The 70,921-nt window shown below is 43.3% G+C and overlaps 7 protein-coding genes across 7 annotated transcripts; 4 read left to right on the top strand and 3 right to left on the bottom strand.

Annotated features, from left to right (window-relative positions):
• Window positions 1-14,901: 14,901 nt before the first annotated feature.
• Window positions 14,902-17,660, top strand: LOC127344766 (CBL-interacting protein kinase 11). Its single transcript, XM_051371103.1, has 2 exons — window positions 14,902-15,256; window positions 15,603-17,660. The coding sequence occupies exon 2, from the start codon at window positions 15,907-15,909 to the stop codon at window positions 17,434-17,436; it is 1,530 nt and encodes a 509-aa protein (XP_051227063.1). The 5' UTR covers window positions 14,902-15,256; window positions 15,603-15,906; the 3' UTR covers window positions 17,437-17,660.
• Window positions 17,661-18,951: 1,291 nt separating this feature from the next.
• Window positions 18,952-20,783, bottom strand: LOC127344765 (uncharacterized). Its single transcript, XM_051371102.2, has 3 exons — window positions 20,759-20,783; window positions 19,753-19,966; window positions 18,952-19,574 (listed from the first exon to the last, which is right to left on the bottom strand). The coding sequence occupies exons 2-3, from the start codon at window positions 19,962-19,964 to the stop codon at window positions 19,427-19,429; spliced, it is 360 nt and encodes a 119-aa protein (XP_051227062.1). The 5' UTR covers window positions 19,965-19,966; window positions 20,759-20,783; the 3' UTR covers window positions 18,952-19,426.
• A 5,406-nt stretch (window positions 20,784-26,189) lies between these two features.
• On the top strand, window positions 26,190-30,813 carry LOC127344762 (uncharacterized). The gene is made up of 8 exons (XM_071828449.1): window positions 26,190-26,674; window positions 26,791-26,861; window positions 27,035-27,223; window positions 27,294-28,072; window positions 28,760-28,994; window positions 29,075-29,137; window positions 29,227-29,281; window positions 30,155-30,813. Exons 1-4 carry the CDS (start codon window positions 26,582-26,584, stop codon window positions 27,367-27,369), a joined length of 429 nt encoding a protein of 142 aa, XP_071684550.1. The 5' UTR covers window positions 26,190-26,581; the 3' UTR covers window positions 27,370-28,072; window positions 28,760-28,994; window positions 29,075-29,137; window positions 29,227-29,281; window positions 30,155-30,813.
• A 1,586-nt stretch (window positions 30,814-32,399) lies between these two features.
• Window positions 32,400-33,417, top strand: LOC127344761 (uncharacterized). Its single transcript, XM_051371096.2, has one exon. The coding sequence runs from the start codon at window positions 32,528-32,530 to the stop codon at window positions 33,176-33,178; it is 651 nt and encodes a 216-aa protein (XP_051227056.1). The 5' UTR covers window positions 32,400-32,527; the 3' UTR covers window positions 33,179-33,417.
• A 13,493-nt stretch (window positions 33,418-46,910) lies between these two features.
• On the bottom strand, window positions 46,911-47,755 carry LOC127340114 (uncharacterized). The gene is made up of 2 exons (XM_051365893.2): window positions 47,425-47,755; window positions 46,911-47,345 (listed from the first exon to the last, which is right to left on the bottom strand). The coding sequence occupies exons 1-2, from the start codon at window positions 47,701-47,703 to the stop codon at window positions 46,911-46,913; spliced, it is 714 nt and encodes a 237-aa protein (XP_051221853.2). The 5' UTR covers window positions 47,704-47,755.
• A 2,016-nt stretch (window positions 47,756-49,771) lies between these two features.
• On the bottom strand, window positions 49,772-51,912 carry LOC127344764 (uncharacterized). Its single transcript, XM_051371101.2, has 3 exons — window positions 51,578-51,912; window positions 50,571-50,784; window positions 49,772-50,392 (listed from the first exon to the last, which is right to left on the bottom strand). The coding sequence occupies exons 1-3, from the start codon at window positions 51,678-51,680 to the stop codon at window positions 50,245-50,247; spliced, it is 465 nt and encodes a 154-aa protein (XP_051227061.1). The 5' UTR covers window positions 51,681-51,912; the 3' UTR covers window positions 49,772-50,244.
• A 6,327-nt stretch (window positions 51,913-58,239) lies between these two features.
• On the top strand, window positions 58,240-59,836 carry LOC127344760 (LOB domain-containing protein 15). The gene is made up of 3 exons (XM_051371095.2): window positions 58,240-58,548; window positions 58,860-59,154; window positions 59,235-59,836. The coding sequence occupies exons 1-3, from the start codon at window positions 58,535-58,537 to the stop codon at window positions 59,655-59,657; spliced, it is 732 nt and encodes a 243-aa protein (XP_051227055.1). The 5' UTR covers window positions 58,240-58,534; the 3' UTR covers window positions 59,658-59,836.
• Window positions 59,837-70,921: the final 11,085 nt, after the last annotated feature.

Below are 70,921 nucleotides of genomic sequence, written 5' to 3'. Positions count from 1 at the left end.
TCTACATCTTTATATTTTTGCATTTCACATAATTCAACAAAATTATTAAGATGGGCAGCAGCATCATCGAACTAACACCGAGAAAATTGCTCTCGCATAACAAGATTCGATAAAGCAGGTTTAATTTCAAAGAATTCTCAGTAGTAGCAGGTGGAGCAATAGGTGTGCATAAGAAATCATTATTATTTGTGGTTGTGAAGTCACACAACTTAGTGTTTTCAGCGTTGGCCATTTTAGCAACAGTAAATAAAACAAACTAGATAAAGTAAATGCAAGTAAACTAATTTTTTTGTGTTTTAGATATAGCAAACAAGATAGCAAATAAAGTAAAACTAGCAACTAATTTTTTTGTATTTTGATTTAGTGCAGCAAACAAAGTAGTAAATAAAACTAAGCAAGACAAAAACAAAGTAAAGAGATTGAGAAGTGGAGACTCCCCTTGCAGCGTGTCTTGATCTCCCCGGCAACGGCGCCAGAAAAAGAGCTTGATGGCGTGTATTTCACACGTTCGTTGGGCAACCCCAAGAGGAAGGTATGATGCGCAAAGCAGCAAGTTTTCCCTCAGAAAGAAACCAAGGTTTATCGAACCAGGAGGAGCCAAGAAGCACGTTGAAGGTTGATGGCGGCGGGATGTAGTGCGGCGCAACACCAGGGATTCCGGCGCCAACGTGGAACCTGCACAACACAACCAAAGTACTTTGCCCCAACGAAACAGTGAGGTTGTCAATCTCACCGGCTTGCTGTAACAAAGGATTAACCGTATTGTGTGGAAGATGATTGTTTGCAGAAAACAGTAGAACAAGTATTGCAAGAGATTGTATTTCAAGAAAGAGAATTGGACCGGGGTCCACAGTTCACTAGAGGTGTCTCTCCCATAAGACGAACAGCATGTTGGGTGAACAAATTACAGTTGGGCAATTGACAAATAAAGAGAGCATGACCATGCACATACATATCATGATGAGTATAGTGAGATTTAATTGGGCATTACGACAAAGTACATAGACCGTCATCCAACTGCATCTATGCCTAAAAAGTCCACCTTCAGGTTATCATCCGAACCCCCTCCAATATTAAGTTGCAAACAACAGACAATTGCATTAAGTATGGTGCGTAATATAACTAGTGACTACATCCTTGAACATAGCACTAATGTTTTATCCCTAGTGGCAACAGCACAACACAACCTTAGAACTTTTTGTCACTGTCCCAGGTGTCAATGCAGGCATGAACCCACTATCGAGCATAAGTACTCCCTCTTGGAGTTACAAGCATCTACTTGGCCAGAGCATCTACTAGTAACGGAGAGCATGCAAGATCATAAACAACACATAAGCATAACTTTGATAATCAACATAACAAGTATTCTCTATTCATCGGATCCCAACAAACGCAACATATAGAATTATAGATAGATGATCTTGATCATGTTAGGCAGCTCACAAGATCCGACAATGATAGCACAATGGGGAGAAGACAACCATCTAGCTACTGCTATGGACCCATAGTCCAGGGGTAGACTACTCACACATCACACCGGAGGCGACCATGGCGGCGTAGAGTCCTCCGGGAGATGATTCCCCTCTCCGGCAGGGTGTCGGAGGCGATCTCCTGGATCCCCCGAGATGGGATCGGCGGCGGCGGCGTCTCTGGAAGGTTTTCCGTATCGTGGTTCTCGGTACTGGGGGTTTCGTCACGGAGACTTTTTATAGGCGGAAGGGCAGGTCAAGAGGCGGCACGGGGGCCCCACACTACAGGCCGGCGCGGCCAAGGGGGGGCCGCGCCGCCCTATGGTGTGGCCCCTCCGTGGCCCCTCTTCGTCTCTCCTTTGGACTTCTGGAAGCTTCGTGAGAAAATAGGCCCCCTGGGCTTTGATTTCGTCCAATTCCGAGAATATTTCCTTACTAGGATTTCTGAAACCAAAAACAGCAGAAAACAGAATCGGCACTTCGGCATCTTGTTAATAGGTTAGTTCCAGAAAATGCACGAATATGACATAAAGTGTGCATAAAACATGTAGATAACATCAATAATGTGGCATGGAACATAAGAAATTATCGATACGTCGGAGACGTATCAGCTAGCAAGCTTAATTAGCAAGCATAAAAGTTGAGGGAAACAAACAAATATACATGTGATAGAAACAATCATGCATCTTCCTTGTAAGCACAAACAATTTTAACTTCAGAATAATAAGTTATGAGCTAACAAGAAAGGAAGACAATGAAACAACTACATGTATTTCTCTTTTCTACTTAAACCTCAAAGTGTTGTTGCTATTTGACCAATGCTAAGTTTGCCAAAACCAAATAGATTACCTCAATGCTCCCAAAGTGATACCAATACTAATAACAAGGTCAATCATATAATAGAGATTGCAAACTAAAATAAGATGCGTAATATGTAAATGATAAGACTTCTCATTAATATTCCATAACGATAACTCACACCAAGGGATACATGGACAACCAACTAAAGGAGAGATACTTCCACACTGCAACCCATCTTATATGATAACTTCCCTACTCATGATATGACACTACTTGATAGTAAAAAGTAAAAGATAGTGATGATGTGATACCGCGGTACTCCCCCAAGCTTGGAACAAACCAAGGGGATGCCAATACCGATGATGAATTACTCCTTCGGTGGTGGTGGTGATGAATTCCCATCATCAGACTTCCAAGGAAGAGGCTCTCCATCAACAAACGACATCTTGGTCTCGGGAATCCTGAAACTAGCAGCATAGCTTATGTGTTTAAACCTATTTTCATACTCACAGTTCTGATTCTGAACGTCATAGAGTTGATCTTGGAGTTTGTTGGTGGTGTCGTGAAGCGAGAGGATGTCGTCCCATAGCTTTGCAGTCTCCTTCTTGTGTGCATCAATAAGTTCAGACACAATCTTGTGGAAGATGTCCACCTCACGCTCAGCCATCTTCTTGTAGTTGAAAACCTCTTGTTCTAGCTTCTCCATCCTGTCTTCCAAGCTTCCTTCTCCTTTAGGACCCTGGACATCTTTGATCTGCAGCTCTCCATCAACGAGCAGCAACTCCTTGGGGTGCATCTTCAGCTCGTTCATGTACAAGTTGACAACGTCCTCGCAGAAGCTGTCCTTCGGAGTTTCCGATGAAGACATGATGGCTCTAGATCCGAAGCAAATCCTGGCAGAAACAACTCAAAACAAAACACGTCGAGAAAACGATATACGGACCTCCAGGGGTCCGGGGGATTATATAGCAGGAATTTTCATGACAAAAGGAAAGTACTAGATCGAACCAGAGTCGGAGAGAGGCAACGAGGTGGCCACCTCATAGGGCGGCGCGGCCAGGCTGGGGCCCGTGCCGGCCTGTGGGGGCACGCCCTCGTGCGTCTCCTCCACTCCGTTTCGATCTCGTAATTTTTCATATTTTCCAAAAACAGTAAAAACATTGTTTGGAAAGTAGATCGCGAACTTTTTATTACCAGTACTGTTACCTATTCAAAGTCGAACTCTGGCGGACTGTCAATTTGACCTTTGATGAAAGCCTCCGGTGTTTCCACTCGCATAACATCAACATCTTCATTATAAGAATCATCTGAGATATAATGCTTGAGTCTTTGTCCATTCACCACTTGTGTGGCATTGCCTTGGAGAGAGCTAATTTTAATTGCTCCTGAACGATACACCTCCTCAATGACATATGGTCCTTCCCATTTCGAGAGTAATTTCCCTGCAAAGAATCTGAGACGAGACCGATACAATAGGACTTTATCCCCAATATTAAATTCTCTTTTGATAATCCTTCTATCATGCCATTTCTTAACTTTCTCTTTAAAGAGTTTAGCATTTTCATAAGCTTCACTTCTCCATTCATCTAGAGAACTCAATTGTAGCAATCTCTTCTTACCGGCTAATTTAGGATCTTTATTTAGTTCTCTTACAGCCCAATAAGCTTTGTGTTCTAGTTCTAAAGGTAAATGACAAGCTTTTCCATAGACCATTTTATACGGTGACATACCCATGGGATTTTTTAAGAAGTTCTATAAGCCCATAGTGCTTCCTTCAATTTACTAGCCCAATTCTTTCTAGTTTTATTAACAGTCTTTTCCAAGATAGATTTAATCTCTCTATTTGATAGTTCTACCTGCCCACTAGTTTGAGGATGATAAGCGGAAGCAATTCTATGATTAATACCATATTTAGCAAGAGTTTTTCTAAAACCACCATGAATAAAATGAGAACCTCCATCAGTCATAATATATCTAGGAACTCCAAATCGAGGAAAAATAATATCTAAAAGCATTCTTAAAGAGGTCTCACCATCAACACTTTTTGTAGGTATGGCTTCCACCCATTTAGTAACATAATCAACAACAAGTATATGAGTGCTACCTTCTGAAGAGGGAAAAGGTCCCATGAAGTCAAATCCCCAACAATCGAACGGTTCAATAACAAGAGTATAATTCATAGGCATTTCATTGCGTCTGGAGATATTACCAACCCTTTGGCATTCATCACAAGATAAAATAAACTTCCTTGCATCTTTGAAGAGAGTCGGCCAATAAAAACCTGATTGTAGAACCTTTTGCGCAGTTCTATCTCCGGCATGATGTCCTCCATAAGCACTACCATGACATTTACTCAATATCTCTTGTTGTTCATATTCGGGAACACATCTTCGCAGAATACCATCCACTCCTTCTTTATATAAGTGTGGGTCATCCCAAAAATAATGCCTCAAGTCATAAAAGAATTTCCTCCTTTGCTGAGCTGAAATGGTTGGAGGCAAGTACTTGGAAACAATAAAGTTAGCATAATCAGCATACAAGGGCTATCTCGCGAGCTCACCTTTATTACAGCCAATTGTTCATTTGGAAAACTATCATTAACAGGAACAGGATCATAAGCAATATTTTCCAATCTAGACAAGTTATCAGCAACAGGATTATCAGCACCTTTCCTATCTACAATATGCAAATCAAATTCTTGCAACAGAAGCACCCATCTAATAAGCCTTGGCTTAGCATCTTTCTTTTGCATAAGGTATCTAATTGCAGCATGATCAGTATGAATTGTAACTTTTGAATCAACAATATAGGATCTAAACTTATCACAAGCAAAGACTACAGCTAACAATTCCTTTTCAGTAGTAGCATAATTTCTTTGAGCAGCATCAAGAGTTTTACTAGCATAATGAATAACATTCAATTTTTTATCTACCCGCTGTCCAAGAACAGCGCCTACAGCAAAATCACTAGCATCGCACATAATTTCAAAAGGTAAGTTCCAATCAGGAGGTTCAACTATAGGAGCAGTTGTTAAGGCTTTCTTTAGAGTTTCAAAAGCTTCCTTACAATCATCATCAAAAACAAAAGGTACATCTTTTTGAAGAAGATTAGTAAGAGGCTTTGAAATCTTGGAAAAGTCTTTAATAAACCTCATATAAAACCCAGCATGACCAAGAACACTACGAATACCTTTAACATCCCTATGATAGGGCATCTTCTCAATTGCTTCAACTTTAGCTCTATCAACTTCAATACCTCTCTCGGAAATTTTATGTCCCAATACAATTCCTTCATTAACCATAAAGTGGCATTTCTCCCAATTAAGAACAAGGTTAGTTTCTTCACATCTCTGCAAAACTTTATTAAGGTTCCGCAAGCAATTATCAAAAGAATTCCCATAGACGGAAAAATCGTCCATGAATACCTCTACAATACTCTCGCAAAAACCATGGAAAATAGCAGACAGGCATCTTTGAAAAGTAGCAGGAGCATTACATAAACCAAAAGGCATGCGTCTATAAGCATAAGTTCCATAGGGACAAGTGAAAGTGGTTTTCTCTTGATCCTTAGTTTTAACAGCAATTTGTGAAAACCCAGAATAACCATCAAGAAAGCAAAAAATGAGTATTTTTGGATAACCTTTCTAACATTTGATCAATAAAAGGCAAAGGGTAATGATCTTTCTTAGTAACCTTATTAACTTTTCGATAATCAATGCACATTCTATACCCTACAACTACTCTTTGAGGTATGAGCTCATCATTATCATTAGGCACAACAGTCATTCCTCCTTTCTTAGGAACACAATGCATAGGACTAACCCATCTACTATCAGCAATAGGATATATAATACCAGCTTCAAGAAGTCTTAATACCTCATTTCTTACCACATCCTTCATCTTAGGAATTAGACAACGCTGATGTTCAACAACAGGCTTCGCATCATCTTCCATATTGATGGCATGTTGGCAAATAGAGGGAGAAATCCCCTTCAAGTCATCAAGAGTATAGCCAATAGCTCCTCGGTGCTTCTTCAGTATTTCCAATAACCTTTCTTCTTCAAACTCTGAAAGCTTAGAGCTAATAATAACAGGATATATTTTCTTATCATCAATATGAGCATATTTAAGATTATGAGGCAAAGGTTTTAAATCAAAGATAAGATCTTCCTTTGGTGGTGGTGTTGTACCCAGATCTTCTACCGGTAAATCATGCTTAAGAATAGGTTGACGAAGGAAAATTTGATCAAGCTCATTTCTTTCTTCCCTAAAAACTTCACTCTCACTATTCTCCAAATGTTGTTGCAAAGGATTATTAGGGGCAAGAGCAATAGATGCACACTGTTCAACTCTAAAATCATTATTAGGCGAATCAACTTTATAAGGAGTTTTGGCAAATTTAGAGAAATTAAACTCATAAGATTCACCAGCAAATTTAGTCAAAATTTTCTCTTTCTTGCAATCTATAACAGCTCCACAAGTATTTAGAAAAGGTCTACCAAAAATGATAGGACAATACTTACTAGCAGCAGAACCAAGTACCAAAAAGTCAGCAGGATATTTAATCTTACCACATAGAACTTCCACGTCTCGAACAATACCAATTGGAGAGATAGTTTCTCTATTAGCCAGCCGAATAACCACATCAATATCTTCAAGTTCACAAGAACCAATTTCGTGCATAATCTCCGTGTAAAGCTCATAAGGAATAGCACTAATACTTGCACCAATATCACATAAACCATAATAACAATGATCTCCAATTCTAACAGATAGCATAGGAACACTAGCTTTCCTAGACTTATTAGGATGTGAAACAATATTAGAAGCATCTTCACAGAAAATAATATGACCATCTTCCACATTTTCAGTCACAAGATCTTTAACTATTGCAACAGCAGGTTCAACCTTTATTTGTTCTTCAGGTTCTATAGGTTTCTTTTCACTTTTATGAACCACACTATTTATAACAGAGTACTCCTTCATTTTAGCAGGGAAAGGAGTTTTTTCAATATAGGCTTCAGGAATAACATGATCAACAGTTTCAATTACAACACATTTATTTATAGATGAATCAATTTTATCTTTATACGGTTCATGATACTTATCAAAGTTCTTCTTAGGAAATTCATAATGAGAGGCAAAAGCTTTATAAATATTTGCAGCAACTTGAGAATCAAGACCATAAGTAGCACTCATATTACGAAATTTATCAGTATCCATAAAAGCTTCAATGCATTTATAATCATAATTTATACCTGATTCTCTATCCTTGTCGTTCTCCCATCCTTCAGTATTCTCCTGGATCCGATTAAGAAGGTCCCTTTTAAACTCTTCTTTGTTGCGTGTGAATGATCCAAAACAAGAAGTATCCAGCAAGGTCTTGTCTTGAAAAGAAAGTCTTGCATAGAAATTATCAATAATAATATTACCAGGAAGCTCATGAATGGGGCATTTGAGCATTAAAGACTTCAATCTCCCCCACGCTTGGGCAATACTCTCTCCATCATGAGGCCAAAAGTTATATATGCAGTTCCGGTCTTTGTGAATTTCACTTGGAGGATAGAACTTAGAATAAAATCGGGGCACAATATCATTCCATTCAAGAGAATCCTCATTATCCAGTAATTTATACCAATGCGCCGCTTTACCAGATAGCGATATAGAGAATAGTTTCTTCCTCACTTCATCCATAGCAATACCTGCACACTTGAATAAACCGCATAATTCATGTAAGAACAGTAAATGATCTCCTGGATGGACAGTTCCATCCCCTGTATAACGGTTATCCACAACACGTTCAATAATTTTCATAGGTATTTTGTATGGAACTTCTTCCTCACCTGGCGCCTCATCCACTACCTTTGCAGTAGTAGTAGATTTTCCAAATAAAAATTCAAGAGAAGATCTCTCCATAATGAATTATAGCAGCAGGCAGGAATAAAATCAGCACAAACAGTAAAAGTTTCCCTTACCAATTCCACTTACCAATAGCGCTTCACTCCCCGGCAACGGCGCCAGAAAATAGTCTTGATGACCCACGAGTATAGGGGATGTATCGTAGTATTTTCGATAAGTAAGAATGTCGATCCCAACGAGGAGCAGAAGGTGTTGACAAGCAGTTTCGATGAAGGATTCACTGTAAATGCTCACATACAAGTATTCAGGGGGTTTTGATGTAGCAGATGAATAAAGTACGAGTAAGTAAAGTGCGAGAGTAACAATTGCAGCGAGTGGCCCAATCCTTTTTAGCACAAAGGACAAGCCGGTTTGTTTACTTATAATGACCAAACGTTCTTGAGGACACACGGGATTTTAGTCTAGTGCTTTCGCTTCATATAGCTAATTAATCTTCATTGTTTTGATAAGTGTTGTGTGGGTGAACCTATGCTAATGCACCGCCCTTCCTAGGACTAATACATACTTGTGATTATACCCCTTGCAAGCATCCGCAACTACAAGAAAGTAATTAAGATAAATCTAACCACAACCTTAAACTCGAGATCCTCGCTATCCCTCCGCATCGATATACCAACGGGGGTTCAGGTTTCTGTCACTCCGGCAACCCCGCAATTGGCAAACGAGTACAAGATGTATTCCCCTAGGCCCATAAAGGTGAAGTATCATGTAGTCGACGTTCACATGACACCACTAGAAGAATAACACCACAACTTAAATATCATAACATTGAATATTACTCAACCATAATTCACTACTAACATTTAGACTTCACCCATGTCCTCAAGAACTAAACGAACTACTCACGAGACATCATATGGAACATGATCAGAGGTGATATGATGGTGAATAACAATCTGAACATAAACCTTGGTTCAATGGTTTCACTCAATAGCATCAATAACAAGTAGAAATCAATACCCGGAGAGTTTCCCCTATCAAACAATCAAGATCCAACCCAAATTGTTACAGCGGTGACGATGTGCAGTGGTGGAGACGGCGGTGATGATGATGTAGATGATGACGATGGTGATGGAGATGATGTCCAGCTCGATGACGGTGACGATGGCGTCGATTTCCCCCTCCGGGAGGGAATTTCCCCGGCGGATCTCAGCCTGCCGGAGAGCTCTTTTCTCTCTGGTGTTCTCCGCCCCGCAGAGGCGGCTGTGACTCTTCGCGACTATCCCCCTGGAGCTTAGGTTTTCGGGACGAAGATGTACGTGAAGGAGAGGAGGCCAGAGGGGGCTGTGGGTCCCCTCCCCACAAGGCGGCGCGGCCAGGCCTTGGCCCGCGCCGGCCTGTGAGGTGGGCCCACAGCGGCCCTCCTCGGCTCCCCCTTCTGACTTCCTTCGTCTTCTGGAAAAATAGGAATTTTCATATAATTTCCGTCAATTGTTGATCTTCCGAAATATTGCATTCTGACGGCGCTTTTTTCAGCAGAATCTGACTCCGGTGCGCGATCCTCCAATAATCATGAAACATGCAAAATAGATGAAATAACATAAGTATCATCTCCAAATATGAAATATATCAATGAATAACAGCAAATTATGATATAAAATAGTGATGCAAAATGGACGTATCATGTGGCGCCTGTGGCATCATCGCCACACATAGAGCCTCGCCAAAACGGCTAAGTCCCAGGCGATTTGTCTTACAGTATGTTTTGGGCAATTACAAGTGCATGTGTGGCTCCGATGGGAGCGGCGCCACACATCCTGCCACGTCGGAACGTCGCACCAGCTCAGCGTCGAGGGCGCCACGTCGGTTGGGAGAGTGGCGCCGAAGGCACGGGCGCCGCTCAGGCATGTGTGGCACCCATGAGAGGGGCACCACACAAAAGGGTTAGATGGGTGAAATAGTTTGCCCGGAGGGTCAGTCTGTGCTATAGTTGCAACAAAGGGTTATTTTTGTGTAAATCGCCACCATGCTCTTCGCTTTCCGTTTCACCGTCATTTACATCGACCCTCCAAGACTTGCACTCTGATTTTTTTATACTACCCCTCTGTCCCCGCTATATTCTAGCAACCAGCCGATACAAGCTGGAGCCGCAACACAACCAGATCCAAAAGAAAAGACAAAGAAAGGAAACAAAAACTAATGCCGACATCGACGGATTGATGAAAACGATGATGACTTGTAACCGCTGCGCCCTCCAGAGAAGTACCACCACGCTCCTAGCAGGCCGAGACGCCGCATACCAAGCAATACCTTCACCAAGGAACCGACAACGACGCCGCTGCTGTCCGGACTAGTCTTAGGGTTTCTCCCGGTACGGGGAGGGGATTGAGGAGGAGGTACACCCGATGCCCTTCAGGAAGGCAAGGTGACACCCGCAGGCGTCACCGTGTCGGTGTCGAACATGCCGACAAGGGACCACCAAACCAACCACCCCAGACGCTTCGACGTGCTCCACCTAACATGCCGCCCACAGCCACACGCCACCACAGTATTGTAGCCATCCTCGCCGCCTAACTGTGGTCACTGGAGCAGGGCCTAGAGGAAGAGAAGGGATGCAGCAGGGACGGGGTAGCAACACCACGGCCGCGCGGGAGGGAACTGCCTCCACCGCCTTCGCGGTAGCCGACTGGACGTGGCAACGAGATAAACCAGACCCGAACTAGCTCGGACGGACCCAAATTGGCCCGCAGAGGCCCGCTGCAGCTGGCCGGCCGAACTGCCGCTGTTGGAGATATGCCCAAGAGGCAATAATAAAGTGGTTATTATATATCTTTGTGTTTATGATAAATGTGTGTATACCATGCTATAATTGTATTAACCGAAACATTGATACATGTGTGTTATGTGAACAACAAGGAGTCCCTAGTAAGCCTCTTGTATAACTAGCTTGTTGATTAATATATTATCATAGTTTCATGATTATGAACATTGGATGTTATTAATAACAAGGTTATGTCATTAGATGAATGATATAATGGACACACCCAATTAAGCGTAGCATAAGATCACGTCATTAAGTTCAATTTGCTATAAGCTTTCGATACATAGTTACCTAGTCCTTCGACCATGAGATCATGTAAATCACTTATACCAGAAGGGTACTTTGATTACATCAAACGCCACTGCGTAAATGGGTGGTTATAAAGGTGGGATTAAGTATTCGGAAAGTATGAGTTGAGGCATATGGATCAAGAGTGGGATTTATCCATCCCGATGACGGATAGATATACTTTGGGCCCTCTCGGTGGAATGTCGTCTGATTAGCTTGCAAGTATGTGAATAGTTCACAAGAGATGATATGCCACAGTACGAGTAAAGAGTACTTGTCGGTGACGAGGATGAACAAGGTATGGAGATACCGATGATCAAATCTCGGACAAGTAAAATATCGCGTGACAAAGGGAATCGGTATCGTATGTAAATGGTTCAATCGATCACTAAGTTATCGTTGAATGTGTGGGAGCCATTATGGATCTCCAGATCCCGCTATTGGTTATTGGTCGGAGAGGAGTCTCGACCATGTCTGCATAGTTCACGAACCGTAGGGTGACACACTTAAGGTTTGATGTCGTTTTAAGTAGATATGGAATATGGAATGGAGTTCGAATGTTTGTTCGGAGTCTTGGATGGGATCCATGACATCACGAGGAGGTCCGGAATGGTCCGGAGAATAAGATTCATATATAGGAAGTCACTTTCCAAGTTTGAAAATGATCCGGTGCATTTATGGAAGGCGCTAGAATGTTCTAGAACTTTCCGAAAGAAATCACCATGGAAGGTGGAGTCCCGGTTAGACTCCACCAACCCTAACCAGCCAACCAAGTGGGAGGGTGGAGTCCATGGTGGACTCCACCTCCTTGGCCGGCCAACAAGGGGGGAAGGGAGAGTCCCTGTCCCTCTAGGTTTCGTTCATAAGGCAGTTTTTGAATTGGGGTCTTATTCGAAGAATTTGGGCAAACCCTTGGGGTTCCACCTATATAATGAGGAGAGGGAGGGGTTGTCCAAGCCTTGGCCGCACCACCTAGGGCACCCCTGGTCGGCGCCCTAGCCACCCCCTCTCTCCAAACCCTAGCACACCTCCCTCCTCCACCTCTCTCCCGTAGTGCTTACGGTGAAGCCCTGCCGGAGATCTCCACCGCCACCGACACCACATCGTCGTGCTGTCGGGATTCCTAGGAGGATCTACTACTTCTGCTGCCCGCTGGAACGGGGAGAAGGACGTCGTCAGCAACACCGAACGTGCGACCGAGTACGGAGGTGCTGCCCGACTGTGGCACCGTCAAGATCTTCTACGCGCTTTTGAAAGCGGCAAGTGATCGTCTTCTGCAACAACAAGATCTAATCTCGTAGGCTTTGGAAATCTTCGAGGGTTAGTCTCATTATCTTCTCGTTGCTACCATCTTCTAGATTGCATCTTGGCTTGTTATTCGTTCTTGCGGTAGGAATTTTTTTGTTTTCTATGCTACGAATCCCATCAGCCGCCGCAACCCACCCACCGCCGCCGTGCCTTCTCCGCCTCCAGGGAGCACAGTACCGCCGGCGTGCCAAACATAGGTCGACCGCCTAGCCCCTCCGGGCCCCGACCTGGGCCCAAATCTGGGCCGAGCAAGCCCTGCCATGACGTCACCTATGCTGCTCCACCGCCAACGGCCACGCCGCCCCTCCTCCCACCCGACGCGTAGGTTCCACGCCGCCGCGCCAGACCGCCACCGCCAAAGAGCACCACCGCCAGCCCGAGGTCCCCACACCCCCAACTTCGCAGCGGGTAGAGTCATCCCCGCCGCCGGCACCGCACGAGAAATGCCCAGCGGCACACTCCGACGGCGGCGGTAGGGGAGGGCGGGTGAGGAGGCCTGAGGGGAGCTGGGGAAAATGCACGGCCCGGCTGCCGCGGGGCGGCGCGAGTCGCGAGAGGGAAGGGTCGCGAGAGGGGGCCTCACCTTTCCTAGTACCCCCTCCGTTTTAAAGATAGCTGCTTAACCTTTTCTATATACAATATGTACCTATAACTAAAACATGTCTATATATCTATGTGTCTGAATAAATTTGAGCATTTTTTTAGTGATGAAGGGAGTACTAAGTGTTTTAGTTTTATCTAAATATGAATTTATCTAGATATATTTTAGTTGTATATATACCAGTGTCTAGAAATAGTTGACACATTATTTTTGGATGGAGGGAGCGGATGATGATAGGGACATGTGTGTTTGGCATACACTTGTACCGGTTTTATGTTTTGTTTGTTTACTGTTGTGTTTGAGCGAATTGCCATTAACCTAGACAACACGATGTGAGGTTTTGTAAGCCTGCATATACAGTAGGAAATATACTCGCAATATTACAAAAATGCAATGTATGCTATATTTTATTTAGATCACTACTTATAAAAAGTTATATGCAAGAGCAATAGCTGTTCAAAGAAATACATCTATTTTTTCTAAGCAACATCTTTTGGATTCTTAAGACCATCCTTATTGCAGGATACCATCAGCTTTAGGTTCTTTATTATCTCGTTCGGTGGCTTATTAGGATCATTCATCTTATTTTTAGTCTATTTAGTTTTGTATTGTCTACTTTTCTCAGGAAGATGGCTAAGGACCTCAGAAGATATATAGGAGAGATCCAGACATAGATTTTCGGAATACTTATACTGGAATTTCGGAATACTTATACTGGAAATGTTGATTGAATGATCATTCTCCATATTATGTCTTGAAGAAGATTCGGACCTCCATGCTCCCCAGCACAAGATTTTGAGTCTCGCGTGTCTACCATTTCTGCATCAAGGCAATTTGAAGCCTCCATCTTGGAAGTGAATCCCATTCTTGATATCTATCTAATGTGATATATGGAATATATAAAAAAGGTGGAGTCTCCTTATATATGTATCAAAATCGATATAATAAGGTTATTGATACATAAAGAATTTAAAACTATTAGGGAGATGAGTACCAATTTACATCTACGTATGAGAGCATGTCATAAGGAGCGTTCATTATAAGGGTTTGACGAAGTATATACCTCCGTTGTTGGATTTGACAACGAGGAGAATGAATATTAGATCATAAAAGCAGAGTCATTGCCAACCCTTATTCACATGAGCTTATGAACAATACTGAAACAATAGAGTTTCAAGCATGTGACTGGAGGGCTTCTTGGGACAAATTGGGGTGAGGGAGAGGGGGCTAGTCTCTCTTTGTGCACAAGTGCAACATGGGTTCACGGTTGACCACATCGATCGAGAACAACCGATTCCCGCACTTTTGCTCACCTTATTACAATTTGAGTAATCAATTTGTGTATTCTTAAATCAGTAGGTTACGAAATGTACAAGATGCAATGGTCTCTCTTTTCCACTTCTTTAGAGCACACGTTTTTTTTATTATGCTAAAAAAATTCATGTCTTTTTCACCATTGGAAATCAATATTCTTACACGAACAAACAATTTTTTTGCGAACTGTAACTTAAGGTAATGTAACAATTTTTGTGACCTAACTGCAGATCTCGATACTCTATCTGTTCCATATTACATGCCACTAAAATAGATGTATTTACAATTAAAATATGTCTTGATACATCTTTTTTTAGTAAAATCTAGATACATCAATATTAGTATCAAATAATATAAATCGGAGGGAGTATTTTTTTCTTATTTATTTTGCACCGGGCCTGAAACGGTGAAACCCAACCATTCCTTGACGCCGTGAGATCGCAGAAGATTTGGGGCAATCAAGAGAAGAGCCCGTTTCGTCGACAAGGCAGCTAAACGGCTGCCAAGCTTTTGGAGCGGGGAGCGCGCCGCCGCCACGCTAAGCCTATAATCTCGCGCTAAGAGCGGAATTAGAAGATTCCGAGGGATCTAGCCACAAAGTTCCAGCGCCACAGAGGAAGAATATGAGAGCGCCGCATCTAGAGGCCCAGAAATTCCAGAATCTACGAAGAGCAAGCTTGCAAGGAGGTCAGACAAGTACAAAATTGGCCCCCGCTTGCTTCACGGGATCGACTCTGGTCGATTTATATGGTGTTCCGCGGGATTCTAGGCACTTCTTATTCCCGTTCTTGATCAGGTACTTGTTCTTATCACCCGAAGATCTATTTGTTCGTACCGCTGGATTTCACCGCGTTGGAGTGGGAATCTGTGCGATCTTGTATGTGTCTTGTACGAATTGTCTGCTCATGATCTGCCAGGACTTCACTCTGTATAGGCGCGAGCTAGATTTTTGAAACTATGGTTAACACAACTCAAAGGAGAGCATGTTGTCTCCGCCCAATTATCTAGTTCGATTGATAGAATTGGGATGTCACCAAGATTTACCTTATGTTCAAGTTTACTGAATTTGTGTTTTTCTTTGAGCTAATAGTCCCATACTACATTACATGTGTTATAATTTAGTTTGTTCTTCTGTCTGACAGCTGTTGATCGGAAGAATACTTAGGAGTGTAGAAAGATGTTCTTGCACAACAACAAAAACTTATTTCGTGCAAACAAGATCCGAGCTTTGTTCAAGCTCATACTGTGGAGCTCTCATGAGATTGTGCTGCATACTGCTCCTCCTCTCCTTGGTGTACAGTAGATCGAGGGGGCCTATATTGTTTGATAATCACATTTGACAAGACATTTAACATCTGCTCCATTGATTAGATATACACTTGCGATACTGTTATATAAGCATCGTGTGCTGTTCGCTTGTTTAATCCATTCAAATAGCCTGATATAATGGAAGAGAGGAGAACTATCTTGATGGGCCGTTATGAAATTGGAAAGCAATTGGGACAAGGAACTTTTGCGAAGGTGTATTATGCGCGAAGTCTTGCAACTGGCCAAGCGGTTGCGATAAAGATGATCAACAAGAACAAGGTTATGAAGGTTGGACTTGTGGAGCAGATAAAGAGGGAGATTTCAGTAATGAGACTAGTGAAGCACCCAAATGTCTTGCAGCTTTTTGAGGTCATGGCTACCAAGAGCAGGATATATTTTGTTTTGGAGTATGCTAAAGGTGGTGAGCTTTTTAACAAAATAGCAAAGGAGGGAAAGCTTAGTGAGGATGCTGCCAGGAGGTATTTTCACCAATTGATCAGTGCTGTTGACTATTGCCACAGCCGGGGTGTTTATCACCGTGACTTGAAACCAGAAAACCTGCTTCTAGATGAGAATGAAAACCTTAAAGTCTCAGATTTTGGTTTGAGTGCCCTGGCTGATTGCACAAGGCAAGATGGTCTCCTTCACACCACATGTGGAACTCCAGCTTATGTTGCCCCTGAAGTTCTTAGCAGGAAAGGCTACGATGGTACAAAAGCAGATATATGGTCCAGTGGAATAATTCTGTTCGTGCTTGTGGCTGGTTACCTTCCGTTCCATGAGGCAAATCTGATAGAGATGTATAGAAAGATTTCCAAAGCTGACTTCAAATGTCCTCGGTATTTTTCCGCTGAGCTGAAGGATCTTTTGCATAAAATCCTTGATCCAGATCCCAGTACTAGGATTACAATCTCAAGGATAAAGAGAAGTGCTTGGTATAGAAGACCAGTTGAGCTAAATGCAAAGAAAAATGAGCCTGCACCAACACGCAACACATGTTCAGCTGAAGCTGCAACATCAGGCTCAACAGAATGCAGCACTTCCGAGGGAAAACAAGGGTCCTTAAGCCTCCCAAACCTGAATGCATTTGATATCATCTCTCTCTCATCAGGGGTCAACCTATCTGGGTTTTTTGGGGATGCCTATGGTCGCAGGGAAGAACGATTCACCACTAGGCAGCCTGCAACAATAGTACTTACGAAGTTGAAGGAAATGGCCAAACGCTTGAAGCTAAAAGTTAAGAAGAAAGAAAATGGGGTCTTGAAGTTAGCAGCTCCAAAGGAAGGGAAGAAGGGTTTTCTTGAGCTTGACGCTGAGATTTTCGAGGTAGCCCCTTCCTTTCTCTTAGTTGAGTTGAAAAAGACTAATGGAGACACTATGGAGTACCAAAGGCTGGTGAAAGAGGAAGTAAGGCCATCACTCAAAGATATTGTATGGGTGTGGCAAGGTGAGCAGCAGCAGAATTCAGAGCCTATTGTACAAGGGGATCAGCAGCAACCACCGCTGGCACCACCCGATCAGTTGCAACCACCATTGCAACAGCAGGAAATACAGGATCAGCTGCATCCACCTTCACCACACCAGGAGCAGCAGGATTTGCAGGAGTCGCCATTGCCACGGCAGAATGGCTTGAAACAGCCAGAATCACATGCTTCTAGGGCTGGATAAGAGTACCTCATGTCTCCCCGTCGCCGTTAATTCCATATATTTTTGTCAACCATACACCTATAGATCTTTCTCCCCTCCTTTTTCTTCACCTGTACCTAATTCCTCCAGAATTGTAAAGCTTGGGTGTGTTACGGTGAATATGTAGTTCAGTTTTTGCAAACCATAGGGGAAAAGAAACCCTTGACCCTGTTCCAAAATTTTGGGAATAAAATGACCATTGACCAGCACTGTCGAGTTATTTGAGTTCCTACTGAATTAGAATTTTATTCCAGGAAGGAGATTGAACCTGGCCCTCTACTTCGATCCATGCACCGCTACCATTCGTGATTGAAATTCTGAATGGTTCTTTCGTTTGGTTTCATATTCTGCCTAATAAACTGTCAGACTGCATGTATTTTTGTGTTAAGCATATCAGGGACATATAGTGAAGTGTATTCAATAACACGATTCTGATATAAAGTATGTTTATCTGACATATAGTGAAGTGTATTGCAATAACATGTTTCCTTATATAATATAATGCCTGATCCAAATGACATTCTGTTGCTGTCTCCTCTGGGAATTATTAGAAGGGCTTGTGCGTTACCAGATGCATCAGAAACAGGGCGGGTTTCACAGGTGAATGTCTCTACCGTCCAAATGATGGAGAGCAAGGAACAGAGAAGAAGCGTGCATGTTGCTTTGCCCAAATCATTTTGGCTGTTGCATCTGGGATTTCCAATAACCAGGATTCGCACTCGGCTGTCATCATGCAGCGATGTCCCTGCACGTCTTGGTGGCCGATTGCTGCTTCGACGTTCCTGCTGGAAGCCGGTGCGAGCATGTGACGGACTACCTGGCTGGGAGAGGTTTACAGTGTGCTGCGGATGGACGTGTGTAGAGCGAGCTCCGTGTGTGGCTGGCTTGATGGGCTGGAGTCAGGATGTAAGTGGCTGATCCGCTGGACACAAACGGATCTGCCGCTTCGGTCACATATATGATTAGCGATTTTTGTGGCAGCCACTAACGATTTCTAGCGGTTTTCTGCGGCCCAGCGGCGCCGCGACAGCCGCTTGACGCTATGTTCCTTGCACTGAGTTTGCTAATACACTGATCGATTCGCTTCGGCGGCTTCACTTAGCTCGACTTCGCTAATCATTAATCAAGTCTACAAGACAGCTAGCTCTATCGATTGAACGTTTTTTTTCTCTCTTAGAATAAACGTGTTTGCTTTCTCGCCCAAATGGCATCTATATACTCGACACTTCCCTAGCAAATGTATCTTGACAGACCAGAAATGCTTCAAAATTCTTTTTTCACAAGAGAAAAGAAGCAAGTGTTCGAAATTTTAGCACGACTTTTTTTTGGGATATCCAGATCATATATCAAACAATGCATAATTTTAATACTGTATAAAGAATTCAACTCCCATCACAAGAACAATGTAGGGAAGTGCTCCAGAAGATGAATCATCAACGCTAGTGACAGGGATGAGAGTCAGGATGTAAGCGGCTCAAAATATCCAAAGCAAGGCCATTTTCCTACAGTACTTTCCTTCTGTATCCCAGTTTTATTCGACGCAAAATATATACAGTCTCTACCACTCGGCTGATTCTTGCACAGCCACCGAATTAATGTCAAATATGTACAGCTAGAGAGCACAACACATCATGCAATCCACCAAAAGATAACAAGATCAATGGTTATGACTTACAAGATCATTGGCAGATCCATATATAACTTACCACTGTCCAACCTATGTTTGACATATGAAAACAAGTGTTGCTAAACACTCCAAACAACTCAAAGGTAAACAGCTCCAAAATTACAGGGACCAAAACTAGGCTCAGTGACATGTACCCTGCAGCAATAATCAAGAAACCTGAATAGAAATAAATAGTAGCATCTTATGTTCCAAACTGGCAACCATCAAGATATCAGGTACTTGCAGCTTTCAGAAATGGGGAACCACAAGAAGATACTTCAGCAGAAAACATCAATCTGAATCTCGTTAACGACACACCAACATACAGGTTTCAGTAAAGAGGCAGGCATGTCGATACATGGCATTGCTGCAGCCAAAAACAAAAGAGAGCATCCAGTAGAGGTAACCTCTAGAAACAGCATAAACTGTGAGCATTTCAGAGTTCTTGCTCAAGCTGAAAAAGGAAACACAGATAAATTGTGAGATCAAACAATCAGCTAACATAACACGCGCAAAATATATTGCCTGGACTGAACCAATCGATCAAATGTTCAACATCAGGATGTAAAATTAATTTGGATATTACACACCAGTACACCACAATAAGAAAATGATAGAGATGAGAGACTCACTTTCGCTGCTCATCAAGGGCATCCCACACCTGCTGGTCCTCATTGATGGTTTCCCACTTTAGCCTCTGCTTGTCAACATCACCCATGGGATCCAATTCTTCGAGCTCAACCGGCTTCATGGATGGGCCAGCCATTTCTTCGAGGTGAACCGGCTTCATGGATGAGGCAGCCAATTCTTCGAGCTCAACCGGCTTCATGGATGGGCCAGCCATCCCTATATATTCAAGAACACATATAAGGAACAAGGGCACAGTCAGTTTATTCCGAGTTTCTGACCAAATGAACAAGTGCACAACACAAGACAGTACAATACACAGTATAGCGACACAAATGAAGCCATGCCAACTTTCTATCAGGTCAGACTTTGTACCATACAACTGCGAATGTGTGATCCGGTGTGCTTCAACTTTCTTTCTACAGTCTGCTACCCCATGAAAAATATAGCTACCCAGGGAATATTAGTACCATATACTGGGTCTCATTTTACTACAAATTGGGAGAAAGGGAGCTGAAGGGCATTACCATCTTCCTGTTGTTGGCTAACTGAATTGTTTTTTGTTGGCTGACCGAATTGTTACATTCTTGAAAATTCTGTCGAGGCAGCTTAAGACCGTTTGCGTAGTATGTGTTTTATCTGCTTCCAAACAATCACTCTATTATGTAAGCTTGCCAACAGCCATTTTGCCCTTGTATAGTTGGCCTTTCTTAAGCTTTGGCAAAAACCGTTAACCTTTTCAGAAGTATATAGCACTTCTAACTTCCTGTGCAACCAAGTACCGCTTTGTAGATGGAATTGGTTTGTCAATTGATAGTAACTACTCCCTCCGTTCACTTCGCATATGTATGAAAAAAAAAGAGCCCGTAACAATTGCATATTGAAGAGCAACATCAAGTAGATCAAGCATGTTCGTATCTTGCACAGAAACTACAATGTGTGTCACAGGAACCAAATAGTATGGACTACACTGAATCAATGAAATCCTAGTGAAGAGGAGAAGTTCCTCACCGTCGAGCACGGACTTGCTCCCGCCGTCGCACGGGCCCGCCGTGGCCGGAGCGGCCATGGTCGAGGCGGAGGGCACGGGGAAGGTAGGCTCCGCCAGATCCATCTGCTGCTGCCGCTTGAGGTGGTTGGGGGCGGCGCGTGCTGCTGCCGCTGGAGGTGGTTGGGGCGGCGCATGCTGCTGCCGCTGGAGGTGGTTGGGGGCGGCGCGGAGGAGGTGGTCGGGGGCGGAGGAGGTGGTCCGGGGCGGAGGAGGTGGTCGGGGGCGGCGCGGAGGAGACGAGTGGCGGCGCGGTCGCGCGGAGGAGGAGCCCCTCCGTCTGCTCGAGGATGAGCCGCTGGGAATCGTGGCCTTTCAGGTTTTGTCCACCAGCGCCATATAAATCTTGTGGTGGGCCGCTTACGCCATTTGGGCCAAATTTCGCGGGCGGCGTATGTGGGATCGCGAAACGCCGCTGCCACTTACATCCTGAGGCTGGAGCCCGACAGATGGAAACTGATGGGCTGGAGTGGCATCAGGAGGAGGAGCCAGTACTGGGCTGGCTGTTATCCGATCTTACGTACAAGATTCCATAGTCTAAAAAAAGGCCTTTATGGACGTAGCTCATTGCTTCGCTCCAGCACTGGTGAGCCTCGATTCGGCCGTTTGTTCGTTGGTTTTGTTGTCTTTCTGAATTTCTTCGGGTTTTCCTCAGTTTCTTTTTTGTTCTTTTTGTATTTTGTCCTTCTGCCTATCTTTTTTTTTTTTGCAAAACACAGTACAGACGCTTACCCTTATGAACGCACATATACACACTCTACTTCTATGAGCATCTTCGAGAGACTGAGTCGAAAAAACTGATTTAGCGGGTCTTGAGATTGACGAAGTCACTACGGATGCCACGCTGTCGAAGAGAATGTCGCCTCCTACTGAAAAATATTTCGCCTTTGTAATGAGACATTATAGTGTTAAATCTGGAATTCGAACTCTGGTGAGTTAGGCGTGCCATTGCCCTTCTAACCATCCAACCACATGTTGATTCTCTTTCCCCTACCTTTTCTGATACATCCTATCATTTATTTTCGTTATCTCCTTTTTTGTATAATGCATAATATTCTCGCACTTCATATCCTATAATCTTTTTTAATGAACATTTTATCATACATAGGAGTAACTTTCTAACTCATGATCATTTAATTAGATTCGTATGAGTATTTACTTACATACACATGGGTGTTTATTCACGGTTGTATGAACATTTTATATTCATACAAAGAAATAACTTTTCAACTCAGTGAACATTTATGACACGTTTGAGCATTTGTCTATACTCTCGTGAACATATATTTTTACACGTGAACATTTATTGGACAATGCAAAAAAATTATATAAAATTATTTTATAGAAGTAACCATATCTGAAAATTCTTCTACAATACAAAAATAAAGTAAGAAGGCTTACCTCTAAATGGGCCGCATTTGGTTCCTCTTCGGAGGGATGGAGCGTGGAATTATGGAGCGCTCGGTAGAAGTGACAACTAGGAGCTCTCTTTTGTGTTATTTGGTCTACCGAAAGAGAGTTATTTCTCTCTGGATGAATCTCAAATAGCGGATATACCCAAGTATCTTCGGAGGAGAATGCTATATTAACGGCTCATTATTCTGAGGAAGAAGTTAATAAAGCTATTTTCCAGATGGAACATAATAAAGCCCTGGATCCAGATGGTTTCCCAGCTGAATTTTATCAGACTTTTTGGGATACCATTAAGACGGGTCTGTTGCAAATGTTTAGTGTTTTACACACTGGACAATTGGAGCTATTTCGTCTAAATTTTGGTGAGGTTATCTTGTTACCTAGGGTTAAGGAGGCAGGACGGATTCAGCAGTACATACCGATCTGTCTTCTCAACATGAGTTTCAAGATTTTCACGAAAGTGGCCGCCATTAGAGTGAATACAGTGACTGTCGCAGACTGCATTCATGCAAGAGGGTAAGATCCTAGATGGAGCAGTAGTCCTACATGAAATGGTCATGAGCTACACACTAAAAAGATGAATGGGGTTATTTTAAAATTAGATTTCGAGAAGGCCTGTGATAAAGTTAAGTGGTCTTTTCTTCACCAGGCACTCAGGATGAAAGATTTTTCGCCAGAGTGGCGTGCTTTGATTAATGATTTCGTGTCTGGAGGAAGTGTTGCGATCCGTGTTAATGACGATAAAGGACATTTCTTTCAAACTTGAAAATATTTACGCCAAGGGAATCCTCTATCACCACTTTTGTTTAACATTGTGGCTTATATGCTCACCATCCTGATCAAACATGCCAAGTCTGATGGTCTTATTTAAGGTGTGATCCCTCATCTAGTTGATGGGGTTTATCAATTCTTCAATACGTCAATGATACAAGTTTATTTATGAAACACAATCTCGATAAAACTCGGAATCTAAAGCTAATATTGGCTGCTTTTGAGCAACTATCGGGTCTCAAAATTAACTTCCATAGAAGTGAATTGTTCTGCTTCGGTGAAGCCCATGACTCAGTTGCCGATTACGCGGAACTGTTTGATTGTGGGCAAGGCCAGTTTTCTACCAATTATTTGGAAATCCAGATTCATTATCGGAGATTAATAAGCTAAATGGAAACAAATGGAAGATAGAGGAAGACTGGTACTCATTAATTCAATACTTTCTAATATGGTGCTGTACACGATATCCTTCTTCCTCTTGTTGAAAGGTGTTTTGCACAAACTCGACTATTATAGATTGAGATTTTTTTTTAGCAAGAAGATAGCGAGAAAAAGAAATATCGACTGGTTAAGTGAAATATTGTATGTCGTCCCAAAGATATGGGGGGTTGGGTATTCATGACCTTGCGTTCAAGAACTCAACCTTACTAGGTAAATAGCTTTTCAAGCTACTTACTGAAGATGACGTATGGCAGACCCTTCTTAAGAGAATGTACATTGGAAAAAACGTTATTCCAAATCATATGGAAATCAGGAGACTCACACTTCTGGATCGGTCTAATAGCAGCTTTCCCAAGCTTATTAGGAAATGCGATTAGAATCGAACTTCCTTCACCTGAAATGAAATGGAAATTTCCCAGGTTGTTGAGCGGTGCAGGGAACGAAAAGGACCAACATTGTGCATTAACTTCTGATGATCCGGTGTTCCCGTTTCCATCTTGCGCACAGTACCAGTGTACCATCCACATCGAGAACTTGTCAAGCCATGATGAACAATCATATTAATCGTTTTCGAACGAGCAGTCCATAAGGCGCAACAAAGGGAATAAAAATGGGCATCAGCAATGTTCCAACCGTGGACTGCTGGCAGCTGTATATTTTGTCCCGAATCTTGCACAATCCTGATGTAGAATTTCAGATTTTCTACTCTACTTAACGGAAGTTCTAGCGAAGCCTGACCATTACAACGCAATTTGAAACGTTGGGGAAAAAAGACAATGATATCCCGACCTGCACTTTAATTGAATATTTCCATGGGACGTGCAGGCCAACCGACATGATCGTCCGTCAATGTAAACAAGTCGCTGAACCTACTGTAAAAGAACATGTTGCATAACCTATTACATAGTTCGGTTCAGCTGTCGGCTTCATGGATTTCTAGGATATATAAATGGTAAACAAATCACTATGCTAGGTCTATTTAGACGTGCCACTAGGTTGCGTGTGTGCAGCTCGCTTTGGAAATGCAAAAATGTACACTTCAGATAATAGAGAAAAACGCTCTCACGAGCTTGAGTTCAAGCGAAGCCCGAGCATTGTTTTCACAACACTGTATATATGTCTTATGATTTTTTTCTTCTGATTTTCAGTGAATTTCACTTTACACGAGAGCAGATTTGGTGCACTTGGGTGCCCTTGCTCCTGATTTTTGTAATATTTAAAAATTATATTTATTTGTTTCAAAAATCATCAATTTTATCCCATGAATACATACACATGTTCTGAATACTCGCGTAAACTTTTAGTAGAAATTGCTTTGTATTATTAGCTAAGGAAAAATAACAATTTTGTAGGGGTGGAAACTTTAGATATTTGTCAAAAAAATTCTTTTTTGTATAGCTCAAAATACAACATATTTTCATTCGAAATTTACACCATACCGTCGGAATGTTTATATATATGGGTGCATTTAATTTCAGATTTTTTGGAATCACAGAAATATGTTTTCAAATACTAGGAGCACTGGTGCTCATGTGTCAAAGAGACTTTTCGCCTTTATACCTTCTATATATGACTTTGTGACATTAATTACTTTGTCAAGTGAAAATTCATCTAGATCTTTTAGAATTTTATGACACTCATTTTATGATGCGATTCCTTTGGACAAGGTGGGAGGTTATGAACGAGATTTAGAAAAATGTTAGGACGATGACAAGGAGTGGAACATATGGATGAGAGAAGCCTCCACATGGTTGTTGATGATACCCTCTAATATCTACACATTTTATAGACTCGTCGATGTAGCATACTGGTCCCGTGTCTAACGGGAAAAAAGCAAAATGCTAAACCAGGATAAAATCATGTTCAAGGTCATCTAGATAAGATATTTGTGGTAGAAGTTCCACTAAAAGCGTAATATGTGCCACAAATGCCCAAGTACAACTTACGTTGAATCCACTCTTCTATTTTTAATCATAAACAACGGTGAAGGACGCGGTACTAACAGTTAGCGAACCGGAGTAGTCTTGCAAGTGTCTCATATCTCTTCTCCTGAGAGAACGCTCAGTAGACGATTAGGGTTTCTTCTCTCCCATCGGCCCTGCCGGCGATCTGCCTCGGTTTTGGCCTTCAGGCAATGGAGCTAGGGTGAATCTCGGCCCCCATCTGCAGGAGGGCTCTATTCCCCTGGTTTTAGGGTTTTGGTTTGGTGGGGTGACGCTCAGGTGGTGTCTATGGTGTCTTCTCCAATAAACTTTCCATGGATTCGGCCCCATCTCGACAATGACATCGAGAAGCTTGTGGGAGCAGAGTGGTTCTCGAGGACTTCTTCTGGATGTGGGGATCTCCGGATCGCCATGGAGCTTTATTGATGGTTGTTCCTTCTTCGTCTCCAGAGTGGATGTGGTCTTTTTGACCCGTTCAGCGATTTCCCATCCGCAACCAACATTGTCAGGCCGACTTAGCAAGGAGCGGCATTGATGACGCGTCGTTGACACTGTTTAGAGGCCGAAGATGAAGGGCATATTAAGAAATTTATTGTATTTTTATCTTTTGTTGAAGTGTTTTATAATGTTCCATGTTTTTGTAATGCCCTCATCCTATCTACACTACTTAAAAAGGAGGAACATGTTCCTTATTCTGCCCACCTCTCAATACGTGAATCCTTTTCGTCGTCAACCAATACTCCCGTCGCTGCGCATTATGCACTTTGGTCCCTTGCGAATTGGGAAATTAACCCACAGTCGTTGCCCCAGAGAGGAATGTGCTAGACGAGAGAAAGGTGCGAGACGAGAGCTAGGGTTCCGCCGCCAGCAATCCTTTCTCTTCCCCCCGGGCGGCCGCCGCTGGACTTCATCGCTCCACCACGTGCACCCGCACCACCACCTTCCTCGCGCGGCCGTACGTGCTGGAGGCCGTCCGAGTTGCGCCAGTGCCTCGAGGAAGGGTCACCGCCGCCAGACCAGATCGAAGAGGAGTGGCTCCACGGGAACGACACCATCGGCAGCCCCTACGCATCCTCAGTCTGCGCCCGCGCCGGCGAAATCAGCCGCGGCGCCACCTTGTTCCTGCGCCGCCGCGTCCCCCGACTTCATCTCCTTGGTCTCCTCCCTCAAGTCCTGCCTCGCATCTCAGAGGCCCTCACCTGGTGGGCAACATCGCGGATGCCATCGCCTGTCTCCACCCCTCGATGCCTCCCGTATCTCCGTCGTCCTTCGCCTTCCGGAGGCCTGCTCCGTCTGGGCGGGGTGAAGAAGGTGCCCAATCTTCCTGATTTTCTTGATTAGTTAACATTTGTAGTCTGATTTTACCTCTTCCATGAACCTCTTTGGATGGTCGCTGTGGGCAAGTGACAGGGCTACATCGATTACAGTGCAGCGATCAGGGGCATTGGAGCAGGCACGCCAACCACCAACAAGCAGCAATAACAGGGAAGGTACAAGGGTACGATCCCTGTCCCTCCTCCACTCTCCCAGCATCTCCCTATACATCTCATTGTTGTTCTCATCGTTGGCTCGTGCACAGAGTTGTTAGTTATTTGTTGTTTGTTGTTCCATATGCACTGGAAAACTTGAGACCTGAGAAATAAATCGATGCTATGAACATGTTAATCTTAGGTTATTGAGAGCACAAAGGATGCAGAAAGAAAGGGGTGGCATGGTAATTTTAAGCCATTTCTGTGAGGCTCTGTTCACTGATGTAATAATTTTCTCTCCCGGAGATATATTTTCCACAAGAATCAAGCAAGTTCAGATATTATATCTGACCGCTGAATACTACCTACCCCAACATGCAACAGATTCAAGGTTAGTGAGCGCCATTGTCTGACACTCTGAATTGATGCTGCATTTGCTAAAAGTGGTTCTTGGATATCAGGTGGTTTGCTGAGAACATGGGTTTTAGGATCATCCTGAGCAAACTAGGACATGAAGAAGCCTCCAGTGGTGTCTAGCTGAGATTAAGTGGTTTGTGCCATTCCCCAATCTGCAGAACATTGCAGTCGACTTATAATTGCTTCAAGGTAAAGTCTGGTTTTAGACAAGATCAATGCGGAGAAACTAGCCACCGGTTCTTGAGCGATGCACTACTGTGAAGGGAGATCAGATAATAGGCATGTGTTCTTAATTTGGCCGAAATTCGGCAGCTCTTATTACATCGCATTTTGTCATAGCATTGCTCCAGGATAATTTGCAGAGTTCCAAGGTAAAATAAGAACTGAAAATATATGATGTAAATCTTAGGAATTGACCTAGATAGATATATCTCTTTTAGAAGTGGGCAGCCTTTTTGTTTGATGGTGTTTGATTAAGGGATATCTTTAAAGTTTAAACTGATATACGTTTTCTTAAAGTTTAACTCAATTTTGTAGTTTAAATGTCTTTTAATTACCAGAATATATGAAAGTTTAAATGCCAAAGCTAGGTTTTGTTTCTAAGTGCAAGGTCCAGCTTTCAGCAACAACAGAGCAATGCTTATGTTTGAATGCCACTATTTCTTTGTTGTTTCTCTTCAATAGTACACCTTAGCGCAGGACCGTGAGGTGCTGCTCCGCGCGACGTCCGCGACCACAGTACGTCCCTCTCGTCGCTCGACGGCGCGAGGTCCTCGCTTGGCAGCTTATGATACCTGGAGTATTATTTTCCTCTCAGTATGAGGTTTGCTTATTGAGTTTACCCCTGCGCCTTTCCTCCTCTGTTACTCCTCTGAGCTTTTTCTTGCTTTATTTCTGTCTAAATAAGAATGAATGATAAACTCCCAAGTTCTGAATTATGGACTTGGAGTAGTATATCTGTACTTTTGAATTTTTGATATTTACTGCTAAGGTGTTTGGTCAATACTTTGATGATAATTACTCCCTGCCACTTGTGTGTGAAAATTCCTAATACTCTTAAGGATTGATAGTTAATGCTAAGGGATATCTGAGAAGTGTCCTGGAGTAAGTGAAGTTTGCAGATTATGAGTTGTCCTCACTCATAAACTTGTACAGTTGTACTGTACCAGATGACGCCCTCATTTGGAAAATACAGATAATCTAAGCAAGATAATTTCACTGTATTTGGTTTAAGTTGTAGATGTATAGCTCAACGAAATAATGCACGGCTCTGTTCATATTGGGGCAGTAAGTACCACCTTCAGTATAAAAACTTATGTATGCAAATTTGTTTCACTGGATAAAAAAATCCTAAATGTACAATATGATCCAGGTAAACAACATCTCCAATCCAGTTACCTGCTTCTGTCACTACAAGAATTATTTTGCTTGAACATTTATAAAGTATATTTTGGTGGCTTTCATAATCAGGTACGTGTATTGCCTCTAATAATCCCATTTTCTATTGCAGTCGTTGCCAAAGTAGTCATGGAAACCAGCAGCCCTTGCAGTTGTTGACCACCACGGCGAGCAGCATCACTGCGCCGTTCGCAAACAAGAATGGCATGCTGCCGGACGTCCGTGCTCTTCTTCCATGTGGCCCGTCTTCCGCTGCTGGATGTACAAGCTATAGACGAATTGATTCATGCCACGCTTCGATACTCTCTCCTTCTGTATGTCAACTTCAGTCAGAAATACATATTGAGGTACTTGCTGCCACTTATGATCTGTTATGGAAAGTTGAGATGATTTTAGACAATGACCAATTTTTTATTGGTTTGTACAGATGAGTTCTTGCATCTTAGGTTAATGAACCTTGCTATACATAAGGCACTTCCGATCAAAGCAGGTGCGCAAAACAGCAATGATATACTGATTATACTCCTATCCCTTCTGTCATGTACCTTAACTACTTTGTCTGGTTGTCACCGTTGCAAGGCCATGTGATTCTCTCATGTGTGGTAATGCTTTGGAACGTCCTGAATAAATTAAGGTGAGGTTTTGCTTTGTTGTACTTTCAATTATTGAGTGTTATTTCCCAAGTAATTAGTATCTGATATGCTTTTAGCGCTGAGATTATTCAAGGAAATACCTTTTGTAGCATCCTTCTCAAGGATAAATAGTCATAGATGCCATAGGTCATGAAAAGAAATGACATAAGTTAATTTTATTTCTCAGGTCATTTTTTTACTGATCAAGATGATTATGTTGTTGTGTTATCTCATGAAAACTACTATCTTCTCGCAGCAAGCAATTTTTTGTACATTTATTAGTGTATTTTTTGTCACCCTTAATAGTATAGAGGAGATGGATTTATTTCTTGTGACAACGATGTGAAATCTGGATATAATGTGAAATGTGCCTCGTGTAAAGAAGTATAATAAACACATTACCAAAGTTTGTTGTAGGAGAGGCCTAGCTACCTTTGTCTAGATGTGTTCACAATAATACTTCCATTGTATGAGGCTACATGTAATCCTGCACTGTAGGCCACTTTCCTAAATGTACCAAGAAACTCTCCACCTGTTAGCAATTTTTTCTTATTACCCAATTTTTAATTGTGATCTCCAGCTGTTAGTGTAATTTTGGGTTAAGGGTACATTGAACTCATATATAGACGTTTTGGAGGCTATTTGTCTTGTCCAGACTCACTGTTCATTTATGTTGGATGCAAATGAAGGCTCCATACAAAATCAAGCAATCCAAGTTTTTGACTAACTAAACGGTTGGTACTTGTGCAAATTTGATACTACTATAAAAACTCGGTAGTTTTAATCTTTCTCCAGTATGTTCAATTTTTTTAGTAATATATCTCGGTCATTGGGATGTTATCTGGTTCTTCCAATGATTTTGTTATTCGTTTCAGAAATGGAGTACTCCTATACTCTTTGAGCGACCAGTTCATAGAGATGATCGAGGACGTCTCCATGATGTTACATTGCTGCTATGGACAAATGCAGAATTGTTGTTGATGAAAGATGCCAGAGTTTGCTTGATGCTCAGAAAATAATATATGGAAATCTTGCTCATGTTATTAACATTAAACGGGAGAAGTTAGGGTTCTTAGAGGCCTCGAAGTAATTATTGCTGCAAGAATAGCCAGTATTGCACTTATGACTAGGACTTTCATGGACTAGGCTGATCATCCAGCTGTTGGGATTTGGGTTTTTTCAGTTTGGTTAAGTGTGAAGATTTAAGTTACATGTTAAAAATATGAAGTATCAAGTTTTTTTGCAACTAGAGGCAATGCCACTCAGAAGTTCAAACTGAAAATGATGGTACAATGTTTTAGGCCTGATATGACAATAAGGTGCTAAAATGAATCATCCACTGCCGCGGTAGCAATTTTATTGACCTGGACACACCTCTTGTATTGTCTAAAGATCTAGCTTCCGGTGACTACGAAGGTATTCTTCAACAAAATCTTGTAAAGCTGTAAAGCTGCAATTTCCTCCAAAGATACAGTTCTATTTCGAGTGTTATTAAATATGAGACATGTTTTTGTCCAAGATTTCATTTAGAAGACCTCCATATTGTGAAAATTATGTTGCTATTCTTTGATATTAAGAATTATACCGCTGCCATTCTGATGCTTATGCTCTATTGATTTATGATACTCCAAAATTCTTATGTTTTATTTATAAGAAATTTGTCCTCTTCTTTCTAAGTTGTGGATCTTCAAAATAAAAAAATATTGGTGTCGTTCTGCTGCAACAGTCATGAAGGCGCAACAAAAGACGTTATTGGACAATGTTTTCATAATACATGCTAAACCGTGTGCATTACAATTATTATGTTACTCACTTGCTGTATGTTACTTGCTATGGGGAGGTGTTGCTGTGCACTCAGTCAGCTGTAGGTGACATGCTATTTAGACGTGTCCTATAGGGGTAGAAAATAGACCCTGAAAAGTTAGAGAATGAAAAGCAGAGGCTGAAAAATAGACTCTTTGTAAGAATTCCGTCTGGAGGGTAAAATTAAATAATTATTTTGGAAGGTAAAATTGTTCTCCTCGCAAATACCTCTCGATATTAATTTAATTTGGAGAGCACGAAGGTCTGAGGTAACATATTTTTACAGTAGTTTATGCTATCTTCATCACAAAATGTCTTCGGTTGCATCTTTACGCGGCAAGAATAGCCCAGCAACACACGACTTTAAAAAAAATGTTGACACTTGTCTCTAGAAAATAATCAATGCTCTTCTACATAAAATTTCCTTCATTCGAAAACTGGTTTGTAGTTAGAAAACTGTGCAATATCCATCAACACTTGTAATTTCGGTATATATGTATATCAGTATATGTTAGATCCATAGACACTTAGTTAGAAAATAAGGGCGAGATAAAAGAACAAGCAAAAGAGTAATCAGTAAAAGAATATGAAAAATTGCAAAAAAAGTAGCTATCAAAATTCTAAAAATTAAATTATCTTATTCACCAAAACTCAAAAATAAAACAAGAGAGTAAGAACAAAATATTGAAATCTACCGAATTAAAAAATTAACTTCTTTTTAATGATTGCTCTTTCTTCAGATTTTTACCTAGCCATTATTGAAGATTTGCTACGCCCATTTTGTATGTTTATGAATATCAAAGTGTTATTTGGACTAATTAGAAAAAATGTATTTCTTCAGTTATACCAGTATTTGTAGCACTCCTGTTTTTTGAGACAATAATACATCCAAAAGGAGAGGTTGTTGAGTTGACATTTATGACAGCCCAGAACACATGTGTGGAACTTACCACGAAAGTGTAACAAGAAGACCTAGAACTTGAAAACGACGCAGATGAACAGCAATGTTGTCTTGTTATTGCGTTCGGTATTATCATGCTATAGTACATTATGATATCCTTGATTCATTTTTAATTTTTATAGTGATTTGTGAATTATATATGTGCATTGAGAAATAAAATTCGAGGACCCGTGGCAACGCACGGGCATTTGTACTAGTTCACAAGAAAAAGTACGATCCGACCATCATGGTGCATTTCTCTCGACAAATGGCGATGGATTTAAATAGCAAGCGTACGTGGGTAAGTACGAAAAGTGACAGGTAACCAAACCACCAAGCAAGAGATCCGTTATATAAGACGCTGCGTCGTTTCTGGCTACACGTATCCTCCAAGCTAATATAGTCTACACTACGACCGGCGCACTGCACATAACAGGCCTGCCCCGGTAGATCGGCAGCAGAGTCGATCAGTCCTCTCTACAGAGATACATTGCCGAGAGTGGAGATGGCTCCGAACGCCGGAGAGGTGGCGCGGCCGCAGAGCCCTCTCCGCGGCATGATGCCGCAGAGCCCGCTCCGGATCAAGCAGGGCGGCAAGTTCTACGAGCGGCTCCTCACCAAGGAGAGCTCCGCCGCGAACCCGTCGTTCCGGTACTACTGGGCGGAGCCGGGCTCGGTGCCCTTCATCTGGGAGTCGCAGCCCGGCACGCCCAGGGACGCCTCCCGGATGGTCGGCGGCACGCTCCCGGCCATCACTCCACCGCCTTCCTACCTGCTCCGGCACGGTGGCGTCAAGGTCCAGGTCACGGCTCCTCACCGTCCCAAGCAGCGTAAGGTGACGTGCAGGAAGCCGTACAGGCTCAAGCGGATCAAGATCGGCTTCATCGCCGACATCTTCCGGAGGCTCACCGTGGGTAAGGCGTGGTGGCGTCCGGAGCCGTCGTCGGCCCCGGTCTCGTCGTCCAGCCGGTGGCTCGTGGCGACCGCGAAGGCCGAGCAGAAGGATCAGCAGCACCATGAGCAGGGACACCACGATCATGATCTCGCCGCGAAGAAGGGCGGCGTGGTGTGCTCCGGGGCGGCGCGTCAGATGAGCCCCTGCTGGATGCTAAGAATTCGCGGCTCGGGGAACCAGAACTTCCGCGACTGCGATTAGGCGTACATCGGTTCCAGCATTTCAGGTGCGGTGGCGCCATCAAGGCGATTAAACACACGATATAAGACTGGTTTGTTACACTGCGACTTTGCTGTTATGAATTATTATGGTGATTGCGAAAGATGTCAGGAAAATATTGTGTCTGCGGACTTGTTTATCGTTCTGTCATCAGCAGGACGACCGTTTGTTGTTGTCGAGCCTTACCAAACTTATCATTGCCGTACGTGTTGATTCTGTTCGCGAATATGAGTTCAAGTTTTTGGAATTCGATCGCGTAGCTGTTTGCCTAGCTCAATATTATTCCCATACTCCACCAAGTTACTACGTGCTCAAAACGTGCGATCACGTTCCCCGTCCAAATCAGATGATGTAATTAGATGCATTCATTAAGAGATAAGAGCTTTTGTGAGGACGCTTAACTACTTTGCATTACTATGTATACTGATGTAGTATCAGTCGTTATACCAAACCACATATTATGATTGCCGCGACTCGACTGACTCGTCAGTTCCACGTAATAAAACATGATTCCTGGTTACCCAAGGTTTTGTTGAATCCAAGTCATCTAAAATTGCACGCCATTTAACTTTTAAAATATCGCTGTATATACATAGTGTGACAGGATGGTGATGGTTATATGTTGGTTCAAATCTTCCACATGCAACTTAGATTAAATAAAGCTAGGCAACACAAAAAGTACTACCTCTATTGCAAAATAAGTGTCGCAACGTTGTCTAGATACGGATGTATATAAATGCATTTTAGTGTGTAAATACTTTCGTATTTTGAAAAGTTGCGACAATTATTTTGGAATGGAGGGAGTAGAAATTTCCCATTAATCAACAATCCAAGTACTCCCTCCGTCCATAAAAGTATGTGAGAGATTTGTATAAATTTAGATGTACATATACACTAAAGAGTGTCTAGATATATTTAAATTTAGATAAACTTTTGACATCTTTTTATAAACATTGGTAGTACTTTAGATTTTCATACGGAAGCTTTTGCCGAGCTTTTCACCTTTATTGCGAGAAGCATGTGATAATATTAAAGCTTCAGTGTTACATGAAGACCCACAAACAAATAAAATTACAAAAAAGTCCCTCTGGATCCCAACAACGCCTGCGTCCAAGATGATACGGTGGCGCGCCGCTACTCCTTTTCAAGCTTGTTTCTAGAGCCAACCCCTCCATGTATGGTCGAGAAGTCACCATACTTCAGTTCCGAAGAACCATCATGTTGAATCGTTGATGCCGTCACCAAGCCCATCATCACCCAACCCAGATCTGAAGAACCAGGGCTGCAATAAACCCTCACAATCTCCCCTTCAACGTTAAAACACAAACCTTCAGAATGGGGATGGAGAGGAAGGGACCTTATTCCATTAGACGCCGCCATCTCCTCTGCTTGAAATATGGCCACCATGGACATAAAACCTAAAAACCCGAGGACTAAACCTACCCACCGAACGAGAAACGAGGTTCCCCACAACCTTGAGGCACCAAATCAGCAACGGAGTGGAGGGGAACGATGCCCATGCGGGCGGAAGATCAAGAGCACCTCGGTCGCGTGGGTCGCCTTCGAGAACACAACCCACAACTTTGAGGATACAAAATCTTTCTCCACCTTGTGGTCACAAGATCGAGGCTCTTTACCCAGAATCCGAGCGGGCAAGGAGGATACCAGCCAGATGTGATCTCAACCAATACAAGAAGTTCTTATAATGGAAGCTTCTATGTATCAATACTCAACAAGTTAATTTTTAAATATCTGAAACACCATTTTTAAATAGTTCTCATGTATAGATGAAATATCTGAAACACCGTTTTTAAATAGTGCTATCACTGTATAGATGAAATCTCTGGATGACTATTTTTTAAATCGAACACATGAATAACGTGTTATGTAAGTTTACTTTGAAGTGATACTAATGTGAATGCGATGAGTTTCAAGTGAGCATAATGGTCTATTTGCGATGTAGTTACGTGGTACATATGTTTAGCAAACTGCAAACATGAAATCGATATGGCGACATGACACCACTCGCTGTTGTTCTGGAAATCATTTTAAAAGCAAGTTCAACGCTTAATGGACACCGAGACTATCGAAAAAACAAAAACAAAATGATTGGGGTTAGTTACCGGAGGGTATCTTCAAAAAAGTTAATCGAGAGGCGAATCTTTGAGTAACCGTAAGTGTGAAGCGTCCGAGTGAATTGATAGAACGAGAGCAGTCCGGTTGTAATATTATTTGAGTTGTCTAAACCTTTTTTCACTTCTTAATTAATCAATTGGACAAAGGTTTTGTGTTGTCTTTTTTAAATAGGAGTATTAGCTCCAATTCATATATGCGGTGGCTTTAATGGATTATTAAGAGCTATTGTCCAGCTGACTATGAAACCTTGTTCTATACCAACGCGAAGTTTGTATCATCTGCTAGACCTAATAGCATTCTGTATTGAAAAAAGGTTCTTCTTTTATACTTTTGGCTAGCTCTACCGTATGTTTGTAGCATCACGATATGTATATAAATGTGTCTACTCGGTTAGAAGACACAACGAGGGGTATTTTTATGCAACATGGATAACAATGTAATTTGTGGATTGGACCACCATCATCTTAGGCCCCTATGCAGTTCCCTTGTGGATTATTGTCGCATGCCCTTGATACGTCTCCGACGTATCGATAATTTCTTATGTTCCATGCCACATTATTGATGATATCTACATGTTTTATGCACACTTTATGTCATATTCGTGCATTTTCTGGAACTAACCTATTAACAAGATGCCGAAGTGCCGATTCTTTGTTTTCTGCTGTTTTTGGTTTCAGAAATCCTAGTAACGAAATATTCTCGGAATTGGACGAAATCAACGCCCAGGGTCCTATTTTGCCACGAAGCTTCCAGAAGACCGAAGAGGAGATGAAGTGGGGCCACGAGGTGGCCACACCCTAGGGCGGCGCGGCCTGGCCCTTGGCCGCGCCGACCTGTAGTGTGGGCCCCTCGTGCCGCCTCTTGACCTGCCCTTCCGCCTATTTAAAGCCTCCGTCGCGAAACCCCCAGTACCGAGAGCCACGATACGGAAACCTTCCAGAGACGCCGCCGCCGCCAATCCCATCTCGGGGGATTCAGGAGATCGCCTCCGGCACCCTGCCGGAGAGGGGAATCATCTCCCGGAGGACTCTACGCCGCCATGGTCGCCTCCAGAGTGATGAGTGAGTAGTTCACCCCTGGACTATGGGTCCATAGCAGTAGCTAGATGGTTGTCTTCTCCTCATTGTGCCTAATTGTCGGGTCTTGTGAGCTGCCTAACATGATCAAGATCATCTATCTGTAATTCTATATGTTGCGTTTGTTGGGATCCGATGAATAGAGAATACTATGTTATGTTGATTATCAAAGTTATGTCTATGTGTTGTTTATGATCTTGCATGCTCTCCGTTACTAGTAGATGCTCTGGCCAAGTAGATGCTTGTAACTCAAAGAGGGAGTATTTATGCTCGATAGTGGGTTCATGTCTCCGTGAATCTGGGGGAGTGACAGAAACCTCTAAGATTATGGATGTGCTGTTGCCACTAGGGATAAAACATTGGTGCTATGTTCGAGGATGTAGTTACTGATTACATTACGCGCAATACTTAATGCAATTGTCTGTTGTTTTCAACTTAATACTGGAGGGGGTTCGGATGATAACCTGAAGGTGGACTTTTTAGGCATAGATGCATGCTGGATAGCGGTCTATGTACTTTGTCGTAATGCCCAATTAAATCTCACTGTACTCATCATAATATGTATGTGCATGGTCATGCCCTCTTTATTTGTCAATTGCCCAACTGTAATTTGTTCACCCAACATGCTGTTTATCTTATGGGAGAGACACCTCTAGTGAACTGTGGACCCCGGTCCAATTCTCTATACTGAAATACAATCTCTTTGCAATCTTGTTCTACTGTTTTCTGCAAACAATCATCTTCCACACAATACGGTTAATCCTTTGTTACAGCAAGCCGGTGAGATTGACAACCTCACTGTTTCGTTGGGGCAAAGTACTTTGGTTGTGTTGTGCAGGTTCCACATTGGCGCCGGAATCTCTGGTGTTGCGCCGCACTACATCCCGCCGCCATCAACCTTCAACGTGCTTCTTGACTCCTACTGGTTCGATTAAACCTTGGTTTCTTACTGAGGGAAACTTGCCGCTGTGCGCATCACACCTTCCTCTTGGGGTTCCCAACGGACGTGTCAACTGCACGCATCAAGCAAATTTCTGGCGCCGTTGCCGGGGACCTGAAGAAAAGTTACACCACAAAGATTTCTATCTCCCACGCCAACTTCACGCCAGCAGCAAATTTCTGGCGCCGTTGCCGGGGAGATCAAGACACGCTGCAAGGGGAGTCTCCACATCCCAATCTCTTTACTTTGTTTTTGTCTTGCTTAGTTTTATTTACTACTTTGTTTGCTGCACTAAATCAAAATACAAAAAAATTAGTTGCTAGTTTTACTTTATTTGCTATCTTGTTTGCTATATCAAAAACACAAAAAATTAGTTACTTGCATTTACTTTATCTAGTTTGCTTTATTTACTGTCCTGCACTCTATATTAAAAATACAAAAAAAAAATTAGTTACTTTTGTTACCATGTCTAGCTCTGAACCTGTTACTTCTTCGCCTGAAGAATTAGTCTTTACTTTTAAACAAGGGGATGAGGAGAGTTTTAAGGATGCTTGGTCTAGAATTTTTACTTCTTATCGTAAAACTGAACCTCAAATGACTCTAAGTTTGCTCCTTAGTAATTTTTATTTTGGTCTTATGATTCGCTATAGATATGCTTTGGATGCTTTAGTGGGAGGAGATTTCCTTCATTGCAATGGGGATCAAGCTTTTAATGCCATAAAGAAGTTGGTTGCATCACATGATTCAGCTAATAACTTTGATTCAGCCCTTACTAGCATTTATAATAGATTAAACAATCTCGAGATAAGTACATCTCGCTTGGATGACAACTATCACCATGTTCGTAATCGTCTTGAACAAGTTTTAGTGAACTCTAAACTTTCATTATGGGATCCTACTGTTAAAATTGTTATCGGTGATCGAACTCTTCGTGCCAACTGTGATATTATGTCTGAATTTTGCCTTATACCTGAGAGCATTTATAAATCTTTGAAACTTTGGGGAGTCGATGAAGGAGGAGAAGAAATAACTCTCATTGATAACTCTGTTATAATTCCTAAGGGAATAGCCGCAGGTGTGCATACAACCATTCTTGGAAGAACAATATCCATTGAGTATCTTGTTATTGAATGTGTAGGGACAGGAAAAATCACACTCGGAAGATCCCTGCTGAAACTATTGGGAGCAGTCATTGATGTGGGAGAAGGCACCCTGGAATTCACCTCTACACCGGGGGGAAATCATATATTTCCTAAATCAAAGGGAAAGAAAAACAACAAGAAAGGTAAGGGTAAAGCCCAAGGTAAGGTTGACACACCATCTCTTCATAATACTTGATACACACTTTCTGCGCCTAGCTGAAAGGCGTTAAAGAAAAGCGCTTATGGGAGACAACCCATGTTTTTACTACAGTACTTTGTTTTTATTTTGTGTCTTGGAAGTTGTTTACTACTGTAGCAACCTCTCCTTATCTTAGTTTAGTGTTTTATTGTGCCAAGTAAAGTCGTTGATAGTAAAGTTCATACTAGATTTGGATTACTGCGTAGAAACAGATTTCTTTGCTGTCACGAATCTGGGCTGTTTTCTCACTAGGTAACTCAGAAAATTATGACAATTTACGTGAGTGATCCTCAGATATGTACGCAACTTTCATTCAATTTGAGCATTTTCATTTGAGCAAGTCTGGTGCCTCGATAAAATTCGTCAATACAAACTGTTCTGTTTTTGACAGATTCTGCCTTTTATTTCGCATTGCCTCTTTTGCTATGTTGGATGAATTTCTTTGATCCATTAATGTCCAGTAGCTTTATGCAATGTCCAGAAGTGTTAATAATGATTGTGTCACCTCTGAACATGTTAATTTTTATTGTCCACTAACTCTCTAATGAGTTGTTCTAAGTTTGGTGTGGAGGAAGTTTTCAAGGATCAAGAGAGGGAGATGATACAACATGATCAAGGAGAGTGAAAGCTCTAAGCTTGGGGATGCCCCGGTGGTTCACCCCTGCATATTATAAGAAGACTCAAGCGTCTAAGCTTGGGGATGCCCAAGGCATCCCCTTCTTCATCGACAAAATTATCAGGTTCCTCCCCTGAAACTATATTTTTATTCCATCACATCTTATGTGCTTTTCTTGGAGCGTCGGTTTGTTTTTGTTTTTTGTTTTGTTTGAATAAAATGGATCCTAGCATTCACTGTATGGGAGAGAGACACGCTCCGCTGTAGCATATGGACAAGTATGTCCTTAGGCTCTACTCATAGTATTCATGGCGAAGTTTCTTCTTCGTTAAATTGTTATATGGTTGGAATTGGAAAATGATACATGTAGTAATTTGCTATAATGTCTTGGATAATGTGATACTTGGAAATTGTTGTGCTCATGTTTAAGCTCTTGCATCATATGCTTTGCACCCATTAATGAAGAAATAGATAGAGCATGCTAAAATTTGGTTTGCATATTTGGTCTCTCTAAAGTCTAGATAATTTCTAGTATTGAGTTTGAACAACAAGGAAGACGGTGTAGAGTCTTATAATGTTTACAATGTGTCTTTTATGTGAGTTTTGCTGCACCGGTTCATCCTTGTGTTTGTTTCAAATAACCTTGCTAGCCTAAACCTTGTATCGAGAGGGATTACTTCTCATGCATCCAAAATCCTTGAGCCAACCACTATGCCATTTGTGTCCACCATACCTACCTACTACATGGTATTTCTCCGCCATTCAAAAGTAAATTGCTTGAGTGCTACCTTTAAAATTCCATCATTCGCCTTTGCAATATATAGCTCATGGGACAAATAGCTTAAAAACTATTGTGATATTGAATATGTACTTATGCACTTTATCTCTTATTAAGTTGCTTGTTGTGCGATAACCATGTTTCTGGGGACGCCATCAACTATTCTTTGTTGAATATCATGTGAGTTGCTATGCATGTCCGTCTTGTCTGAAGTAAGAGAGATCTACCACCTTATGGTTAAGCATGCATATTGTTAGAGAAGAACATTGGGCCGCTAACTAAAGCCATGATTCATGGTGGAAGTTTCAGTTTTGGACATATATCCTCAATCTCATATGAGAATAATAATTGTTGCCACATGCTTATGCATTAAAGAAGAGTCCATTATCTGTTGTCCATGTTGTCCCGGTATGGATGTCTAAGTTGAGAATAATCAAAAGCGAGAAATCCAAAATGCGAGCTTTCTCCTTAGACCTTTGTACAGGCGGCATGGAGGTACCCCATTGTGACACTTGGTTAAAACATGTGTATTGCGATGATCCGGTAGTCCAAGCTAATTTGGACAAGGTGCGGGCACTATTAGTATACTATGCATGAGGCTTGCAACTTGTAAGATATAATTTACATGATTCATATGCTTTATTACTACCGTTGACAAAATTGTTTCATGTTTTCAAAATAAAAGCTCTAGCACAAATACAGCAATCGATGCTTTCCTCTTTGAAGGACCATTCTTTTTACTTTTATGTTGAGTCAGTTCACCTATTTCTCTCTACCTCAAGAAGCAAACACTTGTGTGAACTGTGCATTGATTTCTACATACTTGCATATTGCACTTATTATATTACTCTATGTTGACAATTATCCATGAGATATACATGTTATAAGTTGAAAGCAACCGCTGAAACTTAATCTTCCTTTGTGTTGCTTCAATACCTTTACTTTGATTTATTGCTTTATGAGTTAATTCTTATGCAAGACTTATTGATGCTTGTCTTGAAGTACTATTCATGAAAAGTCTTTGCTATATGATTCACTTGTTTACTCATGTCATATACATTGTTTTGATCGCTGCATTCACTACATATGCTTTACAAATAGTATGATCAAGGTTATGATGGCATGTCACTTCAGAAATTATCTTTGTTATCGTTTTACCTGCTCGGGACGAGCAGAACTAAGCTTGAGGATGCTGATACGTCTCCGACGTATCGATAATTTCTTATGTTCCATGCCACATTATTGATGATATCTACATGTTTTATGCACACTTTATGTCATATTCGTGCATTTTCTGGAACTAACCTATTAACAAGATGCCGAAGTGCCAGTTGCCGTTTTCTGCTGTTTTTGGTTTCAGAAATCCTAGTAACGAAATATTCTCGGAATTGGACGAAATCAACGCCCAGGGTCCTATTTTGCCACGAAGCTTCCAGAAGACCGAAGAGGAGACGAAGTGGGGCCACGAGGTGGCCACACCCTAGGGCGGCGCGGCCTGGCCCTTGGCCGCGCCGACCTGTAGTGTGGGCCCCTCGTGCCGCCTCTTGACCTGCCCTTCCGCCTACTTAAAGCCTCCGTCGCGAAACCCCCAGTACCGAGAGCCACGATACGAAAAACCTTCCAGAGACGCCGCCGCCGCCAATCCCATCTCGGGGGATTCAGGAGATCGCCTCCGGCACCCTGCCGGAGAGGGGAATCATCTCCCGGAGGACTCTACGCCGCCATGGTCGCCTCCGGAGTGATGAGTGAGTAGTTCACCCCTGGACTATGGGTCCATAGCAGTAGCTAGATGGTTGTCTTCTCCTCATTGTGCTTAATTGTCGGGTCTTGTGAGCTGCCTAACATGATCAAGATCATCTATCTGTAATTCTATATGTTGCGTTTGTTGGGATCCGATGAATAGAGAATACTATGTTATGTTGATTATCAAAGTTATGTCTATGTGTTGTTTATGATCTTGCATGCTCTCCGTTACTAGTAGATGCTCTGGCCAAGTAGATGCTTGTAACTCCAAGAGGGAGTATTTATGCTCGATAGTGGGTTCATGTCTCCGTGAATCTGGGGGAGTGACAGAAATCTCTAAGATTATGGATGTGCTGTTGCCACTAGGGATAAAACATTGGTGCTATGTTCGAGGATGTAGTTACTGATTACATTACGCGCAATACTTAATGCAATTGTCTGTTGTTTTCAACTTAATATTGGAGGGGGTTCGGATGATAACCTGAAGGTGGACTTTTTAGGCATAGATGCATGCTGGATAGCGGTCTATGTACTTTGTCGTAATGCCCAATTAAATCTCACTGTACTCATCATAATATGTATGTGCATGGTCATGCCCTCTTTATTTGTCAATTGCCCAACTGTAATTTGTTCACCCAACATGCTGTTTATCTTATGGGAGAGACACCTCTAGTGAACTGTGGACCCCGGTCCAATTCTCTATACTGAAATACAATCTACTGCAATACTGTTCTACTGTTTTCTGCAAACAAGCATCTTCCACACAATACGGTTAATCCTTTGTTACAGCAAGCCGGTGAGATTGACAACCTCACTGTTTCGTTGGGGCAAAGTACTTTGGTTGTGTTGTGCAGGTTCCACGTTGGCGCCGGAATCTCTGGTGTTGCGCCGCACTACATCCCGCCGCCATCAACCTTCAACGTGCTTCTTGACTCCTACTGGTTCGATTAAACCTTGGTTTCTTACTGAGGGAAACTTGTCACTGTGCGCATCACAGCTTCCTCTTGGGGTTCCCAACGGACGTGTCAACTGCACGCATCAGCCCTTTTTACATTTTATCTTTTGGATGTGTGGATTGGTCGGTTGTGTGCATCCTGCATCCTAGTTATGGAATGGCCGATTGTAATGCTTAAACCTTTTAAGTAATAATGCGTTCTTTTATCAATAATAATAATATTTATAGTACGGTAGCTACTTTCATTAAGAGATAACTCTGAGCTTTTGTGAGGATGGCTAAATATTACTTTGCATTCTAGTGTATACTAATGTATACCCCTTTTTTATGCCAACCCACATATAGTTAGGATTGATGCAACGTGAGTGACTCGTCTATTCCACGCAATAAATCGATACTTAAGCTATAATTACCGGTTACCTAAAGTTAGTTAAATCCTCATCTAAAATTGCAGGTTACTTTAGTTTTACAATTTCGGTGTATATTCAAAGTGTGGCTAGGATGATGACAGTCATATGATACTTTAGTTTTACAATTTCGGTGTATATTACACTCACAACAATGTCATAATACCCTAATGACATAAATTATGCACACGGCCAAAAAAAAGAATTACAAAAAAAGAAAAGTCCCGCTACAGAGATCCATTTCTTGAAACAACAACACTGATACCACCAAGACAACACCAGAAGACCAGCTTCTCCATAAACTACGCCTCCAAGAAGGAAACAGTGCACAAACGCTGTCGTCGTCCGATCATAGATCTTAGGTTTTCGCCCTGAAGAAAGTCCTCACTCTTAAAACAATGCCTTCAACAAGAATATTGCTAGGCACAACCAATTAAGGCCAGACCTTGGATTTTCACCCTGAAATATAGCACTCTGAACGTTTCATGTGCAGTCGCCCCACATATAAGTCACTATTTCAAGTCACGAAGCACCAAGCCAATTCCACCTCACTACCAAGATCCGACCACCATTGCTATTCCACCGGTCTCGGCTTTCATGACCTTCTCCGCCAGCACTATGGAAAGAAAACGAGCTCCATGATATTAGCTTCGAAGCGCCCCCTCTGAAATAAAACGGTCAGATAAAAACATGGGTGCGCACGACCGAAACCACCCAATCCAGCAATCTTCAGGCATTGATCGCATAATGAATTTTGCCGGTAGGGTCTTCCGGAACACGACAATCCAGCCAACCTGGTGGGAAGAAGCTTCTGGCAGATCTTCACTTGGCGCAAGAGGAATCCGAGGACCACCACCATTATTCGCAAGACTAGCAGCCCTCTCGCCACTGGTCAACTGCCAACCAGATCGGAAGACATGGAGAGGGCAGTCCGGCACAGCCCATCAGCGTGGCAAGGACCAACACCAGGACCACACCTTCCTAGGATTATTGTAGAGATGCATTATGTTGTCATGTATGGGGGAAATCTCTGAAACACCAATTTTTTATTTCATGGATGGATGTATGGTGATGTGTATGTGATAATTTGCTATGTAATGTGGATGTGATGGATTCCATGTGAGATTTACGGTCTATTTGTGATGTAAATATGTGGTACATATGTTCAGTTTGTATGAGAGATATGGCGCAACATGACATGTTGTGAAAATCATTATTTGAAGGTGGTCCTATGAAAATAATCGGACTCCGGTTTTAGCTTAATGGAGTTTGTTCCGTTTACGCAGTTGAGTTGAGTGAGGTGCGGAACGTTGTAATCGGCTTCTGTGGAATTGTGTAGTCTGATGCACCGTAAAATCTCCCTACTTCAAAAAGAAATTTACTAGGGTTAGGTACTGCATCCGGTTACCAAAGCACTGTAAATGAAATGTAGTATTAGCTGCAGCTCGATATACTCCGTTTCAAAAAAAAAAAAATCCCCATAATCCACGGGCTATGGTCCAGAACCAAATATAAAACCTTGTTCTGTACCAGTGCGAGTTAGTTTCAGTAACATCTGCTAGACTGTATCGCATTCTATGTCTATGAACATGTTCTTTCTTACTAGGGTAGCTCTACTGTATGTTCGTAGCACGATAGCAGCAGAAGGCAGGCTTGGTAGCACTGCTACTTCTCTCCCAGGTCGCTGGCAGCGCCAGAAGAGAAGGAAATGTGGCCATCAACTGCTAAATGCAGATGATGCACACAAACGATAAATGTGAGTTTCTTCGTACAAAGGGAAGCCGGTTCATTTATCATCATCTTTTGCGATGCGAAATCGCTTTAGATTCCGATCACAATGGTGCGTTGCTGGTCCACCTCGGTAGCTATTTCCATTGAATAGAAAGCGGCCTGTAGACACTGCTCCTGCATGTTTAGATCGTTAGTAGTGGCAGACTATTTCACATGAATTTCTGACTAGTGAGAACTTGTCCCCGGCCCATACCGGCCCTGTCCCCCGACGCAACCAGTATTGACAGCGCCCGGGCTGAGAACTTGTCTTGGAATTTTACTTGTTTCACCAATCACGAACAGCTTAACTTGCTTTGAATCTTAGCACGAGTTTAGACTAGGCCAGCCAGCACCGCATCGTTCTCCGGTTTCCTGTTACCATCTGGGTCCCGGTGAAGATTTGGCGCGAACTGGTATCTGCAGACATAAATGGGAAACCAACGGCCAAATCATTAAAGAGTTCGCCGCAACGTCGCCATGGGCAATTTCAAGGTGTGTCTGGCTTTGTATCGGCAGAACGCCCCGTTCGTGCTACCTACGGTTGTGCCATCAGTATCACAACCCGCAATAGCTAGTGAAGTTGCACTAGCATGTGCTTTCTCAACGAACTGAAGTACTCTCTCCATTGCATAATTTGTTCTGTGATTTTAGTTCAAACTTACACTAAAACCATGATAAAAAATTATAAAACGGAGGAAGTACCATGAAAAGTTTCTCATGTCAGGTATGTAGCAATGCAAAGTTGTGTCATTTCTATCTTTGCGATATTAATATATTCTCTTTATCGAAAAAATCTGTATTTTCACAAAGCCTGTATCAATTAATTTGAAACGGATGATAGTGCATAATACTATGAAAAGCTTCTCAAGTCTTGACATTCAGCATTGCAAATTGCAAATGCTGTATTTATCTCCCGCGAGGACAAATTTGCTAGCTACAGCCTAGTATTCATGAATCATGACAGTGCATTTGCTTGTCAATCAAGGGTCAACCAGCTTTTAGCTTCGTTAATTAGCTAGCTAACCTCCGGTAAGTTGACCAGTGACAAGAGTACGTCAAGAGTCAAGACTCATAGACAATACCTACTGGCTACTGCTCACACATCTTCTTGACCTGTTGGTAAGTTGGGTATTAGTAGCTAGCCACTAGTAGCTACATATGGTAAGTGTGGGTGATGGTTTGTCGCATTTGTCTCTTGAGCTTAAGTTGTACGTTACCTCACACACTGTATAGAGGACTACGCAACAGTGGTTGAAGTTAAGTCCTTGTGCCCGGAACTGGACTTGTGTGTGCATGCATTAATGCATGGAGGGCATAGTATTGCATATGCAGACGCAGGCCTCTGTCTCGGAGGATCGAGACACCTTCAGATTCACGTTTTTTGTCGCATCGATCTGTAGACCAATCTTACGCTAGTAAAAAGTTGTTAGGTGCACATGAGAATTTGTCCTCTATGTCATGTGCAGAGAGTAGTGACCAGTAGTCCAGTACGTACATAGTGTGCGCGCGCCTAGACCAGATAAAAAGCTTAACACTGTGTTTGGATGCAGTGAATTGGATCTGGAATTGAATTAGTCTGGAAATTCCAGATTCTGGATGGAAATGAATTGGTTTCGAATTCTGATTCTGTTGTTTGGGTGCGCTTGGAATTTGATGTTGGAATCAAAGGTTGTACCCAATTCCAATTCCTGTTTGGATGTACAAACCATGGAATTTGATGTTTTTTTGAGTTTGGATAATATAATGACCACATGACATGACACAACATAGTTGTCAAGTACCGACAACAATTAAACATGGATAAATAGTTCTTTATCTAACAAATATCACAAAGTTGGTAGTTCACGTGTCTCACACATAGCACACAAAATAGCACACAGGTAGCATAAATTGGACAACTCATAAAAAAGATAGTAGATAATAGTTTATAATATCCATCGGCGTAGCAACCATCAAGGCAAGGACAAGAGCCATGGCTTCTTAATTTCCTCGGGGAGCGCCTTCAGTGCTTCAAATAAACGTTCATTGATGATCAACTTCCCATAAGCTCTCAGCAGATCTGATTCCTCCAAGTTTAACTTCTTGAGTGCATCATAGATTTCAGTTGGAGGAGTCACCTTTGGCATAGGAAGTGGCTCGGTTGCTTTCAAAGCTTCATCAAAAGATGTCCTCATTTCTCCCATCATGCACAAGATAGCTTCCCCGGTGCGTTGCCTTTTCTGAGGTACTTCTGGAGATTCTCCAGGAACTGGTGTGAATTGTTCTTGAACAGACTCAGCTGCTGTTGTAGCACCTACACCAGTTGCATGGTCTTTTGAATATATAGTCTGGATAGCAAGCCAATTCGTCACCACCTTGTTCCTGTAGCCAGCTGCTTCTTTGTTGGCCTACACAATACAAAAATATGTTAGAAATGGTAATCAAAATGCAAAAAATAAGCACAAAATAAATTTTAGTGTTAAGCACCTCAACATAACGAGACCACACTTCATCACTATAAACCTCCACCATGTTTTTTTCCGAATCCCATCCAAAACCACTCTGAGCAAGCATCTTGCTAATGATCTCATAATGCTTGTCAAATGTTTTAATTCTTGCCTGGATTTTATCCTTTGTGATGTCAACACCACATGTCTCCTTCACATGCTTAATGCAAGCAGTGTATGTATGTGGCTTCCAACCATTTTGAGCAGTGTCTCCATTGTTGTGATGCTCAACAAGGGTGTCCAACAATGCCGTGTCCATCTCAGGAGTCCATTGAAGGTAAGCTCTAGTACCAATTTTCTTTGTTTTTGGGTCAGCCATGCTGCATGTATAAAACAAAATAGATGGGCATACATGCAGTAACAAAAAATTAAATTTTTTTTTTCGAATGGTCACCGAGGGGGAGCGAATCCCCACCTGAATTTTTTCATTCATAGTTGCCTATGAGGCTTTGCAGCCTCTACAAGATAGGGGTCCAAATGAACCGGAGTTTACAGGGGGTACAGGAGGAGATAAAAGAGAAAACACACACACACACACCAACAAACTACAACAGCTAGAAAAAGGAGGTCACCCCGAGAATCCTCGGAGACAATTGATTGATGAGAAAAAACTCATCCCGACCCAAGCACCGCAATCACAAAGGAAGAGTTCGCAGGACATGACAGCGGGGACACAGCCGCGACACTGCATCGTCGACGTAATCGAAGGGCAACGCGCATCCGAGGACACACAGCGCGCCGACACCACTGTGCCGTGGGTGTGGTCGAAAGGTTGCGCGCAGCCGAGACGACGCCACGACGCCTGTGCGCCACGGGCTGAAGTCAGAGGGCATCACACCCTCACCGCACGCGGGGGGTCGCCGCCGTAGTCGAAAGGCATAGCACCGCCGAGGGCAACCCCAACCCCGATGGGTTCGATATACCCGAAGGGTGGGCTAGCCGAGAGCACACACGAAGACCACCCGCGCGGTCACACCAAAGAGCTCCGACGAGGATCCGACGCATGAGCCTAGCAACCAGCAAGAAGATACCACCACCCCCACTGCCACGGCTCGCTTCACATCGGAGAGGAGACCGCACCCATGGCCGCCATCTGCAAACCATGGGGCACACCAGTACAGGGGAGCAGCGCCCACTGACACCGATGGCGAGACAGAGGGGGCTCAACGCCCAGCCACGACGGCCCCCGTTGTAGGGAGCGCGTCGCCACCATGGCCGCCCCCACGCAGCAAGCCCACTCTCAGCAGGACAGGAGCCGGAGAGAGGACGGTGCCGAGGAGCAGCGCCAGCGAGCAGCGCCGGCGCCGGCACACGAAGCGGAGGAGCGCCGCCGCCATGGACGAGCGCGAGATCTCCCAGGGCGCAGGGAGAGCCACCACCACCTTTGGGGCGGGGGCCCGCCGCCACCGCGGCAAGGCGCCAGCGGCAGCGGCGGAGAGGGGGGGCGCGGGAGGAGGGGGCCTCGCGGCCGGAGTTGGGGACGCCCCGGTGCCGCCCCTGGGAGCGGCACGGGAGCGGGCTCGTCGTTCTGTGTCAGGGCCAATTAAATATTTTTTGAAACATAGATGTGCATATATATCCGTTCACACATGATGCGTATAAAACATGAATCAGACAAGCAAAACGTTACCTAGACATATGAATATACCTCAGTTGGAACTTCACTTGGACTCAGCTATCGCTAATTCCTGCAGAAAAAACGAAAAAAGTAAGAAGTGGAAGCCCCACTCAGGATGTAAGTGGCTGATCCGCTGGACACAAACGGATCTGCCGCTTCGGTCACATATATGATTAGCGATTTTTGTGGCAGCCACTAACGATTTCTAGCGGTTTTCTGCGGCCCAGCGGCGCCGCGACAGCCGCTTGACGCTATGTTCCTTGCACTGAGTTTGCTAATACACTGATCGATTCGCTTCGGCGGCTTCACTTAGCTCGACTTCGCTAATCATTAATCAAGTCTACAAGACAGCTAGCTCTATCGATTGAACGTTTTTTTTCTCTCTTAGAATAAACGTGTTTGCTTTCTCGCCCAAATGGCATCTATATACTCGACACTTCCCTAGCAAATGTATCTTGACAGACCAGAAATGCTTCAAAATTCTTTTTTCACAAGAGAAAAGAAGCAAGTGTTCGAAATTTTAGCACGACTTTTTTTTTGGGATATCCAGATCATATATCAAACAATGCATAATTTTAATACTGTATAAAGAATTCAACTCCCATCACAAGAACAATGTAGGGAAGTGCTCCAGAAGATGAATCATCAACGCTAGTGACAGGGATGAGAGTCAGGATGTAAGCGGCTCAAAATATCCAAAGCAAGGCCATTTTCCTACAGTACTTTCCTTCTGTATCCCAGTTTTATTCGACGCAAAATATATACAGTCTCTACCACTCGGCTGATTCTTGCACAGCCACCGAATTAATGTCAAATATGTACAGCTAGAGAGCACAACACATCATGCAATCCACCAAAAGATAACAAGATCAATGGTTATGACTTACAAGATCATTGGCAGATCCATATATAACTTACCACTGTCCAACCTATGTTTGACATATGAAAACAAGTGTTGCTAAACACTCCAAACAACTCAAAGGTAAACAGCTCCAAAATTACAGGGACCAAAACTAGGCTCAGTGACATGTACCCTGCAGCAATAATCAAGAAACCTGAATAGAAATAAATAGTAGCATCTTATGTTCCAAACTGGCAACCAAAGATATCAGGTACTTGCAGCTTTCAGAAATGGGGAACCACAAGAAGATACTTCAGCAGAAAACATCAATCTGAATCTCGTTAACGACACACCAACATACAGGTTTCAGTAAAGAGGCAGGCATGTCGATACATGGCATTGCTGCAGCCAAAAACAAAAGAGAGCATCCAGTAGAGGTAACCTCTAGAAACAGCATAAACTGTGAGCATTTCAGAGTTCTTGCTCAAGCTGAAAAAGGAAACACAGATAAATTGTGAGATCAAACAATCAGCTAACATAACACGCGCAAAATATATTGCCTGGACTGAACCAATCGATCAAATGTTCAACATCAGGATGTAAAATTAATTTGGATATTACACACCAGTACACCACAATAAGAAAATGATAGAGATGAGAGACTCACTTTCGCTGCTCATCAAGGGCATCCCACACCTGCTGGTCCTCATTGATGGTTTCCCACTTTAGCCTCTGCTTGTCAACATCACCCATGGGATCCAATTCTTCGAGCTCAACCGGCTTCATGGATGGGCCAGCCATTTCTTCGAGGTGAACCGGCTTCATGGATGAGGCAGCCAATTCTTCGAGCTCAACCGGCTTCATGGATGGGCCAGCCATCCCTATATATTCAAGAACACATATAAGGAACAAGGGCACAGTCAGTTTATTCCGAGTTTCTGACCAAATGAACAAGTGCACAACACAAGACAGTACAATACACAGTATAGCGACACAAATGAAGCCATGCCAACTTTCTATCAGGTCAGACTTTGTACCATACAACTGCGAATGTGTGATCCGGTGTGCTTCAACTTTCTTTCTACAGTCTGCTACCCCATGAAAAATATAGCTACCCAGGGAATATTAGTACCATATACTGGGTCTCATTTTACTACAAATTGGGAGAAAGGGAGCTGAAGGGCATTACCATCTTCCTGTTGTTGGCTAACTGAATTGTTTTTTGTTGGCTGACTGAATTGTTACATTCTTGAAAATTCTGTCAGGGGCAGCTTAAGACCGTTTGCGTAGTATGTGTTTTATCTGCTTCCAAACAATCACTCTATTATGTAAGCTTGCCAACAGCCATTTTGCCCTTGTATAGTTGGCCTTTCTTAAGCTTTGGCAAAAACCGTTAACCTTTTCAGAAGTATATAGCACTTCTAACTTCCTGTGCAACCAAGTACCGCTTTGTAGATGGAATTGGTTTGTCAATTGATAGTAACTACTCCCTCCGTTCACTTCGCATATGTATGAAAAAAAAAGAGCCCGTAACAATTGCATATTGAAGAGCAACATCAAGTAGATCAAGCATGTTCGTATCTTGCACAGAAACTACAATGTGTGTCACAGGAACCAAATAGTATGGACTACACTGAATCAATGAAATCCTAGTGAAGAGGAGAAGTTCCTCACCGTCGAGCACGGACTTGCTCCCGCCGCTGCACGGGCCTGCTGGTGCTGGAGCGGCCATGGTCGAGGCGGAGGGCACGGGGAAGGTAGGCTCCGCCAGATCCATCTGCTGCTGCCGCTTGAGGTGGTTGGGGGCGGCGCGTGCTGCTGCCGCTGGAGGTGGTTGGGGCGGCGCATGCTGCTGCCGCTGGAGGTGGTTGGGGGCGGCGCGGAGGAGGTGGTCGGGGGCGGAGGAGGTGGTCCGGGGCGGAGGAGGTGGTCGGGGGCGGCGCGGAGGAGACGAGTGGCGGCGCGGTCGCGCGGAGGAGGAGCCCCTCCGTCTGCTCGAGGATGAGCCGCTGGGAATCGTGGCCTTTCAGGTTTTGTCCACCAGCGCCATATAAATCTTGTGGTGGGCCGCTTACGCCATTTGGGCCAAATTTCGCGGGCGGCGTATGTGGGATCGCGAAACGCTGCTGCCACTTACATCCTGAAGCCCCACTTATTGTACAGAGTAAACTAAAATACTAGATCATAGAGAAAGCAAGATGCCGCTCATTCGCGTGCGTGCCAGGGGATCAATCAAGGACTGCACAATCCGGCTGGCCAGCGCATGTGTGCTAGTGGAGAATCAACCACGGGAGAGAGGCCAGGCAATCAATCGCATGGAGGACCATCTACCACGGGAGAGGCTGGCCGGCCGGCCGGACGGACGGCCGCGTCCGTGCCAGCGGAGAGAGCAGCCGCGTCACCACGGCCAGAAGATACTGGCGGGGCTAGCGCCACCAGGGGAGCATCCCGCGCCGTTCCCCAACCCCAAGCTCGACCCTAGGGTTTGGGCAGGGTAACGGCGGCGGACGGCGGCGCTGCAAGTCGGCAGGGAAGAAGGGCGAAGGGTATGCCGGATTTCCTAGAGGAGGGAAGAGAGAGGAGGGAGCAGGCCGGAGTAGGAAAGGAGGGAGAAGGACGGCGACCTACTCGAGAGCTCTGGTAGATCGATTGCCCCGACGTGCTGTTTCGCGAGAGAGGAGCTGAGCGTACCGCTTCGGGAAGCAAATTCCACGCAAATACGGAGGGTGAGACCTCCGAATCTTTGACAGAAGAAAATGCCCACGCGCGGGTGGAGGCTGGAATTAGACACAGTTTCCAGGCCCTAATTCTATTTGCACCCAAACAACGGAATTGAAGGCCTAAATTCCAGTTTCCTAATTCTGGGCCCTAATTCACTGCATCCAAACACAGCCTAAGCAGTATGAACACCGCAATGACAGATGAACAAAATACTTTCGCTTGGCAGATCGTCCATCAACTACCAACCTTAGACTATAGTATTATTAACATCGCATAGACTTCGATCAGGCTGGCACACAATTTTTTTTAAGAAAGGAAAAATATTTTCGTTAATTCATTGAATAAGAAGAATCCAATGCAAGATCTCGCATCTAACTTGATGCGGCCAAAAACGATGAAGGACAAGGAGCGCTTGTTTTTGAACACTCTAGCATTGTGTTTGTTCCAAATCTTCCAAGCAACAAACATGCCGAGGAAGTCCATAGCTTTCCTCCTTCCGGGATGAGCATGAACGACATGAAGCCACCAAGCATTGACGTATTGAAAAGCCACCCAATCCTGCCACAAATGTTCCGGAAACATGCAGATCAGTTTAGAGCAGAACTCTAGAGTAGACTGCCCATTCACTCTAATCGGGTTTACTTAGGCCATCTACAAACCAATGAAATTTTGAAATATAAGTTTTTTACGGGGAGCTGAACTTATATGCATGCATATATCACAATGATCTAGGGATTGCACAACTCATGCACAAAGAGAGATGAGATAGATCGAGGATTTTTACGGTACCCTTGAAGAAATAATAGCCAAAGATAAAAATAGCCAGCCCTTTTCCTGAATCCAAAGGTCCATAACCATTTATACTAGTGCCAAAAAGGCGACTATAGTACAATTGCTTTTTTTTTAGAAATCTATAGTACAATTGCTACTAGTGACATCGTGAGCATAAAATCAGTACAACACCCAAAAAATAATCCGGATGTTCACAGTAGAGGCCCAGCCCAATAAAGCTCGTCTCTGTGTACCAAGAGTCCAAGACTGTTGTGTGGTCCAAAGGATGCTGTATTTTGGCAAGTATCTTTTTATATTATCTAGACATACAAACTTGAAGCTGCATGTCAGGTTTGCATATGTCAGATACTTGATGGATGAAACCGTACCTTCCGTTAATACTTATATCTCATGGCACATTATATTTGTCCTAAGGGCATCTCCAACGGGCGATACATTTCGGACGCGCGTCGGCTGAAATGGTCGAAATCATCCGCATGTCCGTTTGCGTCGGAGTGGCTCCAGCGGCAAGACGTATATTTTTTTCCCATTCATAAAAGTCATAATTTACATTAATAAAAAACATAAAAAAGGCCATAAAGGTGTGGTAAAACTAGGTACTGCCTACTGATCGTCATCGCTGACGAGGTCGATGAACTCCGGCGTCGGTCATGGAAGCTGGTACGCCGGCGGTGAAGGAGGTAGGGCAGGCTGCGGCAACTGCGGCCAGACCGTCGCCTGCGCAAGAGGCTGTGGTGAAGGTGGCTAGGGATCCTAGGCCAGAGCAGCAGCCGGAGCGCGGTCGTTGGAACGCGTCGGCATGGTCGGAGGAGTCGTCGGCCTCCCCTGCGCGAGCGCGGACTCGCGGAGCTGGAGTGCGAGCCAGTCCCACAAAGCGAGCTCGTTGTTGGCCAGTGCCATGGCAATGGCATCCTCCTCGGTAATGTCCGACGTCTGGGTCTCCGGATCCCACGCCGGCCCGCCGTCGTCGTGGTCGTACTCTGCCATGTCCGCGTCCTCCTGGTCGTCCTACTCTTCTTCCGCGGAGATCTCGCGGTCGAAGTAGTCGACGTCGCCGAGGTAGCCAGCGCGGCGGCGCGCGTCGAACTCCCACGTCCCGAAAGAGATTCAGTTGTAGGAGTTGAGCGTGTACGCCTGATCTTTCTGGAGATCCGGCGGCAAGATCGCTCGGCGGCGGTGCAGGTCGTCCCGGCGCTCTCGGCCCTCGCGCGGCACGGGGGGACCGGCACGCGCCTCGAGTTGAGGTACCAACCCCCTCTAGATAGGTTTGCGTCCAGCCATGGTACCAGCCGGTTTTCCTCCGAAAGGCGGCGCGCGAGCTCGACGCGGACGTACCACCCGACCCGTGGCTTCTTGCCGGACCGCGAGCCGCTAGCCTCGTGGTCGATCTTGGTCTTGCGGAACGGCCAACATTTCTTCCCCATGGCGTCTGTCGGGTGGATAGTGTGGGCTCTGGCAGTGGTGTGGTCGGGGAAATGGGTGCCGGCAGCGTCCCTTTAAGAGGCTCGGACGCCATCTCGCCTTCAATGTCCTGCCACTGCGACGCCACACAGCTGCGCATGCTCGCGAAAGCTGAGGCACACCATTAACGCGGCTCTGCAAAGGCTGCAGCGCGCCGCCCCTAAGTAATGTCGTGGAAGACGTAGCATTTGTGCCCCTGCCAGGCGGGCCCATGCGAGGACCGGGCGAACGACCGCTGCGTCGGCAGAGACGCAAACCTGACGCATATTTGAGCCACGTTTAAATCGCCGCGGACGGCCCGGTCACTATGCGTCGCCCTGCTGGAGATGGTACCAGACGCAATTTCGGCGCGGACGGATGCAAACGGTCGCTCAGCGTCTGTTTCCGTCGTCCCGTTGGAGATGCCCTAACATGATGATCACAGTTCCACACAGAAACTCAATCTAACCAACAGGGTTAGCTCTCTAATCAATGCAGAGTGCAGTGTGCGTGGTGGAGGTGGTTGCGGCGCGCTCGTGCGGCAGGCAGAGTGGTGGCTGCACCTATGACCGAACCGAAACCGAAAATCGAACAAAAAAAACCTAACTACAACCGAATTATCAGTTTTAAGGTTTTATGGTTAGGTTACAGTTAGCAAAAGTGCTAACCATATGCACATCAGTTAATTTGGTTAAAAACCGAGAAAAAACCACAGTTAACCGAACAAACCGAGCCCAACAAATAATATTGCAATTTAAGCCCATGGATGATGCACGTTAACCTTTTGTTTTGGCTCAGAAGTGTCTAGTCCACAAGAATCGATAACTAGCGTGGTGGTTAGGACGTGTTAGACTAGTTGTATTTGTGCGAGTCGCGAGTTCAAATCCTAACAGCATCATTTTTTATTTAATTTGGCAACATTTTAATTATTTATCATTTCTTTCTCTCGTAATAGAGTCAGGTTGGTCTTACAAATATATATAAACGAAATATATGTCCAAAAAAAGTGATATTCAAAAGTTCGCGTTAACTTTGGTTGATTTGGTTATTACAGAATCCGAACCGAATTTACATGGTTATTACCGAAACCAAACTGTATTTTTATACGAAACCATATTTACCGAAGTATTGAAATTGTATTTACCGAAAAACCGTATTTACTGAACCGAATTAACCATATTAACCGAACGCATAGCCGGAGCTGCACCACACTCACGACGGTGCTGATCTGAGTTCGATATTTTCTTTGCACTCATGGGGGTAATCTTCGTAGCTGCCGAAAAAATCTTCTACCTTGTAAACCATTGGATCACTTTGTATTGGTAGTACATATTCTAGAAGTAGTAGTGTTAAGTGACCAATAGATTAACGAGAGTCAATTTCAGATCAGTTATTCCTTGCATTTGTTTTGCCGACTTGACAAACCCAAGCGGAGGGAGTACCTTATTTGTGTGGCGAAAAAAGATAACAACTAGAATCAGGGAATATGGGAACACTAGCAAACTTTCCAATACGCAACCCTTTCTTGACCGTTGAGACAACAAAGGTTATCCATAATAAAAGTATCATAAGTAGTATCATACATTTCATGATAAAAAACTAATACGACACATCACTTTATAAAAGAACGAGGTTTTAGTGGTTTTATTCAGAGGCTGGGGAATGCTCTTTCGGAAAAAATGTAGGCATGAACAGGAAAGGCCATGGGTGTTCAAAAGTTTTCCCAGAGACTACTAGTGGCTGAAAGTTTGGCAAAAGACTATTTATAAGCAAGAACACGATTCACTAATATAAGTAAGAATAACCTCAACTTTTTGGAATGTCTGTTTGAGTTAGCCACCCAAAAGGTGAGACTCTAATATTGCAAAACACGTTTGTGGACTGCCACACACTTGCGAAGCAGACCGTTGAACAGATGAATTGTGGTCCTCCTATAGTGCAAAAATATCAAGAGGATATAAGAACAAAACATGAGAATCATTGACCATGTTCTATAGCGAGGAGTGCTGGCAGAAACAGATCGACACTGATGAGGCGGTGGAAAAGGGATCCAAGAAGTCAGCCACCACGACAAGGGAGCAACAGATGCAACAGCAGAAGAACGCGCACAGAGAACCCGTCTAAGCTTGCTAGAAGCATCAATCAATCCGATGGCTTACATGTAAAATCCTACTAGCATTTAAACTATTCAGAATTGTGCGGCAGGCATGACGCCTCTCAAGATTGTGGTGTGTGGCCTCTAGCTTCTTTAGTGGTTATTTGTGTGATCCAAACCTTCCGCCCCTGCAAGCGCCCCCGTGGAGAACCCTAGCTGCGGCGAGGTGGTTCTAATGTCTTCCTCCACAGTGACGCAAAACTCAAGGTGATCCCTCCGTGCTACCAGAGCAGATCAGCGGGAAGCTGGAGAGAGGTGGTGCGACCACTCTTATGCCCCTTCTCTCCATTGCCCCCTTTTTTTTGCTCACGATGATGAGTGGATCTTGGCTTGGTAGATAGTCTTGCAGTCTGTCCTTGGAAGAAAAAAGGAAATTCTGAAAGTGAAAGTGATGTAGAAGGACATGTGTTCGTTGGCTATCTGGAACATTTTCACCATTTGTAATGCAAGTGACATCACTTTTATGTCTCTTCGATGGTTAATCTTTAGCATGATCCTAGAATCTAATCAGCTAGAGTCATGAAATTTCAAAGTATTTGAGGCAAACAAATGACAAACACGGTAAACTTTACATGATGACAAAGAACACACGCCATAGAATGTAATCAAAGTATCGGAAGTCGGCGCGGCAGGGCGCGCATGGACCATCTAGTATCCTCCCAGCTATGGCTAGGAAATGTGATCAGATACCCAAACAAATTACAAAGCCTTAAGAAAGCAAACACCAGCATACTTCCATTGGCCCAGTACCTCTCCAAAGAAAGAAGGATGCACACAGCCCATTAGCCCAATGCCCCTCCTACTACTTCTCATTCTCCTTTTTTTCCTGAGACTTTCCCATTTGTGAGCTTGCAAGCTAAAACTGGATGCGAAATATTTCTATAAAGTTTCTTTTAATAATAATAACGCAAGACATAATGATTTTTTTACGCACGTTTAATTTTCTGACCATTAGATGTAATTGGAGATGCATAAGCCTAAACTGATGAGGGGGACCAAATCTTGACTTCCCATTTGAAAAACAAATGGTGCCGGTATGGTGCACCCAAAATAGTAAAAATGATGGGGAAGATTCTTGGGATCCCAGCAGAGCCCCTCCCCAACGGCACTGAAAACTTGAGAGCTGTGAAGAGTGGTAAGAAAAAGAAAACGATCTAATAGTGGTTGCGCTTAGATCCCCAGGTAGAAGTAGCATATTGTTTTCAACTGAATTTCATTCCCTTGACATGAGCAGAAACACTAGCAGGGATAAGAGGGGGGAGGGAGGCCAACTAATCGAGTCAACGTGCCTTGGCTTGCCAACATTTCTTCTTCCCCATTTACTTACTTACCAATTGCGTGGCATGCTTTACGCCCATCCCCCTCATTAATACCTTGCCTTTTAAGCACTCTTTCCTTCCTCGCAATTCCGAACTTTACACTTCTATACCTGTCTATCTCTCCCCTTGGGTCGACTGATCGATCTCCTCATTCTCTCTTGTTCCGGTGTCCATCTTCGTCTCCAAAGCAAGGAGCATGCCTCTATGTCCACGGAGAGGTAGGAGACCCATGCCTCAGAGGAAGATTCTGATAGTTCTTATTCTTTTTCGTTTGATGGCTGTACTTTGTTTTCTCTATGTTTGTTTTAAAGATCTCTTAAAAAATCTATAGATGTGATCTTTGATTTTCCACTCTTTTTTCGACACCGCTTTGATTGATCTTCTAAAAGTTCTGCTTAAAGGTTTATGGACCTTTTCTGTTCTTGCGATTACCATTTTACCACTTCAGTTTGCATCCTGCCTTTTAAGATTCCCCCTACTTAATTTCCATGGCAAAGGGCCCTAACCTTTGGTCTTCCACCACCACCAGGGAGAGACTCGATGAGATCGGCAAGAAGATCAAGCGAGAGCCGGACGCCGCCTCCGCCGCCGCGGGCGTCGTAGTGGCCGTCGCGGCACCGGCCGATCAGCAAGCCCCCCGCCGCCTAAACTTAGGCCTTGGCGGCGCCACGAACACGGCGACCCCGTGCGCCGCGTGCAAGCTCCTCCGCCGGCGCTGCGCCCACGAGTGCCCCTTCGCCCCCTACTTCTCCCCGCACGATCCCCACAAGTTCGCCGCCGTCCACAAGGTCTTCGGCGCCAGCAACGTCTCCAAGATGCTCCTCGTACGTACCACCAAACATTTTTTAATTAGCACATATTTCTTTTCTAACTTCTACCGTGTGGTGTAACGTGCTTCGTTCAGGAGGTGCCCGAGGCGGAGAGAGCCAACGCGGCGAGCAGCCTGGTGTACGAGGCGAACCTGCGGTTGCGCGACCCGGTGCACGGCTGCAGGGGCGCCATCTCCATGTTGGAGCAGCAGGTGAACGCGCTGGAGGCCGAGCTCGAGGCCGTCAGGGCCGAGATCTTCAAGCACAGGTACCGGCAGGCCAGCGTCGCCGGCGCGGCCGGTCTCATGATCGAGGACGTCCATACCACCGCGGCCGGTGACTTCATGGCTCCTGCCACGCAAGTGGTACATGCCTCTGACGTGGTGTCGGTGGCGGAGGCCGGCCAAGAAGTGGCCGGAATGCCATCGACGTCCACCACGGTGTATGCTTCCGGACAACCGTCGAGTACTGACTACAGCTCCCTCAACACAAGTGAGCATGATGCATACTTTGGTTGAAATGCTTGGATTTATTTGCCTTTTGGTGATTGATCGATATCGCAATTAATTAATTAACTCTTGGAATAAACTGTGTGCAAGTGTAACTCTATATACATATTTCTTCTCTAGAAATAGATATAGCTGACGTGGATATATATCTTGGTTGAGGAAAAGATTATTTTTCTTGTATGTGTTCATTCGTGATTGCTTTTTTAACTTTAATCAGTTGGTGGATCTTTATTTATAAGCATAGATTTCATACTTTAATTGACAACTAGTATTGGCTAGATTAGAATTTTGCAAATGAAAACAAAATAATCGACAATATTTCATCTCTTCTTTTGTCATAATACTTGGGAAGCATTGTGAGTGAACACCATGACACCTACACCCTCACTAAATTTTAATATTCTTTTTACACTACATCACAATAAAAAAATCTACGAAAATGTAAAAAGTGGTGAGTGAGCACCATGACACCTACAACCGCACCAACTTTTAATTTTCTTTTTGATATTACATCGCAATAAAAGGTTCTACATAAATGAAGGGGTTTAATACAAGATTATACCATACACACAAAAATATTCAGACGGAAAATTTATAATGTGTGGTCTCCACAAAAACAACAAGTAGTAGTAAACACATTTGAATTTAAAATTCATAAAAAATATGTTTTTGTTTTCTCTGACAACACAGCTTATTAATCACAAACTTCACAGATCGATGTGACTTTCGTAGTACAACATTTAGGCATGCATTTGGGTACTCCCTCCGATTCATATTACTTGCCACCAAAATGAGTGTATCTATAATTAAAATATGTCTAGATACATCTATATTAGTACATGTAATATGAATCGGAGGGAGTATATTTTTTCAAAGTACATTTAAAAACTATAAGAAGTGAGGTTGTGGGTGTACCCTTACTTAGAGAAATCATCTCGCAATGCATCGCAAGTTGTTTTTTTTTGTTAAGCAATACTCAATATGATCAGTCGCTTTCTTCCTATTTGATTCCATGAATTTTTCAATGATTGATATGAATTTGCGTGTAAGCTAGCATGTTCTTTAGCCATAACAGATTAACAGTACTAAAGCACTACAGATCTTCAGCACCTTCCGTTCTGTCCAGTTGGTAAGTTAACATCCAATGCTTGGGCAACCCCCATGTGATTATGTATCTGCATTTTCTTTCAACTCTTTAGATCTGGAGACAATTTATTCTCACTCCACTTTCAAGCCGAAAAGAGTGTCCATCTAATGAGAAAAAAAACCGGGCAGAAATGAATGCACTATTTATCTTGCACCGTGTTGATATGGTGTGCGTGTGTGCATGCATGCATATCAATTTTGATTGCTAAGTCCCATCGCCTATCATTGTTCGCTAGTTAACCGATAAATTTTGGCAAGTAGAACTGTGCATCGATAGGACAAAACAGTATGTCTACAGAGCTTGCTGTGGAAACGACATAACAAGTTACTGTATCCCATACATTTCTACACTGCAAATGGTATTAGATGCATTATGCGTATCTACTCTAGCTATACAGTATGGTGTTGACGTTCAATTTCATTTTTGTAGAGCATATCATCAGAAGATTTCCTTTTCCTGTAGCGCTAAAACGGTCGATCAAGAGAATTTTCCTTTATGTAGCGCTTTCGATCTATATTAACGTTTTAATTCAATTTACATTGCTAAGCTGAGCTGTTTATGTAATTATCTCTAGTTCACACACGGCCTTTCAACTTAGCGATCAGGTATATGCATGTACGCACACACGCATCAGTTTTCCACTAATATCTCTTCCGTTTGCGTAGCACGCATGTGTGGTCGCTGTACAAAGCACCGTCATTTGGCGTCTTGGCATATGCATGTCATGTACCGCTGAGTTGGCTCTTTCAACATGTCAATGTGACTAGCCAGCTAGCTAGCTAGCTAATGTAGAAAACAACAATAGGGAAGGCCTTTCCTTAGCGTGCAGAGTTTGCATTCATCGACCGATCTCGTACGTACTGCCAGAGTACCAGTTGAGTTCCAAATCGGTAAAGTAGCTTAGCTAGGGAAGCTCGGTCACATTAAAATAGTAGCAACGCCATGAAAGATACAGCTACTCGTTCCAGCATGCATGTATCCATGTGTGTGTGTGGATGCGTGCGAGATCGAGCTCAGTTCTCCCGATCCGAGACCGATCGCGGGAGGAAGAAGAGCTTGCTGTTGGTTTGGATTTTTTTTCTTCTAAACACAGTACGAGCTCACACACACATACGTCTATATATACTCACCTCACTCACACACCCTAGCACATTTGAGAGGTTAAGTCTAAGATATACATTCAGTTGACTTTGAGATTGATGAAGTCATCACATACATGTCGCTGTCGATGAAAACGTCGCATCCTACTGAAAAAATATTACTTCTTTATGAGGTACTAAAGTATTGAACCCGATGTTTAAATTTTGATGGGTTGGGATGCCACTGCCTCTCTAACTATACAAACATTGGTAATCGAATCGTTTGTTTATTGAGATGGCCAGCAATGCTTAAGCTGGGCTGGGGAGCTTGGCGTGTGTGCATGGCCTGGGTGAGATGTGATGGATTTGGTCCACCGTCGTGCTTGCTTGAGATGTCGGCCATATCCCCTGCTTGTCTGCACTCAACGCCAATACAGATGCTTAAATGTCTTCTCGGTAACCTAGAAACCGAGCACGGGATGCTAGTTCCAGCTTAATTCTCCCTACTTGCACACCTCTCTACTGCCAGTACTGTTGGAATCGTCTACCGTATGTCTCGTACTACAGTATACGTTCTCTGGTTAGTCAGATACGGATGATGTGGTATGATGAAGGAAATATTACACTCTATCCATCCCAGTTTATAAGACGTGCATGCGATCTATCTCTGCTCATCGATTTGATGAATAATACTTGAGTAATATGTGAAACAATTATATCACTTAAAACTTCCTTTCATTTCAATGATATAATATTTTGATATAAATATCTCATATTTCATTAGTCAAACTCGTAATAAAACTGTGCCTCAGGATATGTGCTCGTCTTTCAAACTTTAAATGAAGTAATACAATACTAGCATGTTTAAGCTAGCCATCACAATTTCATGCCAAGATAGGTCGCACGTTGCTCTTCTTCGGCGACAGTGGTGGCAACACAAACGCTAGCTCGACAACGACACCTCCATGTCTCCCCTCGCCGTTGTCAGGAAGCGCTAGTAGGGAAAAGCCAACACGTTGTATGATGATAGATGAGACATTTAAGAATGTACACTCGTCTCCTTGCTCTTCGTGGTGGTAGTTGTGAAAATAAGCATAGTTGTGGGAGCCGATCTCAGCCAGTGGGCTAGAGTTTGGGCTCTGCAAGCGGGTGCTTGCTAATGGTCGGTGACACAACCATATCTGGTTCCTCAAAGTCTGTAGGAAGACGGACATAACGATACGGGTGGGATCTTGGATTCCAGATATGTGCGGACGTATTTCACTCAGTTTGCTTCAACCCCTCAGCCTCAGGATCAGGATGTGCGATCACTAACGAGTTTGGTGGTGCGAGACCAAATCTCATGCCTATTCGCAAGGCCTTGATCTAGCATGTTAGTGGAAGAGTCCATTTTGACATCGGTACTGTTAGGAAATAATAGAGCAGTTAGGATTTCCTTAGCATAACTACCTAGCAGTTAGAGTTATGTGTGTTGTCCAACCGCTACATGTATCGAACCGTCACCGTGTCCTCTGCGAAGGGACGTGACCACTTGTAAACCGACGTTGTACCCGACTGTTCGGCTACTATATATAGCCTGCAGTCACAATCAATAAAGCATCCAATTCATTCACTCTCTCTCTCTCTCGCTTCTCTCTCGTTTCTTCACACGTTATCATGCACGCGCCCTGCCAAAAGCAATAGGCCACAGTAGAAGAGACAGAAAGGTGAGTAAAAAGATGTCTTCCATCTCAGACCTCGCTTTTTCCTTCGCTCGGTTTGTGGCAAGGGAACACCATCCTCGCCGGGCTTCCGCTCGCACTGCCACTCGCCGGAACCACAGCCACTGGTACTTCGGCCCTCGCCGTCATGGCCGCCCAGACTGGAATGGTGGCCTCCGCCACCGCGGCAACCGCTGGGTACCCCGACGCGGTGGAAAAAGACGAGGCCTCAGCCTCCGTGGTGGTGGCCTCCGCCGTCGCCTCCGCAGCAACCGGCGGACGCCCCAGCACCACAACCGCCACTGGATGCGGCGCCACCGCACCCCTGGAGACCCGGGGCCAAGCACCACGGCTGTTATGCGCCGGGAACAAACACCGATGGTCGCTGCCGAACCGGCCGTCGTCGTCGCCGCGCCGGCGGTCGCTGCCGAAGAAGTGGTTGATGCAGTGTACGAAGACGAGGCCTCAGCCTCAAACGTCAGCGCGGACATCGACGAACTGATGCCCGTGCCGCCGGAGTTCGCCCTTCCACCCATGGAGTGGCTGCTGGGCGGACCAAGCGCCGGCTGGCTTGTCGACGACCCCGAGCGCGACTTCGGTGACGAGGAACTCCTGGTGCCACCGCCACCGCCGGCATCGCCTCCGACGATGTACTACTGCATGCGGCATGGATTTCAGCCATGCCTCCCATCCCCGACGCCCTCCGACGAGGACCGCGCGCACTTTGCTCCGCCGGGCGACGACCCCGTGCCGGAGTTCTTCGCGCCACCCAACGCGATCCAGCCGGAGGCAGCGATGGAGAAGGTCGAGGCCGTGGCTCCCGCGCCGGCCGCCCCGGTGCTCCCCGACCTCAATCTCCCAGCGCCGGAGAAAGAGGAAGACGAGCCAGTCCTCGCACTCCCGACGCCCTCGCCGGAAGCACGCGTCATCCTCCGCCGATTCGCCGCAGCCATGGCGGCCCGCCCCGTCGGCATCCGCAGAGGAACATGGTCGCCTGCGGCACTCGGCTTCACGGACGAAAATGGAGTACTCCGCATCGACGAGGCCACCAGCAGCCGCCTCTCCTCCGCGGATGGCCCCTGCCGCCGCCGCTGATGGAACTACCTGTGGGCACTCGTATGGAGCAGAGGAGCGGTGGTAGGAGGAGACGAACTGGTCGTTATCCACTCCTCACGAGACGATCGATCCTCTTTGACCTGCTGGTCCAATGCTCCAAGCGGTGCCTGACAAAGGCTTGTGGGCCAAAAGGCCTTACGTGCCACTCTAGCATTAAATAAATAACATGTTTGCTTTCATCATTATATTTCTAGAAAGCTTCATACCTGCCACTACAGTATTGTATGTGTATAGTTGTGCAGTACTTAGGAACATCAGTTCGTACTTAGTTCAGTGTGCAAGTATCGTATTGTAAATACAGATTCTAGACCTTATGTCTATTTGAATTTCAATATGTACATGACATGTTATTAATATATTTGCCTCTAGCATATTATAACATGTTATTTGGTACAACAATTTTATCCCATGCTCTAAATTTATCCGCGTTCAAATTGTTCCTCAAGAACAAATTTGTTGTTTACCAAAATAAATTTTACTATCAAGTAAAATTAATTAAATGCATGATCATACATGCAGGAAAAATAGGTGACATCAGTAAAAAAGAATTCCAAGAACTACAACTTGATGGAAGTAACTATCTATCATGGGCCATGGATATGAAAATAAATCTAAATGGTCGTGGCCTTGGTCCCGTGATTATCACACCCCCCGAAAATGCTCCAGAAATACCCTATGTGGCAAAGTATGCGGCATTACATTTCATAAGGCACCACCTCCATCCCGATTTAAAAAATGAATATTTGATGGAGGAGGATCCACTAGCTTTATGGAACTCCCTCAAGGAGAGATATGACCAACAAAGAGCGGTTATGTTGCCGGAAGCCGAGAGAGAATGGTCTCTCATAAGGTTCCAGGACTTTAAGTCCGTTGCGGCATATAATTCTGCAGTGCATAAAGTTAACTCCAAACTGAGATTTTGCAACAAGCAAGTTTCAGATGAAGATTTAATCGAGAAAACCTTATGCACTTTCCATCCCTCGATGAGGATATTGCAACAGCAATATCGTCAACACAAATACACAAAGTATTCTGAGCTTATATACACATTACTTCAGGCCGAGAAGCATGATGAACTTCTCATGAAAAATCACAATGCTCGCCCAACGGGCGCCATGCCGATCCCTGAAACACATTCTAATGCTCATTTTACTAATAAATTCGGAGACCGTAAGAGGAACTTCCGAAAATTCAAGGGAAAGTGGAAAAACAATGGTCAAAAGACCAATGGTCAATTTAAGGGGAAAGGTCATTTCAAGAGAAATGATCAAAATGACAACTCTCAAACTTGTCAAAGGTGTGGATGTGCGAATCATCGTACAAACAAATGTCGTATTCCCAAGCACCTAGTGGATCTATACATGAAGTATGGAGGAAAAGGGAAGCAAGTTCATGGAAATAAGGCTGAAGCTCACTTCAATGCCATTGAAGACAACCCTCAAGCTAGTCCTTCTCAAAGTGCTATTGAAGAATTCAAGCCAAAGGACAACATCATCCTCGATGAAGACATGCTTGTGGACTACACCCAAGATGTTTTTGGAGACCTCAATTGATCTCCTAAACAATTGATGTCACTTAGCTATTTAAATACTACGATATGTTATATATTGTATAACAATAAGTAGAATAAAGTATTTCAGACTACATGTATTGTATTATGTGAATCAGACATAATATTGTAATGTATTTATATTTCGAATATGTAATATATATACTATGTATGTAATTTGATGAATATATGAATAAAATAAATTTATTCTAAAATATTCTCTTTCTATTTTTAGAAATTTACGGGAAAAATCCGATGGAAGAAGAATTATGTTTAGTGGATAGTGCTACTACTAACACAATTTTAAGGGAAACAAAATACTTCCAAACTCTTACTAAGAGAAAGGAAGATGTTATGACTATAACTGGGAGTAACAAAGCAATAATTGGTTCAGGAAGAGCCACATTCACACTCCCTATGGGTACTACTATTGTAATTCAGAATGCGCTCTTGTATCCTGAATCAACACGTACCCTTATAAGTTTCAAAGATATCCGATCAAATGATTTCCATCTTAAAACTATTAAGATGGATAAGAAAGAATATTTGCTTTTAACAAAAAGCGACGGATATGAGGAACAAACTCTTGAAAAATTCCCTTCATTTTCTTCCGGATTATACTTTACATACATTAAACCCGTACCTTATGTTGCGTACAAAATAATTTTTCAAAATCTTGATAAATTCAAGACTTGGCATGACCGCCTTGGTCATCCTGGAATAGGTATGATGAGAAAAATTATAAGCAATTCTATTGGTCATAATTTACCAATTAAAAGATTTCCCAAGTCATCAGATTTTGTATGCACCGCATGTGCTACCGGGAAATTAATTATTAGGCCATCCTACCTCAAAGTTAAAAATGAGTCACTTAATTTTCTTGAAAGAATTCAAGGAGATATATGTGGTCCAATACAACCTTTATCTGGACCATTTAGGTACTTTATGGTGCTAATTGATGCATCTACTAGATGGTCACATGTGTGTTTATTATCAACACGTAACCATGCCTTTGCCAAATTAATATCTCAAATTATCAAATTAAGAGCAAATCATCCTGAACACGGGATTAAAACAATAAGAATGGATAATGCGGCTGAATTCAGTTCACGCGCATTCAATGATTATTGTATGGCCTTAGGCATTCATCTAGAACATTACGTACCTTATGTTCATACTCAAAATGGATTGGCTGAATCTTTAATCAAAAGAGTAAAATTAATTGCTAGACCATTGTTGCAGAATTGCAATTTACCAACCTCTTGTTGGGGACATGCGGTTTTACACGCCGCAGATCCGATACAAGTCGGACCAACCGCATATCATGAAACTTCCCCATTTCAAATAGTACGAGGCAATCAGCCAAGTATTTCCCACCTGCGAAAATTCGGGTGCGCTGTATACGTACCGATATCACCACCGCAGCGTACCTCCATGGGACCCCATAGAAAAATTGGAATCTATGTGGGATATAAATCTCCGTCAATTATAAAATATTTAGAACCCCTAACGGGGGACACATTTCTGACCGGTACGCTGATTCAATTTTTGATGAGGATCATTTCCCGGCATTAGGGGAGAAACAAACCACAAAGAATGCCAGGAAATAGATTGGAATGTAACAGGCATCCAATCCTTAGATCCACGTACTAAAGAATCTGAATCAAGTTCAGAGAATAATAGATTTGCAACACTTTGCAAATAACTTGCCAGACGCATTTACTGATCACAAAGGTGTCACTAAATCATATATCCCTGCAGTCAATGCACCAGAACGAGTAGAGGTACCAAATAAAACTACTCAACTCCCAATTGCAAATAAAAGGGGGAGAAATCTGGTCTCAAGGGAAAAGGCTTCTCCAAAGCCACCGCGGAAACAAAGAAAATCTATGACGGTAAATGCAAATCAACCTGAAGTTGATAGACACCAAGATGATGTTCAACATCAAGAACCTAGCATAAATGTGCACACAAATTCTATTGCTGGGACATCGAAACAACCAGACTCCGTTGTTATGGGAAATCACACGGTGCCTGAAGAAACTAATGAAATTTCCATAAACTATATCGATTCGGGAGAATCATATAATAGAAAGACTACAATTGTCGACACATATTTCTCCTCTAAAATTGCTAAAGCCCTTCAACTGGATCCAGAGCCAAAATCTATGAAAGAGTGCCTGAAGCGCTCGGATTGGCCTAAATGGAAGGAGGCAATTGAGGCAGAATTGCGCTCGCTTAATAAAAGAGAGGTATTCTCTAAAGTAATACCTACTCCTCAAAAAGTCTTCCCTGTGGGAGCTAAATGGGTTTTCGTTCGAAAAAGGAACGAAAATAATGAGGTGGTGAGATATAAAGTGAGACTAGTAGCACAAGGGTTTACGCAGAGACCCGGTATCGACTACGATGATACATATTCTCCTGTAATGAGTGGAATTACGTTTCGATACTTAATATCATTGGCAGTACAAATGAATTTATCAATGCAGTTAATGGATGTAGTGACCGCATATCTATATGGGTCACTCGATGCGGATATTTATATGAAAGTCCCTGATGGACTTAAAATCCCTAATCCAAATATAAATCGCAACATGTATTGTGTAAAATTACAAAAGTCACTCTATGGCTTAAAGCAGTCGGGTAAAATGTGGTATAACCGGCTTAGTGAGTTCCTTCTTCAAAAAGGATACTCAAATAATGATGATTGCCCATGCGTTTTCATTAAGAAATCCTCAAAAGGATTTTGCATCATCTCAGTTTATGTTGATGACCTCAACATCATTGGTAACGCGACAGATATATCTGTATCACGCAATCATTTAATGACGGAGTTTGAGATGAAGGATTTGGGAAAAACCAAATTCTGCTTAGGTTTACAACTTGAGCATCTTCCCTCAGGAATACTCGTTTATCAGCCCGCATATATTCAGAAAGTTTTGGAAAAATTCAATATGGATAAATCATATCCATCCAAAACACCCATGGTCGTTAGATCCCTTGATATGGAAAATGATCCTTTTAGACCTAGGGATGATAACGAAGAAGTATTGGGACCTGAGTTTCCATACCTTAGTGCGATAGGAGCACTAATGTACCTTGCTAATTGTACTAGGCCAGATATTGCCTTCGCAGTAAATTTACTGGCTAGACACAGTGCAGCTCCAACAAAACGCCATTGGGCTGGAGTGAAAAATATCTTCAGGTATTTACAAGGTACTAAAGATCTTGGTTTGTTCTATCAGAAAAATCAAGACATGACTTTGACTGGCTATCTTGATCTTTGGCTATCTTTCTGGTCCCCATAATGCTAGATCACAAACTGGATTTGTATTTTTATATGGTGGAACCGCTATCTCATGGAAGTCAACTAAACAGACTTTAGTAGCAACCTCCACTAACCACTCTGAAATAATTGCATTATATGAAGCTTCACGTGAGTGTGTATGGCTTCGCAGAGTGATTAATCACATCCAGACCTCATGCGGTATAGGTTCATTAGAATCACCAACTATTATCTATGAAGATAATGCTGCATGTGTTGCTCAAATGCATATGGGATATATTAAAAGTAATATCACAAAACATATTGCTCCAAAACTGTTCTTTCCTCATGAATTACAGAAAAATGGAGAAATTGATATTTTGCAAACAAAATCATGTGACAATCTTGCAGATTTGTTCACTAAGTCTTTACCAGCAGCTGCATTTCAAAAATGCATTTATGGTATTGGTATGAGACGACTTAGAAATTTGCAAAGTTCAGGGGGAGAAATTTCCCAGGACTGAACTTAGTATTTATGATCCGATAACAATATATTGTATTTTTCCTTATGAGTTCTCAAACGGATTTCTCATATAGGTTCTAGTGATACAATTATTATACCAACGGTATATCGGATTTCTATATTCTCCTTTTATTTTTCCACAGGATTTTTGGAGGACATACTTGGATTGAAGAAAATCAAGTTCTTACAAGATTAAGGACTATCAGGACGTTCACATTCAAGACGCTATGGATAATTACAAGACATATAAGATTTTGAAGACAGCGTTGTCCAAGGGGGAGTGTTAGGAAATAATAGAGCAGTTAGGATTTCCTTAGCATAACTACCTAGCAGTTAGAGTTATGTGTGTTGTCCAACCGCTACATGTATCGAACCGTCACCGTGTCCTCTGCGAAGGGACGTGACCACTTGTAAACCGACGTTGTACCCGACTGTTCGGCTACTATATATAGCCTGCAGTCACAATCAATAAAGCATCCAATTCATTCACTCTCTCTCTCTCTCTCGCTTCTCTCTCGTTTCTTCACAGGTACAAGGGTTAAACATTCTGCTCGTGGTGAGTAGAGGTTGGTATATCATGGCGGCTCTAAGTGCCATCTCGGTCCCAAGATCTCTAGGGTGCTCAACGAGAGGGCTACTGAGAGTGGTAATTGAAAGGACAAGGATGCCGCCTAGAGGGGGAGGTGTGTGAATAGGCGGTTTAAAACTTTTACGAATATGGCTTAACAAATGCGGAATAAAACTAGCGTTTAATTTGTCAATCACAAAACCTATATAACTAGGGTTCACCTATGTGCACCAACAACTTATGCTAAGCAAGACAAGCAACTATGCGATAGCAAGATATATAACTTCAAGCATGAAGGCTATCACATAGTAAAGTGCATAAGTAAA

This window comes from Lolium perenne, chromosome 3 (genome assembly GCF_019359855.2).
Source record: "Lolium perenne isolate Kyuss_39 chromosome 3, Kyuss_2.0, whole genome shotgun sequence".
Lineage (NCBI taxonomy): Eukaryota > Viridiplantae > Streptophyta > Magnoliopsida > Poales > Poaceae > Lolium > Lolium perenne.
The sequence above is the reverse complement of the archived record's forward strand: the minus strand, read 5'-3'. Positions and strand labels throughout refer to the sequence as shown.

What these genes read in the sequence shown, in the direction of transcription:
- LOC127344766 (XM_051371103.1), top strand. Translation starts at nt 15,907, where the DNA reads ATGGAAGAGAGGAGAACTATCTTGATGGGCCGTTATGAAATTGGAAAG.
- LOC127344765 (XM_051371102.2), bottom strand. Translation starts at nt 19,964, where the DNA reads ATGGCTGGCCCATCCATGAAGCCGGTTGAGCTCGAAGAATTGGCTGCC. An exon ending in GCCCTTGATGAGCAGCGAAA is followed by an intron (nt 19,575 to 19,752) that starts GTGAGTCTCTCA and finishes TTCCTTTTTCAG; the next exon opens with CTTGAGCAAGAACTCTGAAA.
- LOC127344762 (XM_071828449.1), top strand. Translation starts at nt 26,582, where the DNA reads ATGCCATCGCCTGTCTCCACCCCTCGATGCCTCCCGTATCTCCGTCGT. An exon ending in GTCTGGGCGGGGTGAAGAAG is followed by an intron (nt 26,675 to 26,790) that starts GTGCCCAATCTT and finishes CATCGATTACAG; the next exon opens with TGCAGCGATCAGGGGCATTG. An exon ending in ATAACAGGGAAGGTACAAGG is followed by an intron (nt 26,862 to 27,034) that starts GTACGATCCCTG and finishes TGTTAATCTTAG; the next exon opens with GTTATTGAGAGCACAAAGGA.
- LOC127344761 (XM_051371096.2), top strand. Translation starts at nt 32,528, where the DNA reads ATGGCTCCGAACGCCGGAGAGGTGGCGCGGCCGCAGAGCCCTCTCCGC.
- LOC127340114 (XM_051365893.2), bottom strand. Translation starts at nt 47,703, where the DNA reads ATGGACACGGCATTGTTGGACACCCTTGTTGAGCATCACAACAATGGA. An exon ending in TGTGGTCTCGTTATGTTGAG is followed by an intron (nt 47,346 to 47,424) that starts GTGCTTAACACT and finishes TGTATTGTGTAG; the next exon opens with GCCAACAAAGAAGCAGCTGG.
- LOC127344764 (XM_051371101.2), bottom strand. Translation starts at nt 51,680, where the DNA reads ATGGATCTGGCGGAGCCTACCTTCCCCGTGCCCTCCGCCTCGACCATG. An exon ending in GAGCAAGTCCGTGCTCGACG is followed by an intron (nt 50,785 to 51,577) that starts GTGAGGAACTTC and finishes TTGAATATATAG; the next exon opens with GGATGGCTGGCCCATCCATG. An exon ending in GCCCTTGATGAGCAGCGAAA is followed by an intron (nt 50,393 to 50,570) that starts GTGAGTCTCTCA and finishes TTCCTTTTTCAG; the next exon opens with CTTGAGCAAGAACTCTGAAA.
- LOC127344760 (XM_051371095.2), top strand. An exon ending in ACGTCTCCAAGATGCTCCTC is followed by an intron (nt 59,155 to 59,234) that starts GTACGTACCACC and finishes TGCTTCGTTCAG; the next exon opens with GAGGTGCCCGAGGCGGAGAG.